We start from the raw sequence: 72089 nt of genomic DNA, 5'->3' as shown, positions 1-72089 counted from the left end.
CTTTCTTTCGCGTCATTGAGCCATCAGAGATTGCTCACGTGCAGAAGTTGCCCTTACACCGCTGCCAACCTCTTGTTTTGTGGATTCTCTTCCTGAACCTTACAAACTTGTCGTTGTTGCAGACACGGAAATAGCACCGAGAACATCCGCCCTTGTAGCCCTGACCTGTACGGCCGCTCCTGCCGGAACTGTTTTGTTCACTCCGTCTGACGCATTTACCCGCCGCCGTGGCCTACACCTGCCCTTTGCCGTACTCACCGTGGAATCCGGTGCTACCGCCATGCTCGTTGCGAACTCGCTATCGTCGCCAGTTACCTTACTTCGTGGAGAATGTTTGGGTAACACACAAGACGTTGACCTCTTGCGCCCTCTTGAGTTTGCCGAACACCCACCTCACCTGCAGCTCAATGCTATGACGCCACCTGTGGCCACACTGCCCGCGCCAGACTCATTCCAGCCCTCTAATGCCGCTGAGCTATCGCCGACACAAAGACGCGAACTCTTGTCCCTCCTTCGAGAGTTCCGTTCTACGTTCGATTGCGCTCAACCATCTTTGGGTCGCACAGCGAACATCACGCACCACATTGACACCGGTACTCATGCTCCCTTACGCCAACGACCATATCGAGTTTCAGCGGAAGAGCGCCGTATTATCAACGAACAAGTCGACGATATACTCAAGCGTGGTGTCATCCAGCCATCGCAGAGCCCTTGGTCGTCCCCTGTTGTACTTGTGCGCAAAAAAGATGGGTCTATCCGATTTTGTGTCGACTACCGCCGGCTCAATAAGATAACTCGAAAGGATGTGTAACCATTGCCACGCATCGACGATGCTCTCGATTGCTTGCAAGAAGCAGAATATTTCTCCTCTTTAGATTTACGCCCAGGATATTGGCAAGTTCTAATGGCTGATCCTGACCAATCGAAGACTGCATTTGTAACACCTGATGGGCTGTATGAGTTTAACGTCATGTCGTTTGTACTCTGCAACGCCCCAGCTACCTTCGAACGGATGATGGACACCATCCTTCGCGGCTACAAGTGGAACACGTGCCTCTGCTACCTAGACGACATCGTCGTTTTTTCTCGCGAATTTTCGACTCACCTTGTTTGTCTTCGTGCTATTCTCACGTGTCTCACCTCGGCTGGCCTTCAACTTAACATTAAGAAGTGCCATTTTGCCGCACGTCAGCTCACTATACTGGGTCACGTCGTCTGCAAAGAGGGTGTTCTTCCGGATCCGGCGAAACTCCGCGCCGTGGCCGACTACCCGAAGCCCGATTCCATCAAGACGCTTCGAAGTTTTATCGGCTTGTGCTCATACTTTCGTCGATTTGTGCGGAACTTCTCTTCCATCATCGCGCCTCTTACCAACCTGTTGACAACTTCCAAAGGCAGTTCTGCTTGGTCAAAAGAGTGCGACGAATCCTTCACCGCGCTTCGGCGGTTATTATCATCACCTCAAACACTACGTCATTTTGACGCCGATGCGCCTACGGAGGTCCGCACCGACGCCAGTGGTGTCGGTCTTGGTGCTGTATTGGCTCAACGAAAACCAGGATACCAAGAATACGGGGTCGACTACGCGAGTCGAACCCTCAAGAAAGCCGAGTGTAATTATTCCGTCACGGAGAAAGAGTGCCTCGCAATTGTCTGGGCTTTGACGAAGTTCCGCCCATACCTTTATGGCCGCCGTTTCGATGTCGTTATGGACCACCACGCTCTATACTGGCTATCATCGCTCAAAGACCCGTCGGGGCGCCTTGGTCGTTGGGCACTTCGCCTACAGGAATAGGACATTCGTGTTGTATACCGATCCGGCCGCAAGCACTCCGACGCTGATGCGCTATCCCGCTCGCCGCTACCGGTTGACCCAACCGCCTCGTCACCTACTTCAGCTATCATAACACCAATTGACTTCACAGACATGGCATCGGAACAACGCAAAGATGTGTGGATTTCTCAACTCCTCGCATTTCTGACTGATCCGTCAGCTAATTTGGTCTCAAGAACTATCCACCGTCAAGCCACAGATTTCGCTATTGGAGACGACCTCCTCTATCGGCGGAATTACATGTCTGAAGGTCGGAGGAGGCTGTTAGTGATACCCAACCACATGCGTTCGGAAATCTGTACAGCTTTCCACAACGACCCGCAAAGCGCTCACGCCAGCGCTCTCAAAACGTACAACCGTCTACGCCAGCGGTACTACTGGCGCGGCATGTACACATTTGTTCGCAAGTACGTACGTGCTTGTACTGCATGCCAGCGACGTAAAGCCCCACCTCAACGTTCTTCCGGGTTACACTTCAGCCTCTGCCTTGTCCAGCGCGTTCATTTGACCGCGTCGGTATCGACTTATACGGACCACTTCCCACGTCGTCTTCTGGAAATAGGTGGATAATTGTCGGCGTGGACCACCTCACGCGTTACGCGGAGATGGCAGCACTACCGGCAGCAACCGCGAGGGAAGTTGCGTTTTTCATCTTGCGCAACTTCGTTCTTCGCCATGGTGCTCCCCGCGAACTTTTGAGCGATCGGGGGTGTGTTTTCTCGTCTGACGCCATTCAAGCCTTGCTCGCTCAGTGCAACATGGTTCATCGCATGACGACAGCATATCACCCGCAGACGAATGGCCTCAGAGAACGATTTAATCGCACTCTCGGTGATATGTTGACGATGTACACAGCTTCAGACCAGACCAGTTGGGACACTGTCCTTCCATTCGTCACGTATGCGTATAACACCGCTACGCACGCGACAACAGGGTTTTCCCCTTTCTTTCTGTTGTACGGACGCGAACCATCGTGCACCCTGGACACTATCCTCCCATACACGCCCGACTCCTCTGAGTACACTGCAATTTCTGATGTTGCCAGGCACGCAGAATATTGCAGACGATTGGCCCGTTCACTGACAACCGAGGACCAAGGCCACCAGAAGCTACGGCATGACACCGACCGACATCTCTCTACTTTCACGACTGGTGCTCTTGTTTGGCTCTGGATTCCACCGAGTACTCCTGGCCTTTCCTCGAAATTACTAGCACGATACCACGGGCCCTACCGCATTCTCGCCCGTACGTCACCAGTCAATTATGAGATTGAGCCTTTAACACAGTCTCATGACTGACGCCATCGTGGCCGAGAAATTGTGCATGTGAGTCGCCTGAAGCCGTATTACGACCCCGCTATAGTGACTACGCCTTAAGTCGCCAGGTTAGCTACGCTATTCACCGGGGGCCAGTGTAGGAAACTATGCGAACGACGATGAAGAAGCAAGAAACGGCAAGTCACAGCGTTGGTGCACACGCGCGACCCGAGCTTGCGCTTGTTATTGTATTTTCGGCCTGTTGACGTTCCTCGCTCTTCTGGCGTTCCTTGGCCTTCCAGTAGGTCTCTACATAAATATACTACGTGACAATATATATATATATATATATATATATTCGTGGCAGGGACGTGGCAGCAACGAAGTTTGGAAGCTCATGTCTGTATAACTCATCCCCTGATGAAGGGAGGACCCCTCCCGAAACTGTTGGGAAATAAATATATTCATCCTTGTTGACAACGCTCCCGTTGTGCCATATCCCTTACCTTCACGAAGACTAACTGGCCCACTGAATTATTACTCCCACTATATATATATATATATATATATATATATATATATATATATATATATATATATATATATATATATGCGTAATTATTTAGATATCTCTCTATCTAATTGGATCTTTCTTCTGTTTCTCTTTGTCTCTCTCTCCCTGAACTCGTTCTCACGTTCAGCACAGTTACTGCCTCCCACGCTGTACAAATTAGGCTTACGTGTTGTGGAAGCGAACCAAAAGAGGAAGAAGCGAACGAAGAGAGTACAGGCCTGTTCATGATGATGATAGCTTCATGTCCGCTGTTGCCTGTCTAACGGTGGACTTGAACGCCTCCTGTGTTAAAAGCTTCCACGCGAAGTCTTAATAATGCGTATGTGCAGATTTTTATTGCGTTTCAAGCTTGCCTAGATTATTTTTTAGGGTGGTATCAGCTTGGCGTCTTCTGCCTTCTTTCTTTAGTATCGGTCAGCGTCTTCACGGTCTATGCCCAGTGTTATTTAATCATGTACTTTGGTCTATGCCAGGTGCTTTTCGCTGCCTGTGAAACGCGCGTCTGGTATAGATTTTTCGCCAGGTCTGAATTTCCGAAACTTTAACGATTTTTTTCGCTCGCTATAAAGCTAGCGTGAAATATATGGAAGGCTTCGTAGAAAGTTGATCGAAAGTTCCTTTCACTTTTATTTTGTGGCATGATTACAACGCCTTTCCATTGTTCAGATATATTCAAAGTGTGTGTGTGTGGCCTAGTTGTTAAGGCACTTGCTGTTGGTGCCTCTAGATTGTGGCGTACCCCTCTAAGCTCTCCGAAAAGGTGCACGTACGGTTCCTCCTGAGGCTTTTTTAATAACAGACACTCCGCCACACTATCGTAAAACATTTGACCCTATTGTCAAAGGCCGATTCCAGTCCTGTGGCAAGAAGCCTATACCTATCAGATAGTCTGGGACTTTCAGGATAATTCAGCCCTAACCTTAAACTTTACCTTAACCCTACTCAATAGGATTGGGAGGTGGTCCTGACTAGAAGCTCAGGCATTCAGACCTACAAGAGTTTGGGTCTGGAGAGCCAGGATGACGGCTTGAGCCGATAGGGTTCTGTACTAGGGACATCAACCAGCATGTAGAGCATGCTTCGCATAGTGAAGCTCACACCTCACAAGAATGTAATAAACGTTTTTCACCACCACCACCACCACCACCACCACCACCACCACCACCACCACCACCACCACCACCACCACCACCACCACCACCACCCAGTATTAAAACAAGCCCCTTCAGAAATTACGTTGCTTTATGAATTAATTTTTCATGTTGGTAATCGCCATACTTGAAAGAGGGACATACGAATGGGTGGACGAATTAGTAGAAATATTTTATGTGGAGTCCACATAGAAATGTTTGCGTATTTAAAATGTTTCATAGAAATTATATTCATCAGAATAAGGATACGATTATGATGTGATCTCGTCGTAAACCCACGGATATCTTCTGTCCAGCTTGCTAACAAAATGAGAATATCACGAGGGCCATTTCTCTGTCTTCTTCAGAATGTATACCTTGATGACGATATTTGAATGGTGCGAAAGGCCAGCGTAAAGATTACACGCTTTGCACGCTCTCAGTTCTTGGCGATTGCAGTTTAGCTGAGGTTCAGGAATATCTTGCAACACAAACGCAAAAATATTGTGGTAGCTTGCGGTTCAAAACCATGATATGATTATGAAACACATTGTCATGGAAGGCTTCCGAAATTCTCACCACCTAGTATTCTTTAACGCACACTGACCTTCCAAAGTGCATAGGCGTCTAGCATTCGGTCCCCATCGAAATGTTACCGTTAGTGCCGGGATAGGACTTGTTTCGTTCTTTTTGGATCTGCAGCATTGCACTCTAACCACGAGAGTGGAGATTGCTCAAGAATGGAGGCGCTTCATTCATTTGTCAGGCCTGGTAGCCTAACTGATTGCCAAAGTAAGTTCATGTCGGTATGCTTTTACTGCTGGACAACACACGAAAACAACTAGACTCCAAGAGTGGACAAGGCAAGCGCATTCATCACTTTTGTGGTCCACACACCCGCGGCTGAAACAAACATTGTGGTATTGCACCTGAGTTCGTTTCATCTCCCAGTGGATGTGGCACGGCGTCGCATGACATGAATATGCATCGGCTCTCTTCGATACCTGTCTAGCTCCTGTCGTCCGGAACGTTTGACACATTGAAAATGACCGAAGGGCCTGTTCTTTCTTTATCCAGTCCTCTTGGGATCCGCCCATTGCTAGATACGCCATTGTCACCTGCCGTGACGGAGGGCGTTCACACAGAGGCAAACGCTGCTGTATCAAGTAACAGCGCCCAACAGTTCGGTGGCTCTTTCGCGAGTAAACACGCTGGCACGTCAGCACGAACGCATCGTCGTAAGAGACACCTTTTTACTTTGTGTTGTTTCACGGGCTCGGTTCTCAAGGGTGCTGTCACTCCTCGTATTTCGACTGCTGATGATGTACCGCTTCGTACGGTTACATGTGGAATGCGTTTGCTATTATTTCGCGTGGCACGAAAGCTTAAGCTCGCGAGGTTCTTAATTTCGTTTTTCTGTTCTGTAATGTGGTAACTGTCTTGCCGCGGAGAGGTCGAGATTCATGTTACCCCGGCTACTCTATATCGGAGTTCTACAGTGAAAAAGTAACAAAAGTTATCAAAAGTGAGCAAGGAACAGCTGAAAAAAAAAGGAATGCACCAGATAGCCCACTGAAACAGAAATGAAAAATAACACGTTGAAGTAAAGTTCGCATGCACCAGTTCTTAAGTAACTATACGTATAGAAAACGATGACACACCGAGGCATGCATTTAGATAAGGTTCCCTTTCTCTAGTTGTGGATGACGAATACTGCAAGTTGGACGTCCATGGGTCCACCGCAAACACTACCACAACCCACAGAATGGCTTACGAGAGATCACACTCCCACATCACCATTCTAGGCAAGGCTCGAAGTAATGTCCAAATAAATTATTCATTAAAGTTGTCCTTCACTCGCAAAATATGCCCCTGAAAGACTTGTCCCGCTTTACCTGAGGTGACATAATGTCTCTTGATTGAGGCCTTTCGGTGTAACAAGATATGGAATGTGCCATTAAAGGGAGATTTTAGTTCCATGCCTTGAAATTCTTAGCTGTTTACACACTTTCGTTAAATTTCGACCATAGTGGCTGTATTTTGCGATGAATCCTTTCACATTGAGAAGTTGTTTGTGGCTTTTTAGGTCATAATTATTGGTTAAGCTGTGCTACTTCTTGGCTGACGCCGGAAAACTCAGTGCGAATCCCGCTGACAAACGAAATTTGCGTCAACTCTAGGCACCGTAACACCTAAACAAATCTATTTGTAATATATCCGCAAACCAAAGCTTCCATGGTGTCTTTTGCAAGTTTCGTTACCTAATTGGAAAGTGTTAATTATGAAAAGAGGAGAAAATGCACCTTCTAATGCGAGAGAAGCGAGCCAGGAGTTGAACATGGGTGAACATGAAACTCCTGATTTGTAGACGAATGTATATGAATTGTCCACGCGAAAAAAACGAATTGTATATCACGTGGAGAAAGGCTTTTTCCTGAGTGCCCAGTCAAAGTTCGAGCGAAAGGCTGATTGCAAGGGAACAGCAATTTTCCAGGCTTAGCACAAAAAACATTGTCCGGTTTCACATGTCCGTTGATGCTCTAGTCGAGGCCAGCATGATACCATAGAAAACATTTATACAATAAAGTAAAGGCATCCATTATAAAAGGATGGAATGTGTGAGGGTTGGTTGAACACCTCGTTTTTTTTTCAGAACTTTGAGTGTCAGATGTATTGCTCCACTAGCGCGTCGCTGCCTCGCTTTTCAGTAAAGCTTTTTAATGCTTCTTTCCTTAAAGGATTGGTATATAAAAGGTTTTCCTGGGTAAAGGCACTGGAATGCAATACCAAGAATACAAACGAAGAAGACCACCGAAGAGTCACTTCTGGTAAGACAACGCGCAAGAGGTGTTAGTATAAGGAAGTTCGTGTGAAGAGACTGTTCGTGTTCCCGCGGGAGTGCTAGGCTTGCATAAGATAAGAAGCGGATAAGAAGATAAGATAAGAAGTGTAGTGGTCAAGTGAACCGTGAGATCAGACTTTCATTGGCGAGGGAATTCGGAAACCAAGTGAAACCTGTGACAGACCCCAACACTGAGTTGCACAAGACCGCGTGAACTGTGAGCGGGCGTGACAGAGAACGCAATTACATCACGCCCCCGTAAATGCGTCCGTTTAGGTTGATTGTACTTCTCACAGTTCACCAGATGGAAAAACATGGTTTGTTGTTTTGTCGTTTTTTAGACGATTAAGTACGGTATTAACGTATAAAAGGAGGCTCTTCACGAGAGTGCCCCGTATACTCTCCTTAGAAAATTGCTACTTTGATTTAGATAGGTAAAATTGCAATTTTATAAGCACGAAAATAATATAGTACAAGAGTTTGTGTTGTTTATATGTCATTGCGAGCGCATATCCACGTCGAAGACATTTCTTTTTTCGTTGTGCTTAGTCGTTCATGCTAGTGCATTGTTTCTCTCTTCAAGCAACTAGACATGGTGCGTATTACTAAATTTATATGTTACCTCAATATGATCAATATGTTTTAGCCATTGAAATGTTTTAATGACCACGGTATGGCATTAAAATCACTTTTTTAGATAGATGTCACAAACTACGTGGAACAGACATGATGGTGTAATTTTCTAGGATACCATTGTCTTTGACCTTAGACTTGTTTTCGCTCTTGCTCAGCTTCCTGCCTGGATCTAGTGTTTCGATTTGCATGATTGCAGATGCAACAACTTGTCGCGAACTGTCTTTCGAACGATGTCCCATTACCAACCTATTGAAAGCTTCACCGATCACTAGCTTAACCAAAATCCTTTTGTGATTCCTAATGACGACTATGAATGAAGCTCATCGTAACTCTGCCCGTGGATCGTAACGTCATAGGCTACACATCTAAACGTGATAAAACGCTACGCAAAACAAGACGCATTGATACAGAGATGTCTATCAAAGGCTGTCTGTGTACCTATGTTTCTACAGTACAGAGAGAGTTCACAAGCAAAGAAGATGTAGAAGAGATGATCAAGGCTGGCGAACTAGGCCAACGAGTAACTAGGTCGAGCCAACGTTTGCCCTATGGAACTTGGCTTTTCTCATTTTTCATGTCTTATTCTACATAAGAAAGATAAGTCACCGGAACTCCCAACAGCAACCTTAAGCTGAACAGATAGTAAGACGGGCAGCTGCTATCCTCGTGAAGAAAAAAAAACCTTCAATGAAAGAAGTAAAAGATATAAAAATGTGTCGAACAGTCTCTCTACATAAAATTCCTTGTACTAACACCTCCCACGCGTTGTCTTACCAGAAGTGACCCTTTGGCGGTTTCCTTCATTTGAGTTCTCGGTATTGCACTCTAGTGCCTTCCACCTGGGGAAAACTTTTATATACCAATTCCGTTAACAAAAAAAAGTATTAAAAAGGTTTACTGAAAAGAGAGGTAGCGGCACGCTAGGGTAGCAATACTGTTCACACCCAAAGTTCTGAAATAAAAACATAAGGTGTTCGAACAACCGTCGCACATACCAACCTTCTATAAGGGATACCTCTACGTTATTGGATAAACGTTTACTAAGGTCTCATGCTGACCTCGAATACAGCACCAACGAATGCGTGGAAGCGAACAATGTTTTTTGTTCTGACCTTCAAAAATTGCTGTTTCATTGTCATCAGCTTTTCGCTCAAACTGTGGTTCTACACTCGGCGGAGTGTCTTTCTCCACGCGATATACATTACAGCAAGTGTCATGATATAAAATCCATGATAGAGTCTTATTTCATGGTCAGTTTTCTTGACGGTGCTCTCCACTTCAATCTCTTGATAGGCTTCATCGCCATCTGTGGTTCTCTTTCGTTGGCTGAGCTAAGTTTTGCACAAGAAGCAAATGAAGCAGCCGGCGTTTAGGTCTGAGAGATCTACCGGAATGGAACACAACACTCGTCGTCGTCGTCGTCGTTGTCGTTGTTGTTGTTGTTGTTGACGTCCTCAAAGTGTAAAGGGGACGACGTCTTATGTAAGCAGCTTCTCGCGTAGGCCGAATCTAGATGAATGCGAAAGGAGCTCGCAAAGGTAACCAAGTAACTCTGTCATAACGAAAATGCTTTAATACAATTCTGAAGCAAATTGTTGTGTCCTTCATTTTGATAGCCTTATCTTTATTCCCGAAGACGTGTTTTTTATTGATAAGACATATGAGGAGATTCTAGTGCACAAGTAAGGCGCCGTTTACTTCTTAGCCCTTGAGTGAATGTTAAAAAACACGTATCTTGAAACAAAAATATTGAGCGCTACATAAAAAGTAGAACACCCGATACCACATATGCAAAAACACACTGATACAGACATATCAAGCAGCACCAAAACAAAGATAAAGTAATGTATGAAACTCAATGAATAACGTCTCTGATAATGTATCTAGTTAACATTCAATCAAACCGGCATAAAATAGTAGTGCACACATCTGGTCCTTATGAAGATGTATTCATTCCTATGTACATAACAGTCGACTAACTTCGGCATATACATATAATACATGTCATGAATACCGAGCATATTAACTACCCGTGTTACACAAATGAAAGTTTGTTATTTTGTAGTACTTATCAGCGATTCCGCTCCCTCCTAAAAACGTTTTAGCGTGTTCAAAGCGTATGTCTTTAAAGCATCAGTGGATCACCAGCCCAGTAGTTTCTTGATACTAAACGGTGTAAGACTTGGTCGCCCTTCTCATCATGCACTCAGTATACGATATTCATTTGTCTCAAAAGGTGGTGACGATGAAATAGCAAGTTCTTCTTGGCTTTGGCTTTAGACTTCCCTCAGGCTAGACCAATTTATGGAAGCTAATGCACCTAACCACTTCCAGGGTTCTTCGGTAAACACGCTAGTATTGAGTAACGTGCTGTTCGCGCATTTGTAAACATTCTTTGGAGCTTTCAAAGTAGCACGACTTTAACCAAACATTGACGACTGATTGCAACTTACTATTGGCCATATGCTCTGAATTGGTTTGAAACCCAGTGATATTTTTGTATACAAACGGCCATGGTGTTTTTTACGTTTAGGTGACACCGGGACACTTACCTATGTATACGCTTGGGATGTTTGTGAAAATTATGTATTGTGGCATCTCATCTACAACTTATAATCACGAACACGACTGCAGCATATACAAGTGTGTTAGCGGCGATATAAAACTCTTTGTTTTTCACAGAAGGCATGCCATCATTATCAGCGCGAACAATAATCTTCTTGTTATAGCCTGTACACTCGCTGTGACATTCAGAACGCCAATTTCAAAAGTGCACCGAATGCGAAATGTTTGGAGAGTGGTTTCGCAATCTCGAGCGGGAAAAGTAGAAAGGAGCGTGTATGGAATATGTATGCACACTGCAAGTTAGGCACAGGCTTGTGTTTACGCCACCTCGTACCACAGTCCCATTTACGAAAATCGTTAGCCTCGTAATGGCTCGCTCATAGCAACTTCCTGAGAGCGCAATGAGTGGAACGCTTGGGAATCTTCACTCGGACTCGACACCAATCTAGCAACAAGAACAAAAAAAAATGCCGGGTACCAGCCAAACACAAGCAAGGATGGTTTCTACTTACATGCACGCCCTTTTAACAGGAAGCATGTACTTCTGGTTTCCACAAAGCAATGAAGAATTCGTGCGTGTAGAATTTCAGACCTTCATAATATGCGGCCATAACGGCTGAGCATCGTGCAAAACAAACCGTGCCGCAGAAATCTGAGCTGCATAGAAAATGAGATCGCAGCAGTTACTTCACCCCAGGGTAGCTCGTATAGGGTGTGCTGTGAGATAACGCCTGCAGATGTGCCAGATCCACCGCATTATTGCTTGTAGTTCATTATTACATAAAGTAGCCGGTCGGCTTAGCCATAGAATGTATCCACCCGCACCCACCATTACTAGCCATTCGATAAGCAGGCACTCAGGGAAATTGAGTTACGTTGATACTTTTGCTACGTATTTGTGGTGTTATTCACACCTAGTATGTTTTCGAGCCTAATAGATACAAAACCTAAAAGATACAAAACCTAAAAGATACAAAACTTGAAATGAAAGAATACAATGCCGTAGTCAGAATTGTTAGAAAATATGAAATAAAAAACAACAACACTGAATATGCAGTCTCTCTGCTACGATATACTGATAATAAATTGATGAATAAACAGCACTGCATATCGAAAAGAAACAGTACGTCCTGTTCTCTTTTATTTCTTTCTTGCTACTCAATATAGTAATTCATACATAATATATTTCCGTTGCCTTATTTTGGTAGTTCCAAAAGGAGCCTTAGACACACTGATAAGTTCACGAACTATAGGCAACACAACATATGTATGCTCTCTGTGGACGTGAAACTATCAGCACGAGCACATTTCATTTACGTGAGGCACTGATCGAGGTAGAATACGTTTTTAAAAGATATGGCGAGCAGATATTGCAGCCTGTGGTTATCGCGCGCTGGCCACCAGTGCTCGCTCACCACTAGATTTTACATAGCCGACCTGTAGTTGCTGTGCTAACTAATCCAAAAAGCAATGAGTGAGATTGTAGGCTGGCCTTAAATCTGGATGCAAAACTGAAGCGGGCTAAGCTTTGCGATGACGAAAAATTGCCTGAAATAAGTGCTTGGCTTTTTCGAAACAGTGCGAGTGCAAGAAGAAATAACTGTTAAAAGCTTAGACAGAAACAACAACAAAAGAAGAAAACCAAACGTGTTGACCTATTTCGTATTGTCTTTGAACGTGCCACAAATTCTTGGTGTTATTATTATTATTATTGACAAACGCAAGTATCAGGTAGTGTGTGAGTTACAGGAGTGAATTATATACAGATACAAATATTATTTAGCTAGATAACTGTGTCACTTCGAGATCAGAGTTTTTAAATATTATACTTGTCAGTTGGTCATGACAGCTTCTGCACATGCATTGCTGTGTATATACGTCGTTGCATCTGTACCATAAATAGATCGATAAAAATGTTGCCATTGTCGTCGCAAAGCCCTGCAAAAAGACCGAATGCAGCCGTGGTTTTTACCGTGAATAAATAATAAGCCTGACAACGTCCTGCAGTGGACGTAGTCAGGCTTATGATGATGATAATGATGTTGACGATGATGAAATAATGAAAATTGCGGTTATTGAAGTTCTCCAACAAATGCCCTCTCATACCCACCAACCCGAAAAAGATTTCTGGCTATGCGCTTGGTCATCGCCACTTTTTTTTTTTGTGGCCCTGATCTGCTTGTGCCAATTTAGAGCAGCCATTTGTCGCTACAGCAGAGAACCAGGTTTCCCAAGAGTCATAACAAAACCACACTACGTGGTTCTCAAGTGAATCTGGCATGCATGCGTCTAGCCAGGGGGGGGATGTTGTTCAACCCCCACTCAAAGTTTTTCAATTTTGCTTGCATACAGACACACACATACAAACGTAAACACAAGCATGCATAAAGTATGGCTGCATACTTCGCTCTCCCCGCCCCAAAAACAATTTTTTGGCTACACTTCTGAAGGCATGTACAGATACATTTGAAACAAACGGAATCATTTTTGTCTATCTGCCATTCAAATGGCAACAACAATAGAATTCGGTAAGACCCGGAATAAAAGTGAAATATGTTTACAAGCAACTTTGCGACGCAAGTAGCCTTCAAACTGATACAATCTGCTCAGACAAATTAACGACAGCCAACAACACACTACTTTTCCCTGCTGTGCAGAAGAGAAGTCATAAAGTTGGATGCTAAGATGTGGTCGAGGTCAACACGACGTCTTACTCCACGTGCACCGACCTGTCATCTCTTTTCCTTCGTGTTGTCGCTAGACAATCGAGAACTGAAGGTCACGATGCTGGCCGAGCTGGTCCTCCTTTGCGTTCGTAAAAACCGGACGCTTCTATCCTATTGGCAGTCTTCAGTCTGGCGCCCACCTCAAAGGCTTCGCCTTGATAACACCCGCTTTGTGTATTAGACGTCCTCTGTTGACATATGTATGTTTTCGCCACCGATGAGACATGAGCGGAAATGCTTGGATGTGACATATAGCCTGTCCTTGGAGAACTGGCTGACGCCGCCTCTGAGACTCTTCTCTGAATACACGGCAAAGCAGAAGGCCCGACTCCGTAATGGCCCGCTCTTCTATCACCGTACATGTGCAGCACTTCCGCCGATCCTGCCCCCTTATTGGGCTCCTCGTAATAGGCTTCCGAATTCTTTCAACAGCATCCATCGTTCCAATATGGCTTGTTTACTTTGCCAATGCAGGAATAAACACGGCATTCCGTCATGAAAATCTGCTGAGTCTATTCGCACAGACGTTATTACCATTGTTATAAACTAAGCCCAATGCTCCACTTATGTTTCGCGGCCTATGAATAACTGCATGAGTGCGTATCTACTTCCGGTTCACTGGAAATTAAGATAACCATTTGTCCACCTAGTTGTCTAGAATGTTTTCTTAAGAACGTCTTTGTATATTTAGAGCAATTTATTTTGTAGGCTAGGTACCACGCACCATCCAAGATTAATTGGCACACGCAGATTTCCTTACGAAGAAAACTGCTGGAATCTATTGTGATTGCGAGTGAAGATATACTAAGTTACTCATTGGCCTTTCACATCTCTTTCTAGCTTTCATTTAGGTGTTAAAGATGAATAACTAATATAATTTTCTAAAGGAATTTGAGAGGTAACACTTTTACAGTCCGTTTACTCTATTTTTTTTTTGTGAATGTGTGCTCCCTATGCGCCAGACCACACTAAAAAAATAATATTCAATTTACCGTTTTCAGAAGACTCGCTATGAATATTGAAAAACCGCAGGTAACCGCTGCACGGAAACTGCTCGGAACAGAAACAAGGGCGTCACTTGGTGCTCGCGTCCATAACGAGATTCAAAGGGTAATGGATACATCGCTGATCCATTTTAGTATGGCGTTCTTGATTTAGTGTGTGGTTAACGTGTAACACAACTTTCTACTGCCATCAACTTATATCTTAAATGTGGCAGCTGCCTTTGAGCAGATTGCCACGCAGAATTTATATCTGAAATATTAGCTAGTAATAAATAGTAAAAGACTTCTTCCGTTTCCACAATGCATACAAGAAACCACGCTTCACATAGAAGTGCCAACGATGTGCAAAAATATTGAGCTCGCACTACACAGAACAATTGTCTATCGGGACCCCAGAACGTCGAGCGAGGTGAATAAGCAACAACACGACTTCATCGTCACTTTCACTTCCTAGTACTGCAGGGAGGCTGACCCACTAGAAGCTGGTCTCCCTAGCAACCTCTGTTTTTTTTTCTAAATAAATGTTTACTTGTCTTGTCACATACAAGTCACCCAGCTATTCCACCACACAGCACAAGTTCACCCCATGCGTGTGGTAGCATTAAAAGCAAAAAATAAGCGCGCATGTAAATCATACAAGCATCTTTGTTGCTTTGTATAACTGAGGCCCGTATATGCCACGAGAGGAAAAAACGACGCTACAAAAAACGCAAGACTGATTCATTAAAGGCGCGAAAATGACTCTATGCAACTACACAAAGAAGTTGGGGCAGGACGGTCGCCCTCATTAACTACGAATCCACCTACCACGACCGATGAGCGATAGAGGTGGTGTTCTGGTAGCATCGAATAGCGACCAATCACAAACTCGTCTTTCTGGCTTGTAAGAAAGGCTATTTATCGCCTTAAAAAGATCAAGGAGAGCAGCACGTTTAGTGATCGATGTTATATTCGTCCGAGTTTTCTTCGCAGCCAGCACACCAACAGTAGGAAACACGTACTACGCCTATAGCATAGGCTCTTGTAGCTGCGTACTCCTAATTTATTAGGGGCGAAGCTCCAAAAGCTGTGGGTGTGTACTTGCTTGTCTCTCTTGCTGCGTGACTGCCTAGTTATATGACTCACTCTTTCACGGATGGACGGATGAACGAATGGACGTACGAAGGATTCACGGTTTATCTCCGAAGCTTCGCCCCACTCATCATCATACACTCCGTGGATATGATGTGTTTTTTTTAAATTTTAGATGATCTTGATTGTTGACAGGCTTGCATCAGTTTACTTCAGCGAAATGCTCTTACAGATCTAGAACGTGCACTTCTTATAAATATGCACTCAGGGCAGTTGCTTGTACGAGTGGCTGATGCTTCTAAAGCGAAGAACGAGTATAGTGACACTGGCGATAATTTTTATTAATATATCCTCGTTATCAAAACAGTTGGCGTCATCGGAACGAAAAGAGGGTCATTGCCAAAACAGCAGCAATGAAGTAAAACAGCTCGATTGATATGTGGGGTTTAACGTCCCAAAACCACCATATGATTATGAGAGACGCCGTAGTGGAGGGCTCCGGAAATTTCGACCACCTGGGGTTCTTTAACGTGCACCCAAATCTGAGCACACGGGCCTACAACATTTCCGCCTCCATCGGAAATGCAGCCGCCGCTGCCGGGATTCGATCCTGCGACCTGCGGGTCAGTAGCCGAGTACCTTAGCCACTAGACCACCACGACGGGGCAAGTAAAACAGCTCAATAATGCACTTATGAACTCAAAATTGAGAAAGAAAATGTGCAACGTGTGGACAACAACTTCAGATATTTCCGCTAAGCCTTGTGAGTCATGCAAGCTAGAGATGTCGCACTTTCACCGTGTGGTCGAAGAAATGAGTGCTATAGCAATAGGCCGGAATGCCACACCATGAAGAGCAAGCGACTCTAAATTTACAGCCCGCCGGTGAAGCACCAAACACGCACATAAAGAACACACAGAGGATGAACTCACGCTAACTCAGTCGCAGCTCGACATTGATAGCACTCTGCTCAACCGCAAGAAGGATGGACGAAAAAAAAAAAGGCGCAGATACTCACAGAACGCCTGTCAAAATTGTTGCCGTCAAAGGTGTTACTTCTTTGTCTTTCAACAATGCGCTGCGAGTGTAAAGAATGAACAACCAACCAACCTTTACCTTGGCTTAACTATATGTAGCAGATCACCCTTTTGGCAATAGTGGCTGCTCCAGCGAGCGAAGTGACCTTCGAGTGCTCTCTGACTTCAACGCAAACTTCGCGTTGAAATCACAAGACGTACACTTCAATGAAGAAATAAGCGTGCGGAAATAGGTGAACACGCCTTGTTGAGCAAAGTGAAGGTTCGATGCACACTACGTCACAGTATAGGAAGGCTGGATGCACACACCGCAGCACCTGGGAAACACGAGCGGCGTGACGGCGTTTAACGCGCGCCCTTCGCATTGCCTCGCGGGTGATATTGAACACACTGAAGCACTTCCGATCTCTCCGTACCGCCGGCGGTAACTGTCTTAGATGGATAGCTTGTCGTTAGTAGCTCGTCGTTGTATGGTGCGTGGCAGAGCTGCTTAACGCGGTGCGTTGCGGATCGCGTGGTTTCAGGTTCGAATCCCCTGTCGTGTGCCTTGAAATGTCTTTAGGGGCGAAGCTTCTTAGGCTGTGGGTTGTTTTCTCCTCTGTAGTAGTAGTAGTATGTAGCCACCTCTAGCATATGAATTGCTCAATGGATGGCGTTGCGTGTATATGTCCTTGGAGATTATGTCACTAGATGACGTTAGTGGTTTTCGTATAGTTGACGAACAAACGGACGGACGCATGCCTCACCCCACTGATCATCCTTCACTCCGTGAATATGCTATGAATATATATATATATATATATATATATATATATATATATATATATATATAAATAGTTGCAGGCAAACGTGCCTTGAATCCAAAGAAGAAAAAAATAACTTGTTTTTTTCATTATACCGAGCTGCATGTACTTTGTAGTTTTCGCTTGAGCCGATTTTCACATACGATGTCTCCATAGTAAGGGGTTCCCCATGTAACGTCATACGACTTCTGCTTCAAACAATCTCTGCCTGTGTCCGCCGGGCAGGTGTAAAGCTAAGGTGCTCGGCTGCAGACCCAAAGGTCGCGTGCTATATCCCGGCCACAGCGGTTGCATTTCGGTGGCGGTAAAATTCAACAGACCCATTTGTCGTGCGATGTCCGCGGACACTAAAGAACACAAGGGGCTCGAAAATTCCGGAGGCCTCTACACCAGCACCTCTCAAAATGACATTGTGGTTTGGGGACGTAAAACTGCAAATAATATTAAAATAGCATCCACCAGTACAAACTACTCTTCGTTATTCTTAGCAAGTGAGCAAAATCAATGGAACCAGGCACGATTTGCAGAAGCAGGCCTAAACCCACAATTCTTATTTGCAGTTATCAAAGAAGACACAGCCACAATCTTGGAATGTACGTTGAGAGCATTGTGCGAGTGCGTACAGTTTTTCGAATACCTCGCTTCATACTACCACTCCAAAGAAAGTCTTTCGCTAACATATTCATGTGAAAGGGACAGTGCAGTTGTCTTCGGATCAACTATGCATCGCTTCTCGTATAAATTTAGACAACAGTTAGACGGGTAAAGAAGAACCTTGATTAGTTTCAGTCCGCCGTATGGAGATTAGACTTTCCTATTGCGAGCTTCGCCATTTCGATCCTCGAGTGCCTTAATTCTTGGTCCATCCAGCCTGTGCTTCTTAGACGATCTTTCGGAAACTCATATACATTTGTATGAATCTATGTTTATAGCCATTTCACTTTTATACGTGCTTCGCATTATCGAAAGATCTTATAGTTGAAGCGAAAAAACAGCGATAGTGATGGCCGAGCCGTATACGCTAAGTGCGCAGAGACATGGAGACGAGGAATTCGAATTTCAAAAAGATTGAGTGAGACTCTTCTCAGAGTTAATGTGATAAATCATATTAAGAAGAGCAGCTCTTTCATTCGGAGTTAAGTCAGCCATAAGGCGATTTCGATACGTGCTGTGACAAATGCACAGGTGAACGTCTCTTCATTTTAGGCATACACTTCGAGGACTTGACTGTAAAGTAGGAATGGCCCGCAATGTTGAGGCTGCTATGCTTGTTTTGGCAGTGGCAGTGCTCTTTTATTTGGTGTTTATCTTTCTCTGTTCCTTATTTCCTCCATACGCAGTGTGCCATAAAGACAAAAAAAAAAAAGGTCGATAATGGCAGGTTCTGTAGAAGGCCGATTGCCGGTAATACGGAAGAAGGAAAGGTGAAGACCTATACGCAGCAACTAACATCTGGCCTTTATCGAAACTCTATTCACTCTGCCATAATATTAGTATGAAACTACGGAGAATGCTTAGAAATTTCAAATAAGAAGACGAAAGCAATTTGTTGATTCAAACGAGCTCCGCAAGTACGAAGTAGAAGAAGTGATCGTGCAGCTCATGCGCTTATGTGGTGTTGCGTGTGTTTCACACGATAGTGAAACAGAGACACAGGGCACATTCTTTAAAATAAACTTAGGCCCACTGATTGTCGATGTTTTTGAAGACTCTTAATTGTGACTGCATGCAATCTGTACAAAGTCTACGTCCAGTAGTCCTTAAGTAAACTGTTGCCTTCGTTCGCTTCCCTTGCCTTCCAAACGGCTGATGTGATACCACGAAATTCAGCTGTACTGATTGGTGTAGGTGCGCACAGGCGGCTCGCAAGAGAGACAAAAAAAGTTGATTGTAAATGCCATTGAGACTATGCAAAAGCTCCAATAATTTAGTGTTTGAAATGCCGGCACGAATCCCAATATAAAGTTGACACGAATACAATAAAACTGACAGGGTCCCATAGGCATTTGCTTAAGATGAATAGAAGTCGAGAACATTGTTTTTTTAATAGCGTAGCTGTTTTGGCTGATCGTTAGTCGATGGAGAGCGAACGGAAAACTGTCATCGCCATGCGCCGGCACATGCTTTCTTCGTTCTCTTCGTCTTGTGCTTCGCTTTCATAACACGGGCACTGATTGGTCCGGCAGGAGGTGCAACAACTGCGATAGACGAGAGAACGAGTGGAGATGCAGTAAAGAAAAAGATAGAGAGAGAGAAATAACGAGTGAGATCCGTGGGGCAAAACATTCTGGCGATACCAGACTCGAACACGTGCACCCAAGATCTGAAGTTGCACGTCGTAATTACTCTGCTATTAAGGAACGACTGCAGAGCACTTCGCAACCTTGCACGGAATAATATAGCAAGGGGCTGGGAGAGGGAAGTGAGCGATAGGAGGAAAAAGAACAGGGTGGGAGATGACAAAGCATAGCACAGAAAGAGAGAGAGAGAGAACAAAATCGACAGAGACAATGTGAAGAAATACAGAAAAATAAAAAGACAAACACAGAAAGAGAACCAAAGAGTGAAAGGGATGTAGAAAGAAAGAAGCAGGCATAGCATAAAAGTAGAGATAGAAAAAAGTGGAGAAAAGAGAAAGAGAATCAAAAAGAGAAATCGAATTCAAGAATTCAAAAGAATAAAAAATAGGGAGGAAGTGACGGGAGGAAATATATGAAGAGCCAGAAACACAAGAGAATAGAAGTAAACAGACATAAATATAAAGAATAAGAGAACTGACAGAAAAATAAAGAAATAGAATGAGACAAAGACACAAAATGACGACAAAGAAAGGAAGACGCATAGTGAATTTCCTACAAATGTTCGCAGTTTGCTACCACTTATATGTTCCTAAATCGTCCAATCTGCGCCTAATTGCATATTTTTTATAAGTTTGCATGCACGCCCACTCATGCCATAGCGCTGATGGGCCGTAGTATGTACAAATATAAATGAAAAAAAGAACGTCCCGCTTCGCACTTCCGTCAGGCTTGGCCACACTAGTGCGCAGCTGCCTTAGGTTTTTCTGCTGAGTCGATGTCTCAATCCTTTCCTTTTCTCCTCTGCATGTTTCCGGCACATAACGTGCTTTTGTAGCGCCTCCAGGCTTTGGGTCATTGTAAGGTACCTGCACCTCACCTGGTTGAGCGCTGCATCCGTAATCGAATGACTATGCCACTTCAAACTATCGTAGAACACAAACTGCTAGCGTACAGTTCTTGAACGCCCACTGCGCCCACTTTGAGAGGTAGGCTGATCAATTTGCTAGGTAGGCCTCTGTCATCGTGTGACGGCATATTCACGTCGCAATGTCATCATTGCCGTAAGATTATTTGATCACTTTCAATGTTTTATAGACTTTTATTTTCCGCGTTAACTGACGTTCCCCTTTTAACCTACTTAAGGCTTGACAGCTTGAAGCTATTTAATTTGCATGTTTTCTGTGCGAGTTCGATTCGCGGTAAGACTACTGGCGGTAAGATTCGTGGTAAGACTACTAAGATTCGCGGTAAGACTACGATTCGCGGTAAGACTACTGAATAGGAATGCTTTCCAGCATTCCTATTCAGGGGATGATATCAGCGCGCAAACAACAATGCCGATAGTTCGATATAAACACTTATAACATTGCTGCATGCTTGCTTGTTTATCATGTTAATATGTCCTTACTCACTAATTATCGGCGCGTATTACGACGAAGAGCTTAATTAGCACCCAGAATACTTCGTTTCTGAATGTGGGGCGTTCAACGGCAAAGTTATTGTTCACGAAAAACGGTACTCCTGGGGCGCCTATTAGTGGGCTTATTTCAAGTACTTTGACCAAAACTTGATTTAATAGTAGTTTTATGAACACCCCAAGAGACGTGGAGAGGCTTTTCATTCTCCGACTTTAAGAAACTATTCTTAACCACTATGAAACGGCCTCTCAATATTTTATTGGTACGTAGTTAGTGTATAAGAAGAAAGAAGAGGAAACAGCTTATATTGCGACGACAGTTCGGCATGTTATGCTCACATAACCTTCCAACCTTTTGCATGGAAGTTCGCCTACCAAAAGCTCAAGTTCTTGCCGTAGGGGATTAAGGACAACGGTGGTTTTGTGTTTGGAAGAAAAAACACGAATATAGGAGAGGAAAACTTTATTAGGGGCCGTCTTTCTTTTTTTGTAAAACACAACATTAATCAGAACAGACAAGGAAGCCAAAGAAATTATAAGGGATGTTAAGTGCAATAATAATTGTGTAAGTGTGAAGAATGTAAATGGCACAAACACACAGTTGCGGCTGCCAAAAATGAAGCCTGCGACCTTCAATTTTGAAGGTCGCAGTTGCGGTTCATGCCAGCGGAAAAATTATCTGTCCTTCCACTTCACTTTTTTCTCATTGAGATATAAATTACGACAGTTAACATCTAATATTTTCTCGATTCTATTGCAGTTAATTCTAATCGACGAAATTACTATGAAGCATGGCCCTGTGAAATTCTGTACAGCGTCACCACGCGGTGTTCTCTATAATGCACTGACATTTCACAGTATGCGCCCTCATATGGAAATTCACATTTCTCAAAATGCTACCTCTGCAGCAGAGACCGAACCCGTGACTTTTGTGCCAGCAGCCGAGTTTCCTAACGACGTTACACCCTGGTGAACTTGCCTCAGTGGGTTAAACAGCTCTGCTTGGCCAAAGTGGTGGACAGTGCTGAGAAATGGCTCCTTTAACAATATAGGTACGACTGACATTCCAGAACACTCAAGGTTAACCAAATGGTATTCGGCTTGCTACACAATACATAAGGGGGCAGAAAAAAAAGGACACGCCAACTAAGGTGGGACTGTAGGCAACCGGATACGGAATTGTGCAGGTTTCATTTATCCCGCTAAATAACGCTCTCGCATGCTGATATCATGTATACCAATGAAAACATGAATCACCGCTAAAGCTTTCTGTGCTTCCGAGATTACTGGCTTCTGCCAGTAAAGTAAGGCTTCCATTTGTTACACACCTTTAGCAGATTTTCAGTGTTCTCTTAGAGGAAGACGTACCTGCACGAGGGTATCATATGACACAGCGGGCCCTCGAATTCCAAAAGCGCATAAGAGCAATTACTGCGCAGTGATACTTGACAAATCAGCAAGCTAAATAGATGGACAGGAAACAATCCTAGACGCTAACCATTAACTATTATTCTCTGGAGAGTAACGAAAAACCATCCTACCTATTTCTCTATCAACGCTCCTATATGGTTAAGCAACCTTTATAGAGCCATTTGTCTCTAGGTAAGCCTTACGTGTACCTTGAGGATCATTTTGTTGTAATGCGAGCAGCTGCGAATAGAGATCCGGTTCCGAAGAGGTTTCCTCGGTATTGGTCAATTTATCTTACAATGCGTGGGACTCGTCTCGGGTTCACACTGACATGCGATGTCTCCATCAACTCATTTGAAAGGAAGCTGAAACTGAGACACCACATTGGTTCAAAATAATTAACTGCTTTTTGAAAACTTCATTGTTACAAAGTTCACCATCATAGGATAATTATTAGAACAGAAAATTAAGGACGAAAAGTAAAAAAAAAAACACCCTATAAAAGTCATGAGGTTTTGTATTTTGTATACTTTGACTCAGTGAATTCCTTCATCATTTTCACCAAAGTAGGGTAGCAATCCGATAGTGCCTCTGATTAAGCTGTTAACCTTTCCTGCTCACCCTCTTCGTGAAAATACCCCCGTCTATACAGCTATTGTTTGGATACGCGGAAAGAAGTTGAAGGGCTTATGAATCGTGCTAATATAGATGCATTTGTTATTAACAATACAAAATACGAATGAGCATAGAAGCATGACCCTCGAAATATAATAATGTAAAGAAGCCAATACCGTGCATTGATGCGTAACAAGTCAGAAAGATAAATAGAAAGGACATGATGGCAGATTCCGAGAGGCAATCCATTAGCTATTCTTTTAAGAATAACAAGGCAGTAAAAAAATCGCACCATATTCACAGAGTGAATGATAATGAGTGGGGCGAAGCCATAGATTTCCCACAGTACTTACTAGAGGGAACTCTGGCGCTAGTGTCTATAGAAGCTGCAAGACACGGTGCTTCAGCGAGCATGGGAATGATGGTTAGTACACACATTTGTCTAATTTTCATACTTCTGGCCTGCTTCTTAAATTGATTTGATTTTATTTCTGGTTCTGTGTGTATTCGTGTGGCTTGAAGCTATTTTTTCATGAAAGCATAAATTAGCAAATGTTTACCGTTTGCGCTTCACAACCTTATTCTTTTAGGCTTACCATTTTGAATCAAGTCACTAAGTTCAAAAGGGTTTGTTCTTTGTTTCAAAACAAAACCGTAACCAGCAATAAACGAAGCTGCAAGTACGATTCGCTGCCCGCAAGTACGAACACTAGGCAAATGTGTGTACTACCCATCCTCCCAATGGTCGCTGAACGATCGCAACGCCAGAAAGCCTTCTAGTTAATTTTGGGAAACTCTATGGGCGAAGCGTCCGTCAGTCCGTTCATTCTTGCTTAAGTCCGTCCGTGCGTCTGTCCATCTATGCGTCCGTCAGTCAGTCCATATGCATCAGTCCGTTCATGCGGGCGTCCCTCCATCCGTCCATCCGAGTGTCTGTCTGCCCATCTGTCCGTCCGTGGGACCACCTGTTCATTCATCCATCGATGCATCCGTCCGTCCGTTCGTCCGTCCGTCCGTTCGTCCGTCCGTCCGTCCGTCCGTCTGTTTGTCTGTCTGTCTGTCTGTTCGTGAAGACTCCAAGTATCTATTTTATTTATTTATTTGATTTGCATACAGAGATACACAATGACAGAGGAAAGAGGGAGAGAGAAAGCTGGCAACTGCCACCTGGATGGGCACAATGCCTGCTTACTCTTTCGGGAGGAGGGAAGAAACAGAGGAAACAAAGATTAGAGGGAAGAAAGAGGAAAGAAGATGAGGAATGAAAAAAAAAATCACGAGGACTTCGACGTGTATGAGTAAAAAAAACGTAAATAAAGAATAATTAAAAACCGCCTCTAAACAAGTGGCCAGGTTTGTTTGGTTCATAAATGTAAGGAGAGCTCGGTGGGCCTGGTCACGTCGGGAAGCACAACCGCTCGGAAAGAGGTAGTCGTCTAGGGTCGCACACTCAAGTCCTAGGAATTTATATTCCTTGATCAAAGACCGCTGCGTAGCAAATGTGGGACAGTGCACTACGAGATTCTCAAGTGTTTCGCAGGAGCCACAAGCTGTGTGCAACCGACTGTCCACACCTCCTTGACGGTGTAGTCGTTCACACACCAGCACAGAGCCCACTCTTACTTTGTACAACAGTGCTCGGGAACGACGAGGCAAACCGTGGCCACGCACACGGGGAGGGAACGATCCACTCGTAACACGCTGGTCTGGGTGCTGGTTTCGGAGGTGTCGACGAATAAAAAGACAAGCGTTGTCCATCGTACATAAAATTCCCGGACAGTCACAGCCATCACGGTTGCATGACGAAGCAAGGCGATCTGCTTTTTCATTGGCCGCAATGCCCACGTGCGAAGGTACCAACTATGCAGCTAGGCATACCCCACATGAGAGAATATTGTTGACGGATTCCGTGATGTTGCTTAGAATAGGGCTGTCGGTCTCCTTGCTGGTAAGTCTGCTAAGGGTACCACGAGAATCGGTGAGGATGACAACCTTCAAAGCTGGTAACCCTTCTGGTACGTACTTAAGGGCGACATTAATCGCTCCTAGCTCGGCCATCACTGACGATGAGGGGTGCTGTATTTTAAGCAACCACCTGATATCGGTTGAAGGGCGGAAGAAAGCTGCAGAAGCGCTCTGGCCATCGCTGCGTGCAGAAGCATCGGTAAATACTTTTGCATAGTCTTCGAAGTTTTTAATAAGTGTCAATGCGCTAATTGGTAAAGTTACGAAATAGGTTGGTCACACTTTTTGCGTATTCCTGGAATTGACAGATGGGTAGGGAAGGCGCATGGCCTGTGCTCTGTCGATGTTGGCAACTGAATAGTTTCGCCGGAACTGCCAGTAATGTCATCGAACAAAGCCGCCATTTTACCCATCCGAGAAAGTAGGCGTGTAACAGCCTGTTAAGAAGTGTCTTGCCATGCGGGGCTCGGTTCAGACGACCAATATGATGTTGCGCTTCCTGGTCAGCTTGCAGCCTTACCGGCAACTGGTGTGCTTCAGTCAGTAGTGGGATGGATTGTGCTTCAGGAGGTAAGTCAAACAGTACTCGGAGGGCAACACGACAACCCCGTTCCAGCTTAGACTCTACAGCAGGCGGTGCATTCAAGACTGGGAAGGCATGCATCACGCAAGAGAGTACAGCTGATTGGTAAACCTGTAGTGCCATCTTCTTATCAATGCCCTCCCCCCTAGCAGTCAAGGCAGCTACATACTTAAACAGGGACAGTGATTTTCTCCTCACAGTTTTAACAGCAGGGCGCCAAGAAAAGCGATCATCGATGATTACGCTCAAGTAGCGATGTTGGTGTCCCCACTGTATTAGTGTGTCTCCAAGGTAAAAAACCTGCCAAATGTTCGACGAGCGCGTTGCCTTGGATGATACGCGACCGCAGCTGACTTCGCAGGTGAAACCTGTTGGCCAACTTCCCCCAAGTATTCTGAAGTTGCATTCAGAGCTCGCTGCAATATACCACGAAAATGTGGGCCATAGTGTGACGGGCCACTGACCCACAGTGCGATGTTATCAGCATAAATCGCTATGTCTATAGGAAAGTCACAATCTTGTGGTAGTGGGCCTAAAAGTCCAGCAAGTACGCTGTTAAAATAAAAGCGGTGACAAGACGATAGCCTTATGTGGTACCGAGTCAAATGCTTGCTGTATGTCAAAAGTAGAACATGCGCTAAATGTCTGTTTTCTCGAGCAGATTCAAGCGATGATACAAGATCTGCTATGCTGTCGAAGGCTGAAGGGTGACGACGAAATCCACTCATAACATCAGGGAAGGAAGTGAGCTCCTGTATTCTGGAGTCTAGACGAAACAGCACCATACGCGCCATCAGCTTCATAACATTAGAAGTTAGTGATATTGGCCGGTATGACCTCAGGTGTTGTTCAGTGTGACCAGGCTTTAAAATTGGCTTCACCAAAGACGATTTCCATTCAGCAGGAATCAGACTCGTTTGCCACACTTTGTTGTACTCGTCCAGGATACATTGATGAAAGACCTCATCAACGTTTCGCAAGGCTTGGTACGTAACGCCATCTTCGTCTGGGGCACTGCGACCATAACTGAGGCTAAGTGCATGACGCAGCTCAGCCAGGGTAAATTCTGCCTCATCGATCTCGCATGTAGGTCTATATAAAATTGTCATGAAACAATGACTGCCGTTGTCTCTTGACATAGGACGGGTGAAAATACTGGCAAAATCTTCCGCAACAATTTTCGGAGACCGTCCAGTCGTGATGCACAATGCTGTAGTTGGGTTCTCGCAAACCTCAGGTGTTCAGAGAGCCTTCAATATGCGCCATACACTCTCAAAACCGCTTGCCATGTGCAACGAGCTACACAAAACGGCCCAGCTTCTTTGACGAAGTTGTTTTACGTGCCGCCTAATGGCTGCATCTAAGCGGTTATAAAGTGTCCAATAAGAGCTTATTTTGGAATGCTGTGCCCTCCTGTAAGCACGATGTCAAAAAGCACGTAATCTCAAGGTCAGGTTTTGGCTTGTCTGTGCTTTGCAGTCGTTGTACTTAGCTTGCTGTAGACATTCACTCACTAGTTTCAACAAGTTGTCATGTGATGGTGCTCCTGCAATCGGCTGATGGAACTTGTCCCTATTCGTCACTGTGTAGGCAGCATTCTGGCTGCTAGGAGGATTCTCTAGAACTCACCAAATGGGCTGATGACCTGAACACCATGGGTCAGCTTCGTTTGACCAAGTAAGACACACATCTCTCGTTGACATGGCTAGATGGATTGTTTATTTCCTCTGCCGACAAATGTGGATGAGCCGTCATTAAGGGTCTGCAGATCAAGTTTAACAATAACCTCAATGATTTGCACTCCATGACTGTCTTGTAGGCGACAACACCAACGAGTGTGATAGGCATTGAAATCTCCACACAACAGAAATGACGAGCCACACCGAGATAGCAGCCAGGCACTTCAGCAATCATGATGTCCGAAGATCGTGTTGACCGAAAATGTATGCTTGCCACAGTCGTTGTTGTGTTCCTGAGATTAATAGCAACTGCTACACATTCAAAGTCGGCGTTGCAGAAGTCACTTGCGTCAATCACTGCGAAGTGAACATCAGATCGTATGTACAATGACGCTTTCGAAGCATTTCGTGGATGCTTGGTGTGTGTACACTGGAAAGATGCCCACGCCATCACCGTGCATCGGGTATTGCTGTGAACGCCTACGTAACCCAGAAGTCTGAGCTCGTCATTTCTCACATTGGTTTCTTGGAGAGCTATAACATCTGGTGGATTTTTCGTTGCAAAGAGCCAAAGAACGAGATCAGAATGACCCGGTCGTAGAAACATGACGTTCCACTGCAGCACGTATACGGACGGGGCTTGCGACGGGTGTTCATGTTGCTTTTAGTGAAAACTGTCGGAAAGCCTTCAAGGGCTTTTGTGTGGCTAATGCTGCGCCATCTCGCATAAGTTCATCATATATTCTTCTCACACAAGTATCGCCATCCATCGGACATTCCAAGGACTAAACGAGAGGTGGCTATCTACGACAACTGCTACTACTGTAACTGCATAAAACGCAGACGCACGACCCACGGCAGAAGGAGCTTCGCCTATAAAAAACTGAACTGTGCGAAAGGGATAGCAACGCGTGTTATTTACTGATATCGCAAATGTTTCATGTATCCCGGTGCGATGAAGAAGCGTGTTTACCAGAGCTCCAACAACAACAACAACAAAAAAAAGATAGGCGCAAGCGTTGAGGCGGTGTCAAGGAGACAGCCACTGCATTGTTATGCATGAATAAAAAGCTCGAATATAAACTGGATGTGCAGAAAGAGCCTATCTACAAAAAAGCGAAAATTCACCAATGATTACCATACTGCCTAAAGCTAATTCCAAGTGCAGCTTTGGTTTGGGTCAGTGCCAACTGTGTTTCAAGTTTTATATTTTCGCGAGGTATCGCCTACGCTATGAATCAGAACTTTTGTGGAGGAAGAGAGTGCCCATTATTCGTGTTTTTGCGGACAAACGATGCACCCGCTACACATCTGTAAGGTGCTCTGTGTACTTCGCTTATTCTACATGTGGCTGACAACGATGAAAAATTGTGGCTGAGCACTTTGCCCTAGGTGGAAAAGAAAAGTCTAAAATGATGTCCAAAGATGGCTTCCTGAAGAAAAAAAAAACGGAATGATAAACGCAGCAAAAGCGTGCATGTTGCAAGTAAATCGCGTATACGTTCGGTTTACTAAACGGGTGAACGTGCGAAAACACATTTGCAGTTCGTGCCAGGTGTCGTGGACAAGTAGAAACTTGAAAAGCTTACTTCTGTATCTCAGTAGATGGTACAGGACGAACGCCGCTAATGTAAACCTTTTTTCGATATAGCTATTTTAAACCCGCTAAAGTGATAACCTTGAGGTACTTTGAGGTACCAAAAAATGGTACTCATTTATTTCGCGTCGTGGCCAGGGAGCACCTGCAGAACTTTGCAGCTGTGGATCTGAATCAGCTAATGTGACAAAACAGCAAACCAGTGCTGCACTGGGCTGCTTGGTGCACTACTAGAACAGAATCGAAGAGCATTGTGTCGGACGTGTTTACATCGTCTTGTCTGAGGCGCTGTTCAATTCGTTTTTCAAGAATCAATACCGAAAAAATTATAACCTCAGAATGCTGTTCCTCCGAGTGGCCAATCAAATTGATATCAATGTTGGTAGCTGGCAAAGAAAGGAAAACAATCTGAAAGCTCTTTTGAAATGGTTTGTCCTCCATCTCAACACAAGTCACAGCTACGTTTTGAAGAACAAAATTACGACTGCAATTATTGGCGCCAAAGGAATCTACAGCTTCGGCCTTCCCCAGTTTTTATAAAAGTCCGATACTCTATAGACTCAACAGTCGATGCCAACGATCGACCCGATTTGTCCCAGAATGCACCCAAGCTAGCCTGAGGGGGGCGTTTGTGGTCTTGCACGCAATGCCATAATAAGGCGTCGTATATCGTCTCGAAGGGCCGCTTCTTCGACGTTTACTTCCGTTATTGGAGAAGGTGGTGATGCCGGACAGAGATCAACTGCAGAACAGCCGGTCACAGGGCGTTTGTGCGCACCATACCGCTACAGACAAGACGTAGGCCCGTAGCGTCCAAAGCTGGTCGGTTCCGTCTCTGCGTTGTAATAGGAGAGCTCGATCAGGTTCCTAAGTTTTCTTCTATTTTTATAGTTTTATGCTTCGTTTTTAGGGTATTGAACGGAGCTCTGCTTTTTTGTTGCTTTTATACCCACTAATGGGTTTTTCTGTTCCTGGTATCAGCGGTCGACCGGTGAACGCGCTCGATAATGGAAATTGATCCAAGCGTTCGTGGCAGTGTTCAGCCCATGCGTTGCGTGGTGGCGTCTCTTTCTGATCGTCGATGCGGCACTTACGAGACAACGCACAAAGGAGCCCAAGATAAAAATAGAGAAAGTGAAGTGAAGATTAAAAAAAAAACAAGATAAGACCGACTTGTAGAGAAATAATAGACGAAAGTTTGCGCCGCATCCGGCAGTGACCGAAGAAAGTTGGGCTGTTTTGGACGCAAGGAACCACCAAGTGCTCTTCGTAAAGGAATTCGATAAAACAAACAAGCAAAGCGCATTTTTCTCTTCAAAATTTTCGTCATCCCAGGTTTTATTGGCAGGTTTATTTTATTCGTTGATCTTGTTTTGTATTTCTTTTTGAAAGATTATTAAACTTCACATATAGTTGGATTTTCCTTCCAATTAGTCAAGCGACGAGCTATTGTGCAGCTTGTGTTTGTCGAAGGACAACGTTCAGAAGCTGTTATATTATGTTTTAGAAATAATGACTTTTGACTCAGCTTTGATCATATTCTATCACTGCTCATCAAAAATATCTAAGGATGCCTCGGGTCACGTGCAGACAGACCACAAAACGCAGGTTTACTGGGGACCTAAACAAGAAGGAAACGGCTATATAACCGTGAAGCTTGGATTTGTAGCCTACAAAAGTAACGTCTATTTCAATCAAGGGGTGAAGTTCTGTAAGTTTTTAGGATATTGGAATTGATCAGCTAAACTAGAAGCTTTACGCATCAAGATGCCCAGGAAATCACGTTTGTCCCATTATTTTTGATAATTTTGTTCCGTACATTTCACAGCCAAGTATTGGTTGTTCTATTGAAAGGGAAAGCGCACGAACTATGAAGACATTCGAACCTGGTATTGGCAAACAGTGACAAAAATGAAAAGAAAAGGCCACAAGATGTCGCTACAAAAACTGTGAAGAGTAAATTGCTGATAGGCAAGCGATACCTTGCTGTTCTTAGGTGAGGTAAATGATTCGTAAAATGTGATCCTAAGGCAACGAAATGCTGTGACCCACGCAACACTCAATTTGGGCCGATCCCGTCAAATACACTATCACATACACTAAGGCGTGTTATTGTGCCAGTTCTGTTCATCCTTGGCAGCGCCCATGGTACGAAATACAAATGACTAAATCTTCTAAGCGAACAATCCACTGTTGGAACAATCCAATGTTGAATTGCTTAGACTTTTTCTAGGAGCGAGTACGTAATTTGCAGCACTCTATAACAGTTCCTCACAAGCTTCAAAAGCTGTGCCAAGTCTCGTACTTGAAACTCGCATTTAATTTTTGCAGTGGATACTCTTGGAAATGTGTACGTGGTGAGCACATTTACAAACAAGTTTGTGGAAAAGAAAACTTGAATCATGGCCACAGTCGGTTCCAAATAAAAGGACTAATATCCATAATTTATTTAAAATTCACTTTACGCTTATTAAAATTGTGCTCTGTTCTAACTGTTTTGCTGTAAAGAGGCTGAGCTACTCCTTCCTGATCCATATTGATAAGTTCTGCAGCACAACAAGTACTGAATGGTACCGAAAATGAACAATGAACGAAAAAGAAAAAAAACATGATCTTGCACTAAAACCAGTTGAAATAACATGTCAGTGTATTGCTTTCGTATCTTACCTTCTTTATACTCATACTGTATTCAAGTAGAAAGTATAAAAACGCATGTCATTGTCCCTGTTAACACCATGACTCTTTAGGCCTCAGTTTGTCTCTCGTTTTTTTTTCGATTGTGTGGCAACTTCGCTTTCTTTTACAATTGTAAACAACCATTCTGTCAACAAAAATAAACCTTGACCTGAAACGTTTTACTAGGAACGCATCAAAGCAAACGCGTTGATAAACCAGAAGCCGTATGAAAAAAAAATATTCTCGCCATATTTGTCTAAATATATGGCCACCTGCTTTATGGAAGTAAAGTGGTAAATTAAGCGCCATATGCAAAGGATATGACAAAAACCACTTACGCGGCTTCTATGTGAGCAGAAGTAGCTTGCCGTTCCGTGAGGTTAATAAGGTCTAACGAAGCTTCCGGAAAGCACGCTTTATCAGCTTGTTCAACACTTCCTCTCGTCCTGACGCTGCCACGCACGACAGAGTGAGAGAAGGAAACTAACGTATAATCTATAGTGATGTCGCAGAACGCCACCAAAGTGTGAGTAATTTATTTTTTTCCTGCCTTTTTTTGGCTGCATGAAAGAAAGAGGTGATTCGACGTCGTTAGTGTAAGGGATTGTGTTCCCAGTTAAGGCACCAAAAATGATGAAATAAAAAAAAAAACACCTTGTCGATGCACTTTGGTTCATTAATTCCGCAGAACATTAGAGCCAGTTGTAGATACAGAAAAAAATAATACATGAATGCCAACTAATGCTCAAACATGCCCTCTTCGAATTTTTTTTCGCGTGTTTCTCTGTTCCCAAAAAATGTTTACGAAGTGAGGCTGCTAACAACACAGTAGACGAAGCTCTCGGGTGAATCGTTTGTGTGTTTATATGCGTACGCTCGCTCAGGCAGACTATGCACCCGCACCCAAGAACATGCATAACGACTCGTAAAACCACGCGCCCACTCTCTAGTAAATATTAGTAAAGATTTCTGGTTACGCCCTCACATATGACCGTATTATGAAAAGAACACGACAATTTCAATCAAGCCCAAATTAGTTACAGAATGCTTTGTTCATAAATAAAATTCGCGAGTGTCACCAATCTTGAGGCGAGAAATTGATGAGTGTACATATAGAAACAATGAACAGGCAAGCAGTTATTGAAATCTTTAGGTACAATAACACGTACACGCTGGTTCTTTCTTTCTTATTATTCAGCATGCCTCCGCAGCAAGACAGTTACAAAAACAGAACAATTATCTGGTTAAGTACGCGCATTGTAGTGACGGCTTGTGCGACAGCATAATGACCTGCACCACCACGGCGGTCAAGTGGCTAAGGTACACGGCTGCTGACACGCAGGTCGAGGGATTAAACCCCGGCTTCGGTGGCTACGTTTTAGATGGAGGCGAAAATCTTGTAGGACCGTGTGTTCAGATTTAGGGGCATGTAAAAGAGCCCCAGGTAGTCGAAATTTTCTGAGCTCCCTACTGTGGCATCTCTCATAAGTAGTAGGTGGTTTTTAGATTTGTTAAACGCCACATATTAATCATATCAAGCAATCACCATAATTACCTGTAAAAGTCAAGTCTGAGCAGGGAGTGTTATATCGGTGCTCGGCAACATGGTACTCGCCAATGTTGAAGATGTTCACAATCAAGTTTGGCACTGACGACTAAGCTAATTACTTCAACAAGGTGATAAAACTTGCGTTAGATGTTGTCGAGCAAGACGCGTTAGGAACGACACCATGTTGCCGGTGTAATTTTCATCATGGAACCGCTGCCCAGGCTCCATGCTTTAACGGCAAATATGAAGGTGAGTCCGCAAGTCCACATTCTAAGTAGTCAGGTTGCAGATGTCTCAGCTTCTACAGGCTATGTCCGAAACAGAGACGCGCTTACCCTCTGCTTTTATCATTTCGACGTTTTGTGTCACAAGCTTAACTTAACAACTTAACAGTCACTTCTCAAGCAAAGCATTTTTGAACGAGCGAACATATATGATTGTTGGTGCAGCTCTATCCTGTGTTTTTGACATAAAATAGCCAAAAAATGATGTCGCAGCGAATCCTCAAACATGTAGGGCATCGAGTAACCACTGTTCTGAGACAGTTCACTTGTCTCAGTTAAACCTATTGTTTATTAAAGCCGTCATTCGCCAAAAATACTACCCATGACGAGAAATCCATGAACAAAGCAGGAAGAAGACCGGTTGGGCTCCTGTGATTTAATGAATCTATCAGGATAAAACGTGGCTGAATAACTGAGTAATCAGTGCATGACACTGTAGGTTGCTTGAATTTCACTAACCGGTACCAGTCTCGCCTTGCTCTGTTCCTTCTAGAAATTGCGTACTCTTATTGTTAAGCATTGGGCTCTGCCACAGATTGACTAACTTTGCCAAAAAGCAATCTTTACAGTAAATGCCTAACATACAGCAAGCCGTATGCTACTTTAATCTTTATTCTTTATTCAAAGGCTACCCAGCATTGCTCAAAGGCGTTAAAGCAGGGGGGTTACAGACATCGCTGAGTGATATGATAGCCTAGCTTTAAAAAAAAGCTAAACATGTTGCATTGCTTCAACTTACCCGATAACAGCATCTAGCAGCCAGAAGTGTGTACGAGATGTTACAAGGTGCTCAATATTATCAAGAGTGTAATGTATCCTAGAGAATTTTAATTGTGAATCACTTTCATAATTTTTGTAAATGCTGAAATTATCAGGCAGACACAGAAAAACATTTAAAGAAGTGGCTCGCAGAATTCAGCCACCTTTTTAGAAATAAATTTTCAGTTTGCTACATTGCCCCGCAAAGTGCAAAGGGCGCACAGAAACGCATACTATCTGTACTCGAGGCTTCTTTGAAAACATTCATTTGATTCTTCGAGCACTTTGGGCAAGCGTGCGTCCATAGATTGTGAGCCGTGGTCATGAACCCATTGCAATCATTGAATTCATTATATAACTTTGAAAAACACCTTACCTAGACGCTCATGCATATCTAACCAAACAAGGTCATGGTAACCATGTACAGAAAGAAAATCGTAAGACTCGCGTAACAATTCATGTAGTGCTAGATAATGCACTAAATGCAGCTCCACTTCTGTGAAACCCGACGAAGTGTGTAGCACCAACACTCAGTACTGTTCGAAGAGCTTCCGCTGCTCGTTCAGCAAAACCGTCGATGACGTCAATAGTTGAGGTAAGTACGTAGCATTTCCCCGGCAGTAGTTAAACCATGTAAGGTTAGGTTAGGTTAATTTGGTTTTTATGGCGCAAAAGAAGCTAAGACTGTGCTGCGCCAGACACAAGACTTTCAGGAATGGACACCGAAAAGATGAAATTTTAAAGCTTATTTACCAGATTACATTCTTTCAAGAAGTTAAGCACGCCAGGCAGAGGTACTAGAGGGTCATCTCCTAGAAACAAAGCAGGGTGTAAAGGTACGTGTTGTTTGTATAGCTTGCTAAAATATTTTTATCTTTGTGTTTTAATGATAGAACATGTGATTAGGATGTGCATAGGTGTTAACGCTTCTTGGCATTTTTCACACGTTTGTTGTTCTTCCTTTGCTAGTAAGAAGTTGTGTGTCAAGTGTGTGTGTCCAATGCGAAGTCCAATGCGTGTCCAAAACCATGTAAGGAAGATCTACAAATTTGGTGTGTGACATGCACGCTACTGTTTCCTGATTTTTCTTCAATGATTAGGATGTTGTAGGTAGCCGGTGGATCCGGCAGTTGTTCACCCTTTCAGATGCAGTGATGAAGGCGATGGAGAAGAGCCGGTTTGGGGAGAAATCACGTGCTTGGCAAGGCGGTCACGCCCTTTCACCGGTGTCACATCACAGGGTTTAAGGGCGAAGCTCGTTATTGTATAGGTGACACCCACACCCTAAGGAGCTAGATCGGCTTATCAGTCCTTGTCCGTCGTAGCCACCCCTAGTAGTCGGAGTGTTCACTAGATGGCGCTCTGACACTCGCTTTCACCACCAGTCAACTAACGCGGCAGCAACTCGAGAGCAGTGGTCACGAGTTCATGGACAAAGTTTCTTCATTAATATGTGAGGTTGAACGTCCCATACCCATCACATGTTTATGAGAGACGCCGTAGTAGAGGACTACGAAAGTTTCGACCACCCGGGGATCTTCAACGTGTATCCAAATATGAATACCTGGACCTGAAATATTTTCGCCTCCATCGCACTGTCACAGCCATGATTCGATCCCACGACTTGCAGGTCAGCAGCCGAGAACCATAGCCACTAGACTACCGTGCAGGTTGGGGGGGGGGGGAGCTCATAGATGAAGTGCTCAACCGAGACCTTGCGGTTGCGGCGTGCCCAACAACGTAGAATACTGGCAAGAATGCTGCACGGAACTCTTTTCCGTGAATCATCAGCTAGGCAAACCGCATGCCTTCCTCAACCCATCTGCCAAAGAACTACACAAAGGTAGGCTACTCAGAAGGCTGGAACGGCTGCAAGTGGAACTGACAGTTTACCGATGTTGCTCTAGAGCTTTGCCCACTCATTATAATTCACTGCGTAAATATGCTGTGATTTTTAAATGTGTTTGGCAATTTTGATTTAATAATTATTGTGATAGCACTTATATAGTCATTCTTGGCTGATTTTTGCCGTCACCATTGCCGCGATGTCTCGGAGATGTATGTGCATGTATTTATATATAAAATGCACAAGGGAAAAAATAGGAAAAAGAGAATTCAGTGCACCCACCGGGAGACTCGACCCAGTGACCACTCTCTGTTTAGCGCGCTGCGTTGACCAACTGGCCCACAATGCTTTCGATCTCAATAACGGCGAGCTATGTATATGCACAATTTACCACTTGCTTATTGTCAATCGGCTTGAAAGAAACATTCTCAAACAAAGTTTGTATATGTTGTTTGTATTTTTGCAGCACAAAAAATGAGACAGCTAGATCCACCAAAAGGTGGAACTAGTTAACATTCTGTGGTGGGTGGGAGCCATATATCATGAAGCAAGCAAGCAAGCAAGCAAGTAAGCATGTCTCACCAACCAGCGGCTTCCGGCGTTGATGACCACACTGCGATGTCTGGGACAATCTGAGGTGGTCCTTTCGGTGAAGTGCATTGAAACTGTGGTTTTCGCTACCATCACCGGTATCGTCTACGTCGTCTGACGCGAAGGAAAGAAACGCTGGACAACCGCTGGCGAAAGCGCTGTATGTAGTTTCAGAAAGTCCCAATGAAGTTCCAGTCGCACTGATGCAAGGGGGTCTCGCATACGGACGCAGACAGAAGAAGAGCATGCTGCTGCGCGTGAGAAAAACGCCGCAGCTTAGCGCACATTTATCTGTGACCCTTAGATTTTGTATGGTTCCTATATCTCGTAGCCTTACAAACTATACCCAAAGACTCATGTAAGGTATGTAGCATGAGACATGCTACCCTAGAGAATATTTTGTGGGAATGCGCACAGGTACAAGACGCCAATGCAGTCTTCCCAGAACAGCTTGGGTTGTGGTGGAGAGCCACGCTGATCAGCTCAGATCGGGCAGATCAAATATGGGCCGTCCAGCGAGCCCGGGAGGCGGCTGAGAGACAGGGTCTCTTTACCGCCCCTGGCGCGGCTTAGGACTACGCCTCAATCCGCTGGTTAAAATAAAGATTGTTCACTCACTCATTTCGTATAACACTGAGATGGGAGATGATTTAGACTCGAACGAAAAGTTTTGAAGAAACCCGACGTTTCGAAACCAACTTGGCTCCTTCCTCAGGGGTGACTGGGGGACGACGTAGCAGCGGTGTCTTCAAAGCACTCGTGGGGTGGATAATGACCCCCCTCTCTCTCACTCGTTATGCCATGGAGCGCAGTCCATGTGTATACACTGGGGAAAGGTTTCCGAGAGAGCGGTTGATGTTATGGGCTGTCCTCTACATGTGCCACGACTCAAGTAATAACCTTCTCCTCCAGTTTGGCTCGCTTTCAAGGATGGCCGTCGCTTCGAAATTTATCCGGTGATCCAACGTCTCAACATTTGCGGCGACTGCGCTGCGCTCTTTGTAGAGCTGCCGCACATTGTTGGCGTGTTTTTTCAGTCGTTCCGGTAAGTTTTTCATCTCGCCGATATAGGAAGAGGGGCACTCGGCGTGCAGCATTTTGTAAACGACACTGAGGGTCGTGTTTATTGTTGGCTGGTCTTTCGGGCGGGGGAGGAGGCGGCCCAGCGTACACGAAGGCACGTGTGCGATGCGAACTCCTTCCTTCTTGAAGATTCGCGCCAACATCCCGCTGGTTCCCTGAACGTATGGGACCGGTACGCGTTTCGGGGGGCTGCCAATTAAGGTCGATTGGGGTTTTCGTATTCTCTGTTGCTCTGCGCGGCGGACGGCGGCTCGAATGAAGTTTTTTGGGTATCCGTTTTTTTTTGAGGTCCGCAATTACGCGGGCCTCCTCTTTCTTTTGCTCTGTGTCAATGGAGAATAAGTTCTTAACTCTCTGGAGTAGCGTGGTCACAACCGAGGCCTTGTGGCAGGGGGGGTGGGAAGAATCAAATCGAAGGTAGCGGCCAGTGTGCGTTGGCTTCCTGTGAACGGAGAACTCCAGGCCGTTGCGCCTTCTTTCCACCTGGACGTCGAAAAAGGCCAGGCAGTGGTCGCTTTCACACTCTGTCGTGAATTTTATGGCTGGGTGCACGGAATTTAGGTGCTGTCTGAAGTTCAGACGTCTTCATGACGCTAGACACATTTCTGTCGAATGTTTACATTCAAGTTCACATTGAGTTGAGTTGCTATCGCAATCAATGCATCGACCTTTAGTCGAAACTGTGACGTTTTAAGCTTACTTTTCGGTTATTTGTGTAAAGTTTATTATATAAGACCTCATTCGTTCCGGTAACCCGCTCTTGAGCATTTAAAGCCGTGTAGGCTTTTATTCACCTCTTTATCAAGAGCACTGGCACGTCACACGAGATATTTAAGGGGACGACATTCCAGGTCCCTAAAATGATACGAACTTTAAATGGCTGGGAGGTGGTAAGTGCGGCTTCTTTCTCTTAGACCACAACCATTTCAAGGGCAGCAAGCTGCACTCGTACGTGGGTCATAAGTTTAACTGTTTCTAGGTCCTTATTATTGCACTGTGTTGAAATACTCGTGTGCTCAGCCATTTACAAATCAGGACTACTGATTACTACAAGTTTGTGCCAGGCAGTGTGTGTGTGTGTGTGTGCGTGTGTGTGCGTGTGTATGTGCGTGTGTGTGCGCGTGTGTGTGCGCGTGTGCGTGTGTGTGTGTGTGTCTGTGGGTGTGTGTGTGTGTGATTGAGAAAGAAAGACAGAAAGGACAGCCCACGTAATGCATTGCTGCGCATTCCTAATTATACCACACCCAATACAATATAACGTCAATACGCTACCACGCGTTACGAAGCTACGCTTTGTGCAGCTAAAGACAGAAACCTGCAACATGTCATTTAATGTTGCGCAAGACTCTTGCTCTTCCATTCAGAACGTGGGCATTGGTGACTAAAAATTCGGGGAAAATTAACTGATAATGAGACTGCTATAAATTTGCTTTAGTGCACGCGACAGCATCCGTTCGCGTCTGCTGGAAGGACAGGCATCGTACGAAGAAGCACGTGTCGGATAATTCTTGTAGGGCAAGCAAAAGACACGACAAGGACAGACGGTCCAATTAGATTCACCTAATTGTCTTGTACCTTGCGTAGCTTCATCTTCACCCGACGTAACTGCAACATTTCCCCGTGATACTATCAGATAAAGTACGCGTGGCAGTGTATATGCTTGGCTGCGCCAGTTATATACATGCCAGTGATCTGTGCTCAGGTCCTGTTTCATCCAAATTACACATTCCCGGGCTCCTATCAATGTAGATTGGTATCTTGAGCAAGCAGTGCGAATGGCGTTAGGAGACAATCGGGTCCCCCACGCACCTGTGCTGGGAATCGACCGCGTTTCAGCCCTCTTGTCTGCATATATTAATAAAGACAAACTGAGAAAGGTACGACCTATATGGTGTAGTTGCCTTGGCATTCCAATGAAAAGCTACAGGAGGAGCGATAATTTATTACACGACATTGGACCACACAAAATGACAGCGGTCAATTTCTTTTATTGAATGCTTTTAGTCCTAAGCTGATGCTTAGGGGTGGCTTATCCACTTCGCTAACAAAGAGTATAACATTGGGAAGTTGTCAATAGCCGTGAAACAATCCTCCAATGTTAAGTCATTGAGGCACAAGCAAAGCATTCTGCGCAGCACGCGAATGGTATTCCGTTCGCGGGGTGCACCAATGTTTTTTTTTCTTTTTTTTACAGTAGCATATTGGGCGGACAGGACATTATGTACGGCACGATTATTTAGGCAAAGCACGTACGAATCAAGAGGGCTGGTCATGCCTTCCGGCATCTGTGTGAAGTCTGCACGTAAAACCCGTAATTATCCTAACATGCACAGAGCGTCACCCTGTCGGTGCTAGACAACGACGACTCCTCCCTTTCGCGACGCTTACAACCACCTATTCGGCCTTCGCATTTGTCAGCGCCTCGTAAACGCTTTCGTGAGCGTGAAAGCTAGATGTTGGCTTCCATACTTTTTCGCTTCTTAAATGCTACGATGTGGCATGCTCATGCGGATATGTTAATAGTATGGCTTAGAGTTAGTGCTATAGCCATGCGACCAACACAGCAATTATGTATCCTAGTGTCATGGCTTTTTTTTCCCTCTTCGCCTGTACTTACGGGTATGGAGTCTCCTATAAATTGACTAGATGTAACTCTGGCGGTAGTGTTGTGAGATCTCGTTGTGTCGAGCAGCCCGCTCTTGGAGTGAACGGACACAACAGACGCGGTCGGAACAAAACAAGCCAATACAAATTGATTTAACTACTTTTAGAACGACGATATCGTCAGCGGAATTATTATATCATCAATTGTGATCAGCGTGCTAAACAACTTTACACAATATCACACCCCACTCAGCAACCTGACAAACAAGGCGGTGTCGCCAACGTTTGGTTCACCACAAGGGCACCACAGTGCACCATGGTGCATGGCCCGCGGTGCCGTGCACCGGGGTCCCACTGCGAGAGACACCCGTTTACGCCAAACGCCATGTGCAAAAAAGAAACTCGCTCTTTTCTTCTGCGCCGCCTAGGCTTGCTGCCAGTTAGCCGTCATAGCCAGGTGTCACCGCCGGTGCTGCCGATCTAACAACCATGACGATGATGCTGGTGATAAACGCTCACGAGTACAATGCCACCTACCACCCGGTCATTGTGAACCCGAAATGCGGCCTATGTGCAATACACGTACGCAACGTAGCGCAAACAACTTTAGAGGCAATGTTAGCACCTCCACGTTGTCTACGAGAGCTGCAAAGCATGGTGCTTCAGCTGGCATAGGACTGACGGGTAGTGCGAAAATTTGTCTAATTTTTCTACGTCTGGCCTCATTTGGCTTCGCGTAGTTTGGACAATTGGCAAATGTTCAGCAGGCGCACTTCCACACGTGAACCTTTTAGGCTCACCAATTGAAATCGTGTTTTAAAGTTCACAACGACCTGTTCTTTTGTACAAAACGAAACCAAAAGAACAATTAACGAAGCTACAAATGAAATCAAATTGTGCGAGCACAAAAACTAGGCTAATTTCTGTGCTACCAATACTCATGGTCCTTCAATGATCGTAGCGCCAGAGTCTTTCAAGTCATTTTTTAGGAAACTTTATGCTTATGAACTTGAAACGTCTATAAGTATGTGTAATTTTTTTGTGTGTCACATTTGCTTTTTGGGGCATTCTTGAGTTTTGACGCCCGTATGTTTGCCGCATGACTGGTAGTGCAGCTTGAAGTGGTCCACGAGGCATTTGCGTCACCCATTGAAAGACCAACCTTACTTAACGTGACAATTTGCGTTGTCACTAGTCGAAGCACCGTTCTGTAAAACTACGATACAAAGCTGTAAGATTTAGCACATCAGTATCGGCATTTCATGACTTGTCTGTCTACTTTTTTCAAGAGTCCTTACCACAGCGCATACCTGCCATAATGAGAACTTCAGCAATTTTGTACAAAATCCTATCTGGTAGGAAAAAGGCATCAAGTCAATTAAACTAAGCCCGAACCACGAATAAAAGCGACATAAACGAAAGACGTTTCGTCTTTCTTTTATTTCTCTTTATTCATAATTGGTGTTTATTTGAACTTTCTTCCCAAAAGAAAACTGCTGAACAGTTGATTTCGTATATGTGAAACTCGCAACAAAACATGGAGGAATTACTTTGAAATTTCAGACTATTCAGTTTACAACTTTCAATGAAATTACTGTATTTCCAGAATGACTATCAATGCACAAGTTGGCTTCACGTTACTGCTCACAACATCACAAGAAAAGCACCTTCACGGCAATCTGTACAGCTTATTTATTTCTCAGTTTCAGTTTTTATTTATTAAAACTACAAATTTCACAGTTAAAATTTGCAGACGAGGGTCCCGAAGTCAAGCGACTGCAGTGGTATCTACGAATTTGAATTCTGTATTTATGCGTGAGTTATATGCAGGGGTGGAGTTATACGCGTGGATAATAGGGTAAAAATGTAACTTGTGCCTCAAAGTTCCTCCACTCAGTTGTGCATGTTCATTGGGCACCGGATGCATCTAGTCTGCCTTAGCTCTAATGTCAGCTTTCTTTTGAACGACCTTGCCAATATCGAGCACTGTGTAGCACCTCACAATGACAACCAGTATGTCTGCTTGAGAGTAAAGCGTAAAGACCTCAACTAGACCACCACGGCGGGGCATGACTAGAGGTGCTGCTCAAGAAGCGACTTATCATATTGAACATACTTTAAAATATTGTCAACATGAAGCGAAATTGGAACGGCTCAGAGCGGTCCGTCATCGTGCAGAACAAAGATATAGGCGCACTAAGTTTATTCACGACTTGAAGGAGGCAAGGGGCCTACAGAAAATAAAAATCAGCGGCGAATCAATTCACTTCAGTCCTTTCGGGGGAAATCTCTGTGCGATTTTTAGATCCACACAAGCCTTTGACGTAGACAAGGAGGATTGTCCGTGGCCTTCGAACATCGCCACATCAACATCGCCCTTTCCAGTGTCTGTCTCTCCACCAAGGCCGCACCGAAATGGAAGCACCAGAAGATTTCTGCAAGAACATTGCCGGTCAGGCGTCCGCGTGCATCACGCGTCTCCTAGGAAACGCTCCAGTCGCCAGAGATTCAAGGATGGACACCTTTTTCTCTCTGGAGAAACTCCAAGCGGTCTTGACGGCATGCGAACGATCTTCATCACCTCGTCCGGATGGCATCACGTACATGGCTCTTTGCAACCTTGGTAAAGCAGCTCAACGGGCCTTTCTATTTGTGTACAACTACTCGTGGAGCAGCGGATTTGTCCATCGTTCATGAAACTCCAGCCGCCTCGTCTCTGTGCTTAAACCAAGTAAATCTCCTCTAGACTTGACCTCTTATCGCCCCGTCACGCTTATCAGCTGTTTCGGAAAAGTGATAGAGAGGATAATTTTTGCTCGCCTAGAGTGGTACCTGGAGCACCAAGAGGTATACCCTGGTGCTATGACGGGCTTTCGGCGTGGGCGGTCCGCAATTAATAACGTTATTGGCCTGGTCTCGTCTGTGCAGCATCAAAAAGACTGAAACTTTCATCTGCGGCGTTGTTTTTGGACATGAAAGGTGCATACAATAATGTATCACATTAAGCCATTCTGGATGTCATGGAAAATGTTGGATTAGAGCGTCGGGTTTATCAATAGATTGGCAGCTATTTGAAAGGCAGAACTTTTTTTGTACAGACGAAGAATGGCGCAACAACGCTCCATTGCATCCGTCGTGGTGTGCCTCAAGGTGGTGTTCTTAGCCCCACACTTTTCAATCTAGCGCTCCTCGGCCTGGTTGACGCACTTCCAGAATCAGTATATATATCAATATATGCAGATGACATCTGCATCTGGGCGTCAGGTGTAACACGCCTTCATTTGCGTGCCCGGTTTCAGAGCGCGGCTAAACTAGCGACAAAGTACATGGAAGAACGGGGACTAGAGCTACCATCAGAGAAGTGCTCGCTTATAGCATTAACATATAAGGCGATGAGTCCATGTGTTATTAAAATGAACGGACACACTATCAACTACGTGAAGACCGACCGATTCCTCGGAGTCATAGTTGATCGCGACCTCTCCTGGAGCCCTCACATCACGCACATGAAAACTAAACTCACCATGATCACCCAGGTGCTGAGGGTTCTCGCTGAAAAAACGTGGGGTGCATCGGTACGAGCAACGCTTCAACTCTGCACTGTTCTGTTCCCCGGTTATATGCGATACAGCTTACCCGTGCTTTGCGGGATCCGCAGAACAAACTTGCGCGTCCTCTAGTCGATCCAAGCCAAAGCACTGGGAATATGCCTGGGTCTCCCGAGATGCGCGTCTACAGCAGTGACAGTCATCATTAAGCATGATTATCCAGTCAACGCATACATCCGCGTAGACGCTTTGAGAATGCACCTAAGACATTTTGCCTGGCTTCCATCACATTACCTCGCCTCACTTCGAACTTCTAGGCCCCGTTCAGCGTTCAGTGCAACTGTAGCTCAGCATTGCGCAATGATACCGTTGCACTTCACGCATGCAGCATGGCCGCCGATACCATTGTGGTTCCTACACCTTCTCAAAGCCCATCTTACGATTCGTGGCATCCAAAATAAGAAAAAGTCGTCGCATCTAGCCCTGAAACAGACCACATTACTCTTCCTGCAAGAAAAACACAACGGGTGCCTTCACATATACACGGATGGCTCGGTGTCATCAGTAAGTTCAGCAGGGGCGGATGTTATACCCTCGAGGCACATCACAATTAAATTCATGACATCGCATTTGAAATCATCAACAGCTGCAGAGCTCGCCGCCATACGTGCAGCTTTGCAGTTTATAGTTGAAGAACCTTCGGAAACTTGGTCTATCTTCTCGGACTCGATGGGAGCTCTTCAATGCCTTATGTCACCCTTTTGCCATGAACTTAATGAAGAAATGAAGAGTTAGTAGCTGAAATAAGGCTTCTTCATCACCAAGCAATCGAGAAACAGCACCGCATAGTGTATCAGTGGATACCAAGTCATTGCGGTATATATGGCAATGGCCGCGCACATGAGGCCGCTAGATCTGCACACGACAACACCCAATACACAGCCATCCTGTTCTCAAGAACCGACGCAGCTACAAGACTTCGTTCGCTGGCACGTGACCTCACACTGGTACAGTGGAACTCAACAGCATTCACAAACGCGCGCCTGCATAACTTGGATCCCGATCTGCAGCTTCGTCTTCCCTCAGGGATATCTCGAGCTGAGGAGACTCTTCTGTGCCGTATGTGGCTTGAAGTGGCCTTCACAAACGCATACTCCTATCTCATTGGAATGGCCAGCTCTTCTACATGCACTTACTGCAGCTGCGAAGAAGCAATCGCGCGCCTTCTATGTAAGTGCACCCATTTCAATGCACCAAGACAAGAACTGACTGCAGCTTCGGATAGACTGGATGATCGACCTTTGTCGAAACAAAGGATTCTGGGTCATTGGCCGAGCCTATCCTCAGGCAAGACGGCTTTGAAAGCTTTGCTGCGCTTTTTGCGGACAACTGACGTCAGAGACAGACATTAGTGTATTATACTTTTTGAGGTTGTATGCCTGTCCTCTGTCGCTTTTTTTGTAATTTCTTTCTCTCTCTCTTCGCAACATTTATTTTTATAATATTTTATTCCCCTCACCCTTTTTCCCAGCGCACGGTAGCGAGCCGGTCTAAGAACTGGCTAACCTCCCTGTCCTTCCGGTTAAACTTTCCTCCTCCTTTCTTTTGAGCATCATACTTGGCATGCTTCTTGGGATACCTTACGCAGCGGCAACACCAGGCTTCCTTTCTGCGCATTTGATTGTATTGATTATCACCAGCTTTGTGGTCAACAGCAGATCCTTCTGTTTTACGGGATCTATCGTGTAAGTAACGACTGTAGTAGTGGACAGTGAGCACGCTCAATCAGCCATACACGCCACGACAAGGAATGCAGATAGGGAAGGGCCAGTGGTAGCTTCCACTGGTTTCGTGTGGCGCCCTAATAATAACACCACCCACTGTCCCAAATACACGCGAGAGGCAGCAGTAACTTTGGGGGACATTCTGTGCTGTTCGGTGTTCTGTTTATAAAGTCTCCCAATTTTCGTTCGAAGCTGCTGTAGGTTTTTCTTTTCTATTACGTTATATTTCAGTGTTTAAGAAAGAGTTCAATATATTAGATAATTAAATTTATCTCAGTTCGATGCAGTCGGCATCGAATGGCAAAAATGCTCAATTGAAAAAAGGAGGATGAGGAAGAAAAAGCATCTAGGTCAACCAGACATGTGTCTGGTATTAAAAAAAGCATTTGAGAAAACATTCACTTCGGGGTTACGCGTTAATGTGTGCTAAGGACTTCATGTTCGTGTATGTCACTTCTTCCTTCTTTACAGCTGTTATGCTCGAGGTCTGCCGTGTGTCGCAGAGTAATCGTCATCATGAACTGACGCGTGCTCTCTTCCCCTTCTGCTTCACTTTCAAAAGTTGTGCGCGGATTTGTCCGACATGGCATGCTGTAATTGTAATGGGCGAGGGAGCAACAGAGAAAAAGAGAGAAAGGAGGTATAGAAAAATGTTTGACGAAAAATTTCTTGTCAAGGCAAGATTCGTGATCACGTACTCACAATCCGAATGCTCGTAGTCACTCGCTCATTTACGCACGCTAACAGAGCATTGCCCAGCCTTGTATATGATATAAGGTGCAGTACGGTACAGTACAGTACAGTATAGTATAGCACAGTAAATGGCGGGAAAGGGATGTGGGGATGAGGAGTAAAAAGAGAAGTGCAGATGTAGACATAGGTTGAGAGAAATGATAGAAACACAAAGAAATAACTAGACAGATAAAGAAGGAGATAAAATTTGGGGAACCCTAAAGCATCGCCTTTAGTAGTTGAATGCAATAGCGATATTTTGTTCTTAATGCGTACTTTAATCCCTTAGTGTATGAAACCTTTCCCACTCCACTGTGCACCCACTGATTGATTGATATGTGGGGTTTAACGTCCCGAAGCCACCATATGATGATGAGAGACACCGTAGTGAAGGGCTCCGGAGATTTCGACCACCTGGGGTTCTTTAACGTGCACCCAAATCAGAGCACACGGGCCTACAACATTTCCGCCTCCATCGGAAATGCAGCCGCCGCAGCCGGAATTTGAACCCGTGACCGGCGGGTCAGCAGCCCAGTACCTTAGCCACTAGACCACCGCGGCGGGGCATACGCACCCACTATGTGGCCTTAAGAGAATAGGCGCAGCAGCGTGTGCGCCTTATGTAGTGAAGTACCGGCTTTCAACCATAGAGCCATTATAATAATCACATATTCTGACGCCAGTTGGCAATGGACGCTTGGTACCACGTATTATTACTGCAATATTTCATGATGCATTGTGAAGCATGTATACGGGACGCCTGTGTTTTGTGAAGCATGAAAGATACTTACACTGCGTTTCCATGCAGAAGAAGTTCTTTTCACTGCTTTCGCAAGCATAGGCATGGCCGTGTGGTAGAACACCCGCTTGCCACGCAAACAACCCGAGCTCGATCGCCACTTTAAACCGACCAACCCTGGTTTGGTCCTCACTGGGCTCGAGGATTTTCTATCAATTTTTATTTGCATCATTCTGGATTTCTCGAATACGCAAAAGATTATGATGATTTGTCACTCACAACCAGCGACACTGACGCCGACACTGGAATTTCTGCGTATTCAGCTCTTTGACACTATCGCTTGAAAAAGACGTAAAAAGATGAAAATGTACAGAAAACATACTCGTATATGGTATAGTTGAGCAAGGGTAAAACAGAAAAAGTTGAGAAGGCAAAAGCCTAGAAACGTCAGCACCAACTAGGCGCCATCAGCCCGGCTGTGACGCAGCTTTGCATAACTAAGTGCAAGCTGAAGTTCTCGTCTGTTTAGTTGCGTGTTGCTTCAGTGCCTCGTAAATGCGTAGTGAGCTAAGCAGGGCAGACAATGCCTTTTTTTTTGTTGGAATGCCTTCAAATATTTAGTTACGAGCAGTCCCACGCCGTATAGGTTGCTTTGGTTGGTTTATGAGGTTTAACGCCCCAGAGTAATTCAGGCAGGCTGTGAGAGACACCCTTGTGAAGGACTATGGATGATTTAAGACCACTTAGGTTCTTAAATGTCATTTTACATCACACAGTTTATGTGCCCCTAACTAACACCTCCATAAATATGCGACAGCTGGGATGCAACACAAGTTTCCCGTGTCAGAAGCCGTGCACCATGGCCTCCGCCACCACCACTGCAGCCTGGCATACCGTACAGTGAAACTCCCCCGTCCATTATAAGAAAATATAATTAAGAGGCATTAGGGAAGGCTAATTAAGCTCCGTTAGCTTGAAACCTGGAGAAGGACGAAGCACGCAGTGTTCACGGGTCTAATCAGAGCCCCAAGTTTTAGTGGCTTAGCGCTTAATCCTGGGTGCTTTGATTAGACACAGAGGCCCGCAGTCTTTACATAATACAGACGCGCGAATCTTCCTTGCTCAACGACGCCCAGGAGAATCTTCCCACTGGCACTAACTCGCAGGTCAAGATCCAGTGGGTGCCAGTGAACTTTTGTGCAGCGGCGGGTAGTCTTTATTTTTTTTTCAGTGAAAAAACTCGACAGCAGGCGCTTCCTGGGCTGGCGTTGTCTCTTGCGGGCGAGGAGGCGTTGTCGTTACTAGCGAACTGGTAGCTCAGAGTTCAACGCAAAAAGAGCGCTTCCCCTACGGTTTTCATATTCATCGCGCGCCTTTCGATCGTTCCCCCCAGGTGGCTAGCGCTGAACTGGTGGCATTCTCTCTTGCGCTAAAGCTAAATCTGCCATCAAGATAACAGCAGCAGCAGACGACAATGCACGCTGATACGCGGAGAAGCTAAGGTGCTTCGCCCTTGAAAGCCAAACTGCGCTAATTTTTTCCAATGATAAATACAGTTCATGCGTATCATCGTTTTCTAAGTTTGATAACCTATTCAGTACTGCAATCCAACGTAACCGCTTTTATACTAGATTTTAACTTTTTTGGCTACACACCAGTAAAGCTTGAAGTAATCCGGTGAATTAGCAAGACACCTATGAACTTATAACTGAGCATACCACCACAGTTTTAAGGCTGAACGTGCAATCATGAACTTATCGATGAAGTTCTAGGTGTAGGGATCGTAGAGTTGCCTGTAATAATAAATGCGAAGCATTCCTTTGCGCACTGCAAGAACTTTTGGTTTCCGTTCGTCCGTCCATCCATCCGTCCATCCATCTGTTTATCCACCCACCCACCCACCTATCTATCTATCTATCTATCTATCTATCTATCTATCTATCTATCTATCTATCTATCTATCTATCTATCTATCTATCTATCTATCTATCTATCTATCTATCTATCTATCTATCTATCTATCTATCTATCTATCTATCTATCTATCTATCTATCTATCTATCTATCTATCTATCTATCTATCTATCTATCTATCTATCTATCTATCTATCTATCTATCCACCCACCCTTCTATCTATCTATCTATCCACCCACCCTTCTATCTATCTATCTATCCACCCACCCTTCTATCTATCTATCTATCTATCTATCTATCTATCTATCTATCTATCTATCTATCTATCTATCTATCTATCTATCTATCTATCTATCTATCTATCTATCTATCTATCTATCTAACTACCCACCCATCCATCTAACCACCCACCCATCTATCTAACGATCTATCTATCTATCTATCTATCTATCTATCTATCTATCTATCTATCTATCTATCTATCTATCTATCTATCTATCTATCTATCTATCCACCTACGTCTCGGTGCTCTCATGATCATCCTCTAAACTTGAGGTTCACGAAAGTTAGTATGGGAGGGTAAGATGATTTGAGGATTAGGACGCACTAGTCATGGCTTTAATAATGCCGCAACATTGCCGCGTACGTCGTTACTTTATAAAAAAATCAATGGCATATACCCGGAGGTGGGTATGTGACGGCATTAGGAAACTCTACCACGTGGAAGGAGCCTAGCAACTACATCCCTGGAGCACGTTGGTGCTTCTCTTTTTTTTCTTGAATGAAAGAGTAATGTTTAGCGGAGGGAGGGAAACATAACCACGCATGCGCAGTAAATAAGGAACGGTATTGGATTACATATTATAAAGCCTAGAATGAGCAAAGTGTTGAGCAAACCATGTTTCGAAGCCCCTTGTAGCTGAAAAGAAATGAATGGCTAGAACTACACGGATAAACGAGAACTATAAAAGCCGAAGAAGCTCTTGAACAAATGAAACAAACTTAAGGCAAAGACTCTGTCGGGAATATCATGCCCACGCTACTCTTCTTGACGTCGCTGTCAGTTGCTTTCATTGGTTGTGTCTGACAAAGAAACAAGCCGCTCGAACAATACCCCTTGAGAAGCACTGCAATGACCGTTTGTAGCCACGCACTCAATGGCTCTGCCCGTGTACATTTCCGGCTTCTTTGCTGACGTGACCGCAGCACCCAGTTGGGTTTATACATATTTTGATTTTTTTTTCATAGCACTGACATTTCTGTGGGATGTCGGGCGCACGCCAACAAATCGAGGGAGCAGTGAGCGTAACCGACACAGGCACCAATGAGAAATTTGCCGTCAAGCTTGAAGGACTTGAGGGTTCGCTTTGTGGAGTTTAACGGGTGAACCTGAAGTACATCACCGTATATGAAAGCCGTGGTTGGCATGGAGCGCGGGCTAAGCTGGCTTTATTGTTATATCGTAAAAGAAAACTGCTTCCAGACGTCGGCTGCTTCATGGCATGGGCGTTGCTCCAAGTAGCTGGTTTTTTTTTCGCCTTGATGAGCACGGCAGCTGGACGCACGGCTTGACGTTGTACATTGTTTTTCTTTACTCCACTGCAGCTTTTATGAATCTCTCTCAGAGAGATCTGCTTCAGCTGCTCCTAAAAACATTTACGCATATAACGTTTCGATACTCATAGTTTCATAAACTTAGTGCGGAGCCTTTGCATGCGCACTTCGGTCAAAGCATCGGCAACTGGGCGATATGCGTGCCATTTTTTCCTCCTTTTTTATCAAAAACAAAACCTATCGTGCCTAGAAACGAGAAACTAGAAAATGTGATGTCGTTTATCAATAATGCTAGCAACTTTCTGCTCACTATTTATTACGAAGAAAGCCCGAGGTCTCGCTGTGCGCGCATATTGCTCATTGCGTCGAACTGCATCTTGCTTGCCGCATTAAACAGCCGAGCAAAATCGAACCGATCACTCGTGAGTTACGGCCTCTGGAAGGAATCCACTCGTGATGGCAACAGCTGGGAGCCCGGAAGGGCAAAACGTAACGGATGGGCATTCGGCTAGAAGAATGTGACGAAAGTCGCGATGAAATTGACATATATCTGCTGCCACCGATATAATTTGTTGGTTTCTTTCGTTTCATTAGTTTGTTGTTTCTCTTCTCCGTGGAAACAGCAAACACAAATACCCTGAGTTTGCGTATTCGCACCAACAGCGCGAGGGTAAGCCCCAGCTGCCAGCTTATCAATGGTTCGGCGCCTCGATGGCCTGTTTATAACGTCTCACACCACGCGTTATTTAACACTTTCTGAAGTTTTGCCATGGAGTATGCGCGCGAATGTGCGGAAATCTCACTTGCGAAGTACAACGCTGCTCTCATGAACGCAAAAACGTGACAAGAGCAAAAGCGGTGAAGGCACACGTATACAAAAAGAAATAACGGCCTCATAAAGCGGGCCTCTAGTGACAAAGACGACTTATCTTGCGACCTTTCAAGCGTACGATTATTTATTGTTGTGTGTGTGCGTGCGTGTCTCTGTCTGCGTGCGCATTCGTGTGTGTATGTTTGTCTGTGAGTATGTTTCGTTACTCATTATTTTACTCGCCGAACACTTTGCTCAATGTTAGAGTAGCTCGAGCGCTCTTTCTGCATTCAACTTTTTGTATGGAGATGAAGCAGAAGTGAAATATTAGTGCGAATATTTCAAACGTAGCTTATTTTTTATTGAAATAATGAAATAGGAGGACAAGTTGGTGCCATTGTGGTGCCAGTAACTACTCCTTCTCGCTTAGCAGGTATAATATGCAGTAAGAAAAACAATAAACAAAATTCAATACTGTACAACACCCGATATGAAGGTGCAGTACCACCGGACATTGCATCATTAATCAGATGCATCTACTATGTTTATATGCACACAAGTGTTTTAGCATTAGTTTAAATTGTAGCATGTCACATAGTTCACATAGTATGAGTGCACTACTTCAAGTAGTAACAAATTGTGGCAGTTCACATGTGGTCATTCAAACTCAAATATACTGTATTGCTTGACATACGTAGGAAAACACACTGAGATAAATGATTACATGGTTTTTCACTGACGAGCATTGCAGAAATCTGCAGCAACCTTTTTAGCGGAGTTGCTGAAGTTGAAATTTAGAGATAGCAGCTGCGATGCAGGAGCCTAAAGTATATTTCTTTCTAATCAGCCAATGAAGTGATGTGTGTGAAGAGCAGTAAATGACACTTTTTGAGTGAGTTAGTGAGTGAAGGAGCCTCCCTTCATATTACCAATGAAGAGCTGGAGCCCAAAATGAAATATAAGAAAGAAATGAAGCAGTTCTGTGGTTCTGATTTTAAAGACAATAGCCTTTCTTGGGGACCTTCGACGCAAAATTATTGGTCTGTCTGTCTTTCTATTTGTCCTCTCTTAACGTTACTTTAAAAAACACCAGACAATACCCCTAACGACCTACCCCATCCACAGCGCCCATCAACATTGCTCAAGGTGCAGCGTTCATATTTGTACGATTGTCAATTGAAAATAAATTATTTCGCATATCTGAGGCACCATGATAACAAGTCAATGTTTTCTATGTGAGAAATTATACTAGAAAAGTCAAAGATAAGTAACCCTAAGCACGGTAGCGTTTATCATGCTGTGCTAACGATGCAAGCTTTGCTAAGACGACACGGTGGTGGCATGTACCCATCGCCTTGCGTTCTACAACTTATCACCTTCAGGAAGGGCGCGCAAGACGCGCGCTTCGTTTTCCAAGAAAACTGCCAGGTAGCGCTAATGTCTCACGTGTGACGTGACTTGATGTGCTCGTTCGCCCTGCGCTGCACGTTCGAGGCACTGTAACGCCTCCAAAATACCATTCACCCATTTTCTTGCTCAGAACATCAAATAAACGTTTTGTTCACTCTCTCCAGACGCAAGACTACCGTCTTTCGAGGACATTAGTAGTGTAACATGCAGATACGGGGCAAATGTTTCTGCCTCCAAACTTAAACTAGAGTTGCTATACAAGTAGATATACAAGAGAAAACGTTTGCAACGACTTACATAATGCTAAGTGCATAATTCAGAAAAAAAGCTTGTGGTTCAGCTTAGATCCACCGGCAACCTACAACATCCCTAATCTGAAATGGTACTTAGCAGAGAGGTCTAGCCGCAAAGGCTAAACTATGGTATAATGAATCCCACACATGTCCGTTCTCTTTTTCAGTATTTCTAATGTCTCCAGCAACGAGAAACAGGTCCCTGCTGAGTGAGAGATAATTATATGCATAGTCGAGGTATTCGAACCATCAGAGGGAAGGCACTGCTAATATTGACGCTTCTACATCGCTAAAACACAACCACCGTTAAAGGATTGAAGACGACCCAATGACCAAGCACTTTTTTTGTTGATAAAAAATATTTGTTTATACACTATCACGTGCAGTCATTAATGTATTTATATTTATTTTTTCAAGGTTTTTCTAGGACTAGCACACACGGCGATATAAGAAACAGACCAGTATTGGCAGGCAAGTGAACCTTGTACATTGTGTGACTAAGTGCTGTTCGCGAACCTCGAAAGCCGCATGGTATAGCCAGGCTGAATGCTAACATGGTACCAATACAATCATTGAAAAATCACCGTATACCTAATTCAACAGCATGGCTATTGCGTCGCACTTCAACAAAGCCGTTACGAAGTACGTATAGTTTTTTTTTCATGACCCCTAAGTAGCGTTCAAGCCTAGATTAACTATGGGCTAGCGAGGGCGATATCACGCCGTCCCCAGCAACGAAAGCCAGTTCAATGCTTATCTAAATGTGAGTCATTATGAAAGCATGAATGCATCTCTAATAAATATGGTCCTAGCTGGCAATTCAGTCATGCCTTTGCAATTCACCCAAGCGCAAATGATCGAGCCCCAGAACGAGTGGTCGAAGCCTGAACGACGATTCAGGCGTGCTTTTGCAAGAACGTGGGCAGTAATCTGTCTTACGTATTGCAGGCATTCTTCCACCGTTTGAGATAAGCTACTTTCATTCGGGCAATGCATGCACTAATGAATCAGTCCACTCAGTCTTTGCGCGCCAGAATAACTTGCGAGCTGCTTTGGAAAAAGCAATGAGGCGCTAGATAAGTCAGCAGCGTGAGTGTGTAAATGGGAGCTGACGTCGTTGCCCCAATCAGTTCGCTTGTGAAAGCCCCGCCAGAAGAACGAATAGAGAAGTTAAAGCTAGAGAAATGATAACGATAAACCAAAACTTACTCGTTCTTTAGCGCAGGGAACTTCAAAGACGTGAATGGTGACGAGCAGTTCTTATTTATGCTTTCCATGTTGGCGATGACCGGCCTCGAGAGACCAGCTGATGCAGCGGTGCTTCCAAGGGCACACGTAGATGTTACGTAAGTGACGCAAGACTATCTTTACAATGCTGTCAGCGCCACGCGTGGGTCCTTATCGTGGCCATGCAGTAGCGCCTGTACACGATGCGGCTGTCAGATTTCACGTTTGTCACGTCGCGCAGCAGCAGCGAGGCGTGTCGACTGTGTGCTTAACATGTCACTACATTTATGGGAGCAGTGCTTCGGTGCATGATGAACGGACTCTAAATGAGACATTTCGTAGAACTTGAGACTGCAGGGATTGGTGTCCGTGGCCTTTCATGTGTCATGTCAGGTAAACTTGTGAACGCGATCCCATGCGTCAGCGCAGGTGCCTTGCTTACAAAACCTTCAAGAAATTTATGCGTGTTCAAAAAACTGCCAACCAATTTTCGCGTGGTCTGCTTTCCTTAGCGCAGCAGAAATCCTACTCGTCACTTTGTCCGAAAATAAAATTGTAACGCGAAAGTGCCGCGAAAATTCTCTCATTGGAATGTTTCGGTCTGCAACGCCAACGAGGGCGTACGTACAACACGTGCTTCAAACAGTGACTAGCCGCCGGAAAACAGGTGAGACTTTGTCAGTCAAGCCTGTTTGCGCCCTGTGGCATGCCGCGCGCAAGCTTCACTACTCTACATGCACTCTCAGTTCACCTGTAGTGGTTGCGATGGCAGCGCGGCATATGAGCGTTGAATCTTTTTATCTTGTTCAATGCACAGAATAAAGTGGGGATGCCTTATAATATAACTGCATGCTGCAGTTTTAAGCACGAATTATAATTCACCTAAGTTGCAGAAAACTACGTAAATACCTGCTGCTATTCGAACGACTCGTTGGAGCCCGTGGAAGGCTTGTTCACCCGCTGGCGCAACGTAGTGGTTGTTATGATTTTCAGACCTAATTCAAAATTATCAAAGCAATTAAAATGGCGAAAAAAATAATCAACTTCGCCACTCTAACATTAAATCTTCCCATTTTCACTGTAGTCACACCCACTGACCAGTTGCGGTGCCCTCAAAACATTTCTCTGAATTTTGTTTTACTTTGCGATGAGTCTCTACATAATCAAGTGCCTTGATAATGCAAGAATAACGTTGCAAACGTTCCCAGTATCAGGCCCATTGCAGCATTAGGTGTGAGTGCAGCGAGATATCCTCAATCTAGCGGTACCAGTTGCATAATATCACATTCCTTATAACTTAGATAACACTAGCAAATTGAATTCCTAGCCCATCTATATGGCGCTCAATAAGATACCAGTATTACCAATCTAAACATAGCACGAATTCCATCTTAAGTTGCTTTATTCCGACGTCACAATCATGTTGCCTTGGAGATATGAACGCTACCAACAAATGTTTGCATAGCGCCCGGCCCGGGTGGTCTAGTGGCTATAGGACACTCGGCTGCTGACCCGATGGTCACGGAATGAAATGCCGGCTGTGCCGGCTGCATTTTCGATGGAGGTCGTAATGCTGTATGCCTGTGTGCTTAAATTCGGGTGCACGTTAAACAACCCCAGGAAGTCGAAATTTCTGAAGCCCTCCAGTACGGCGTCTCTCATAATCGCATGGTGGTTTGAGGGCGCTAGACCCCGCATAATAATAATAATAAATGTTTGCATAGCGACTACTATTGCAAACCCTATAGTTGTTCTGAACAAACACAAATTGATATGGTATACCGGGTGTTCAAAATTAAGCTTTATGATTTTTTTAAAATTAGGCGCTCGAAGGCACGTGAGAACCACTTGTGCAAATAAGTTAAGCGGCCAGGGGGACAGAAAGTTAGATGATAATTATCGCTGTCAGCAGCCCAATTAACTAAAATTTAATAATTAACTTTTTACTGGCTGCGGTAAGTTGGCATGTTTATATTGAAAAAATGTAGGCAGTGGTGTTTGTACACAGTTTCAGTTGGAAGATTTTTTCTAGCACGCCTGTGTTCCGAGATATCCGGCTCCAAAGTTTAATTGTCTTTCGCACGATTACGCATGCAAGAGGGTGAGGGTCCGCGCAAAGCTCCTCCCTAAAGTGACGCATCTGTTGCGTGTGGTGTTTAGTGTGTGAAGAGGGTGGAAGCGTAGGCATAGGTGATAGCAATTACCCTTGCCCTCTTCGGCCGGCGAAATCAAAATGTGACAGCGCGGTGCGCCATGAGCCTTACGCATGATCCTGATGAACGCGATAACAGGAGACCATTTTTCGCGACGTTTTTTCGTGACTTTAGATCACACTGAGACATCTTCTTGTGAACGCGTTAGCAGGACCGTCCTGCACTAGGGTGCCTCCGGTTAGAGCACAGCGTCTCTGCATTGAAGGTCTACCAAGGAAATCCACGTGGAGTCCTTTCGAGCTAATATGGCTGCTTCTGGCGTGAGGTATTCTACCAAAGTAAAAGTAGACGTGGTGCTTGCAATGGCTGAAATGAATGGCAACGCTTCGTTAGCAATGGAGCTTTACGCGTCTCGCCACCCACACCGTCCCCTTCCAACAAGGCCCACTTTCACAAACCTGTTTCGACGCTTCTGCACAACAGGCTCTGTCCACCTTCCGAGACGGACCAGGAAGGCAATCGTCGATGAAGACTTTGAAATCGACGTTGTCGCGTGCGTAACCTCGATGCCAGAGCTCAGCATCCGACAGATTGCCGATCAGTGCGGTCGCAGCATCGGAACAGTCACAAATGTTTTAAGAAAGCACAAGTTCCATCCATATCACGTTTACCTTCATCAGGACCTAAATGAGGCGGACTTTGAAAGGCGAGTTGACTTCTGCAATTGGGGCCTCATCAAAACTGATCAAGAAAATGACTTTTTGCACAGAATAATTTGGACTGATGAAGCTCGGTTTTGCCGAAATGGAAGTGTTAATCTTCACAACGCCCATTATTGGGCACAAGAAAACCCACACTGGCTGAGGCAGCACAAGCATCAAGTTCGCTGGAGTGTGAATGTGTGGTGCGGCATACTCGGGGACAGGATCATCGGACCTCACTTTTTTGAGGACAACTTGAACGGAAAGATGTACACAGAAGAAATATTAGGTGTTGTCATTGATGATCTTGTCTGCAGTCTTTCCCTGAATGACCTGCGCCAAGTATGGTTTCAGCACGATGGAGCACCACCACATTTTTCTACCAGGGCGAAGAACTGGTTGGACAGACGTTTTCCACAACAGTGGATTGGGCGCGCAGGAGCGATGTTTTGGCCACCAAGATCACCTGACCTTTCTCCGCTCGACTTTTTCCTTTGGGGCTACGTTAAAGATCGAGTTTACGTAACAGAGCCCAGCGATGTTAATGACATGAAGGACAGGATAACATCTGCCTGTGCGAGTATTCCTGCAGAAGTACTGCGCCGAGTCATCGAGTCGACGCGACAGCGGTTCATGCTTTGCGTTGCTGCCGAAGGCAGGCATTTTGAACACTTTTTGGGGCATTGACGTCTTGAGAGGTGAAGAGTTTCGATGAGATTTGTGCATGACCGAAATATGCTTATGTAGCAGCAGGAAATATGCGTTAGCAAGGATAAAACTGTTTCAGTTATTATTGGTGGAGTTGTTGCTCTTGTTTCAATAAAAGTTACAGTACTCGGACATCAGCAGTCACGCTATTCGCGTAGCCCAGGCAACGACCACGCATGCTTCTCTAGTGATTATTACGCACGCGCACTGGCATCCAGATTCTCCGCTCGCACCATTATCTCGGCATGGTATCTGCCACTATCGTTAGAGGCTCTGCAGTTGCGTGTTACGACACTGGTTGCAAGCGTTCTTCGATTTTTGATTTCGACGGCCGAAGAGGGCAAGGGTAATTGCTATCACCTATGCCTACGCTTCCACCCTCTTCACACACTAAACACCACACGCAACAGATGCGTCACTTTAGGGAGGAGCTTTGCGCGGACCCTCACCCTCTTGCATGCGTAATCGTGCGAAAGACAATTAAACTTTGGAGCCGGATATCTCGGAACACAGGCGTGCTAGAAAAAATCTTCCAACTGAAACTGTGTACAAACACCACTGCCTACATTTTTTCAATATAAACATGCCAACTTACCGCAGCCAGTAAAAAGTTAATTATTAAATTTTAGTTAATTGGGCTGCTGACAGCGATAATTATCATCTAACTTTCTGTCCCCCTGGCCGCTTAACTTATTTGCACAAGTGGTTCTCACGTGCCTTCGAGCGCCTAATTTTAAAAAAATCATAAAGCTTAATTTTGAACACCCGGTATATGCCGGACAGTCGACCACAATACGTTGCCATTGTGATGGCCTTCGAGTAACTTTATTAATAATAAAGTGGTCCTCGGTGGTCGACAGTAAACACTGGTGTTGCGATCGTAAGCCGCCTAAGTGATATAAGGTAGACCGGTGACATCATGCGTTTTATCCTGCTTATAAAATCTCTGGAATAGTTGCATCGAAAAAACCGTGTCCTTTATTTGTAAAGGCTGTTAAACTACACAGGTAAAGGTAACGGCGGCTGCCAGAAGACCCCGAAGCGATGAAAGGCCTAGGCCAATGATGACGGGCCCGTATATATGGACCCTACGAGAGGTGTGATCGCTTGGTTTCAGTGCGAGTTTCTGTCTCTAGAGTTTTGGCATACGCGTTGTGTCTTCGGTGGTCTTTGTTTCAACTCGCAGCTCCATGCAGTGAGAAACGACGTAGAAACAACCTACAACCACTTCGCTAACGGCTAGAAACGACCTAGCAGCATCCTAGAAACAACCAAATTGACCTTCAGAATCAACCAGTTTCAGTGTTTCAAACCTTGCGCGGCTTAGTGCAAGGTTTGCCCAATTTAATTTTTTTAACTATTCTTTCTTTGTATCGAGGGCGTTGCAAATAATAAGGTTTACTTATTAGGGGAGAAGCTCCTAAAGCCGTCGGTCTGTCTCTCCTAGCCCGTACGTGACCGCCTAGTTCGATTGCCCACTCAGCAGGTGCGAGTGGACAGACAGACAGACAGACAGACAGACAGACAGACAGACAGACAGACAGACAGACAGACAGACAGACAGACAGACAGACAGACAGACAGACAGACAGACAGACAGGTAGGTAGGTAGGTAGGTAGGTAGGCAGGTAGGTAGGTATACAGACAAACAGACAGGCGTACGGACGCATGGACAAACAGATGGACGAACGGATGGACAGAAAGGCAGATCCGTGGATATGCTGGGATTTTGTTTTCAAAATTCGTTCGTGCGATCGTTTGTATCTGGCTAATATTTATTTATTTATTTATTTATTCATACTGTTAGAATACATGCCAAAACAGGAGTTGCTAATCTGGGCACACAAACTTCAAAAGTCAATGCAAAGTGGAACATCTCACAATTTGACACAAAGAAAGCAAAAGCAATGCAAAAAAAAAAAGAATCCCGCATTCAATGCGCACCTTACAGGATAACACGGCAGAACACAGGTGAGCAAGTGAGTGCCTTATCACTGCTCGAACTAGTTCAACATTTGAAACGCACATTAGAAATCTTTAACATTGTTACACAGCAAAACGTCGTTCGGTAACTTATTCCATGTGTCATAGCGGATACATTCGTAATATTATCGTACATTCACTTTTTTCACACATTAGTTAGGCGAAAGCCTTAGATCCCTCAACACACGCAAAAAGTGACCGGTGGTGGCATTGGCGAGTGATGCTAAACATGCTCATTATATGATAACGTGGCCGTATTACGTCAATATGACGTCACAGCTCACAAAGATTGACACTTTTATTTATGGCCTAAATTTCAATGCACTATTACTTCAGTGAATGGCACGCTTAAGTAACGACCGGCTTCGTCTTTTCCAGGGTTGCCACTGACATTCGAGTAAAATTCGCCATGCGATGAGTGAAATTTCGCCTATGTGTAGCGTGCCTAGTAACAAAAATTGCTAATTATGTGTAGCCCCAAAGAGTACCGTACCATTCATAACCCCTAAATTATATTGACGTTTCTCAATGGCAATCGCATCACCCACATCACCATGGAAGTACTGACAATGAACCATTCATAACCCCTAAATTATATTGACGTGTCTCAATGGCAATCGCATCACCCACATCTCCATGGAAGTACTGACAATGAACCATTCATAACCCCTAAATTATATTGACGTTTCTCAATGGCAGTCGCATCACCCACATCAGCATGGGAGTACTGAGAATGGACATGCCCATTCTGAGTGCTCTGAAAGCTAGTGCCTCATAACAAAAGATTGTGATGGTTTCAGTAGTAGCAAATACAGGGAAAACCAGTCGCTACAAAAAGTGAGGGGCGCCGTGCGTAGCGTTTCTCCAGATTTAGATAATTTTACTGCAGTAGAAGCATGTGTGGATAAATCGAACAACTTAATTACAAAACAGAAATAAATTTGAAAAGACTGCGTAACCGCCACAATGCCCGCATTACAGTTACCTCTGCGGTCATGCTTAGACTACAGATTCGCATCAGTGCAGTTTATAAAGGCTGGTCGAAGAAGCTGACTTTTTGGCTGTCCACAAAAGTATCTTGGTAAAGAACTTGAAATTCACTTATCAAACTAGCGGGTACTACAGCGGTGAATAAGTCTACATGCTATGCAGAGCTGTTGGAGTTGTGGTCAGAACACACGACGTAACCATCACCTAGCCACTTCAAAAGCGAAACTTAAAAGAAGCTTAAAGCTCTCAAAGCAGCTAAATGACTTGGTATAGTACAACCGCCTCGCGGCACACGAAGCGCTCAACTGGCCTAATCTTTATTGGGAGATTATTCGCGGACGCACCAGTGCGCCAGTGATTCAAAAATCTAGGTGAATTGAGATGCACACGAGCAACAGGACAGTCTTACTGAAGTGCAAGTAAAGTGTGCCCACTACTGGTGGGTCTAGAACTACGAAAACTCACGAAAATGTTGCCCCCCATTTCTTTCGAATACACTCAGTATCTAGCGCATAACTCAATCGATAGCTTAACTAAAAATTGCCGAAAATTCACCATGTCGTCACTCATTGCTATACTACCATGGGCCTCTCAAATTCGCCAATTTGGTGAAAAGTATAACCAACAATGGAAACCCTAGCTGCCTTTCCCTACATTATCTCCTTCACAGCCCGTGTCACCCGTGGTGTTGCCCCGGACCCGCACGCGCAGAGCATCCTTGAACCTTGTTTACACTACTTCTCGTAACACTAATCAATTGAAGAAACAAAGCCAGAACCCTACAATAAAACTTGCTATACAGTAGACTTATAGATAAGCAGCAGTTAGAACCATATGGTTTCCATGCTCAGCAACAGATTTTTCGATGACGTCGGTGAAGAAATTGCATGGCTGCCGTCTCATTTTTTCTAATCTTTTAAGGCAATCTGTATGTTCAACACGCTGTTAAGGTGACCACGCGCATTTCTGTCAACATCACAGGACCACTTCAGAAAGAACTCGTTGGACGGGCATATATCTTCCAGCTGGAAAAATACAGAACCATAAACTATTAAACCCGCCGGTGGTACTTTGAAGGTTCGCGCTAGATGCATGGCTTGTAAAAAAAGGCGTAATCAGTTGACTTCCGGCTAGACGCAATATGTCCTGTAATAGGGCGGTGGCACCCATTTCAATTCCTCTCTTGGGTTTGTCACATCAGTTCTGAGAATGTCTTTAAAAGTTGCGTCATGATAGTTACGCATACACCCCGGAAGAAACATTTTACTGTTAAACGTCTGCGTCCTGAAGCTTTCAGCGATGTTTTTCGAAATACACTCTGCGCGCGCAAATGTGTCTGATGCTTTCGTAACCATGTTAAGCCTTGTATTAACCACCGAAAAAGAGCCCAAGATGGGATCATATTCGATTAGTTAAAGTGTACTTACCAGAGGCACTTGTAAGATCGTGTATCTAACGCAGGATTAGCATTTCGGTTTGCTTATGCTTTGCCGCCATATACTTGATGGAAGCAGTGGTCCGCGGCTTGTCTTCCTGAATTCTGCGTGCTTGGTTTCCCATACTTACCCGGCAACGCGCTCTGCTATACCAGTGACTTGGGTTTTCAGCCACTGGTTATGTGCACTAACCTGCTTCTGGAGCGTTCACTAACCATGAACATCGGAACGCCTGTCCGAAGACCTTAGCGCTGACGTGCGCGCTGCATGCGCAGAACCAGTACACTACCCGAGCATTAAAATGAAGGGGAAAAAAGTAGCGAGAACAGCATGGTCGTGATAGCAAACTATGTAAAGAAATTGGATCATCCAGAGAAAATGGGCTTCCGTGTTACGCAAACTACATACACGAGTCGCTGTTCAGCGCTTAGTTCTGAATCATATTTTTTTTTCTGTACCTCCTTTTCTTTGTTTCTTTGTTACGAGTTACGTTAGCCGTTCGCAAAGCCTGCGCTCGACACTCTTCCGGGAGAAGCTCAATCAGCGTGTTAACTAAACCATGCCCAATGAAAAAGGACTACAAAGAAAAAAAAGGAGAACAATATATATAAACACGTGCAAATGGTTTGATTTTACAGGCAGGCATTTCGGTAGCGCAGTCGCTAACGCCAGCCTCGGCAAATAGCACTTGGGAGAGTCCCGAAATCGAATAGGACGGAAGGCAGTCCCCGGTTCACTTGCGCTCGACATGGACGATGTTCGAAGATTTCCCGTGATTTTCTTCTAACGCAAGCTCCTCTGCTGCTCGCACAGAATGAAAGAATAAGAAATGCTGGCTCATTCAACATCGCGCTAAGGCTAGTTACTAGCTTTGGCTTTTATAGACTGCACAGAAGAAATATAGATGAAATGAGCGTGTATCGCTTATATGTTTGTTCTATTATTCGAGAAAAAACTATTTATTTTCCCCTACAAGAGCAAGATTATGGTTAAGTGCACCTAAATATGTCAAGTTTACAAAACTTTATCCTGAAGCCCTAAATACTTTTTGAAAAAAAAAAAGAATGCACAAATGAACCGTGACATTGAAGACAGAGAGACAAACGGATGATGATGATTGTTATAATGCACAGGCGAGGAAGAAGTAAATAACAAATGCGCACAACATGTTTATTTGTGCATTCTTTAGTATTACGCAAACCAGAAGAACGTCATTTACCGATACTGCAAGCTACGTCGTTTGAAGTTAACAAGATCCTTGTGCGTTAACATAACGTGATTCGAAAGGGAAGTAGATTGTTGAATTTTCCCTCTCTCATTTGATTGCATTGATTCTGCCTTGCGAAAGCTTTTTGCTTATGCAATAATTTCTCTCTGCTTCTTGGATCGGAGATATTGCCAGCTTTATGCGCAACACGTGCCGCCGAGATCGCCGGGCCTCCGATTAAGAAAAAAATATGTGATGAAGTCTGAGTCACATGACTATGAATGGGTGAAGTTGTCATAGATTTAGACATACGGGGGCGTCGTATATGGCGATGTAATCACGTGATGACGATTCTTTGCATCACTCGCGTTGATGCCGATGGTCACATGTTCTGTTGAATGAGGCATCTAGGGTTTTTGCCTCAATAACCGGGCAGTGCCACATGTTATCGAGCACCAATCCTTTTCCGGTGAATGCATAATTAGTGGGCACAAATTTAAAGCAGGTTTATAGCATACCTTATGGCCCTGCAAGGCTAATTAGTACCCAGAAAGCCACCAGACTTGGAAGAATTAGAGGTAGCTCTACCCAGCTCGGCCTCCGAGGACAACTGTAATTCGTGGAAAGTCACCAAGAAAAAGAAACCACGACAATAAGAATAACCGATAGCGAAAACATAAAGCAGCGTATCCGACAAAAGCTTAAAATTCCATTAGGCTGATGCTGTGGCCAGACGTAATTGTCCAATTATAGGAGTTCTAATTATCCCAATCGCCTACTGAATAGTAGGTTCATACCACTTGTTTTTTATTTTCCGTTTTTTTTTCTTCTTGCACTCCGCATCACGGGTTCACGTGCATCCATTCGGCTTTGCCTCTTGCTTTCCTTTCTGCCCTCTCACCAGTACTCAAGAGAATTAAAGTGGGCCGCTAATGGCATGCTTTCAGATTCTTTCGGAGTAGCTTTACACAACGGCCTTTGATCTCCATCTAAAGGCAAGCTTTCGAAGACGGTTTGATAGCCCGAAGGCCATCGAAGTACTATACCGTATATTCGCTGCCAATGAGGCTGCTGTCATCTCCAGGAGACCAATGTAAATGTTTGCTTGACCGGTGGAGCCACTCCTTTCTACAGTCAATATTCGCCTTTTTAAGCGCTTGTTTCATGGACTACGCTGGTAACGACACGCACACGACTCGAATAAAGGTATTTTATTAGTAATACCGTTTGAACAGGTGCTTAGAATGGAAGCAGGAGTGTGTACACAATAAGTGCCGAAAGCGTTCCTTATAGGTAACTTCATAATTTCTACCGCCAAGTTGGTTCTAATGCGGGTGCCAGTCATGGCATTCTACATTCCGACCTCCGAGTGCAGAAGCCTATACTTACTTTCAGTGCACTGTCTTTTGAAGTTACTTGAATCAATGAACGAGTAATAAAATAGATTAAATGTGCTCCGGTATTCGCTATACAGGATTCCAATTTTGACTAGAACATTTTCTTGTGTTTTTTCTATAACAACGTGATAAAACAAGACATGTGGCTTGATACGCTTCTACTTCCATGTTATCAATTGCTTCGTACGTTGCGACTGTACACTAAAAATGTTCTTCTGTATTCTTTCAAAATACGACTGATTATTTTGCTCGTTACTGAGCTCCTGGTGTTGATCTGGCTTCATTAGACGAGCGCTATAAATGTAGCTGCAATAAGCAACATTAGCTAAGCGGCCACCCATACTGAATCATTCATTTTACATTTACATACATTGTAACATACATGTAAATGTCATACACTTTCACGGCAATCAAAGCCGTCATCCTACAAAATAACACTGCTGGCATATCCGCACACAGCATCTCAGTACAACTATAGGGCGCCATAAGGTTTTCTCGACTTCCTATCTGTCTTGATCAAAAACTCTTCAACAACAACTATATATAGTATACGCCCATACCCTCCGACTTGTTTGGTTTATGATGATATTTTCATCAGGTTGTGACTTGTACGAAGGGAGCAGACTGTAGGTAGAAGATGAAACTATTTATTTGGCCGAACTTGTGGCCCGTAAACTGAAAGTAAGATTAGAGCGATACATACTTGCACTGATAGTGGCGAACAGGGCGTCGGCCGTCGATCAACTGACAAGCCAAGCGGTGAAGCGCGTCGGCATTCCGAGACGTGCCGTCGAATGTTCTAGCGTTATCGCTAGCGGCCACGTAGGTTCCAGAATAATCGGTAATGTTCGCCAAAGGGGGCGTCATTTTAGCAAAATGGTCTACTACCGTCCTGAAGCTTCTCAAACACAGCAGGCGGATTTGCGCCAAAATTGCTGGCAGAGTGGGAGGGTGATAACAAAACTTGACGTACGTAGGAATGTGGCAATACATAACCTTTCTTTTTGCCTGAGTGGATGAGGACTGTCTCCCATAATGCCTGCGCCTGCTGGCATCCTTAAGCGATCCCAAAGCGGCAAGACTGCAGCACATCTACGCTGCCTGTTAGAGTCAACGTATACAATAGCGAGAACCAGCCCTTTTTACATTCACCTGTCCACCTCGGTGGTACATTAGTTGTAGTGCGCGGCTGCTGATACGAAAGTGGCGGGTTCTTGCCCGGCGGTAGCTGTCGCGTTTCAATGAAGGAGATTCCTTAGGGACCAGTGTTTTTAAATTCACGTGATTGTTAATAAAGAATGCTAGAACATTCCGGAGTCCTCCCCCTCGGCAGGCCTCATTATCATATCGCCGTTCTTGTACGTCGAGCCCTGCAAATCATTATTTGAGGCGTGCGATTACATTTGCCTTTAAGCCAGCGCTCAAATTTACATGATGCGACGAGTCGTCTTGACCATGTTCCAACCACATTCTGTGACGGCGTGAGATTTCTACGTCGATGGACAATCTTTACGTAAGTTGTGTAAGAGGCTTTTCTTAGGTAGGTTATGCTGAATAGAGAGAGAGAGAGAGATGAAAAAAAAAAGACCGGGAGGTACACCTGGTAGAAGAACCAGTTTTGTACCCTGTACATGGGCGGGGAAATAGAGTTTGAAAAGAGTAAACAGATAGAGGGAGGCAAAATAAATGAAACTTAAATACTCAAGCACGCACATGCAGGACGTTCCAACCATATTTGTTTGAAGGGACCTGTCAACTGCAAATAGTGCAGAAGCAGCTGCACAGCCTTCTTCTGCGACGTTGATTCCTGTCTGTGTCGCAGGTGAGTGGTTGCGCAGCAAGATCGGGAGTGTGAAAACCGGACGCCACTAGGTTGACTGGAAGTAGCAAAATGGAAGCTGGATATCGCCGCGTGCGCACCTCTACCAAGTTATGTGAGACCGAGGAGAGTGCTTGCCGCATGGTAAGCCCGCAGTATGAGTGCGGCGCATCAGAGAGCCAAGATTGTGAAAAACTGGAGGGAGGTCTATAAAGAAAGCTTCCTTTGCACGGGCATTCACCTTAGCGACATGGCGTGCTTAGTAGACATCACGTCCTGGCACATGCTCTGAAGAACGTTATAGTATAGTAGCGTAAAATCCCACTAGCCGAGCTAAACAAGGAAGACAACATCCTCCTTTCCATCTGCTCCTTCAAAAATTTCGGCACAGTGCACAAATATTTATAACATTAATTTGAAAATAATGCATTAGTAACATTCGTTTTATTATTAGGAACGTATGTGTAAAATAATACTGCGAATTCCCCAGAGAAATAGAGCACTTATTCACATGTTTCCCTTATTCTTCACTTGATGCAGATCACAAAGCACCAAGGCAAAAAAAAAAACAAAACAAAACATACCCGCCCTGGAAACTGACACAAACCTAATTATTTCTCCCAGATGCTACACAGAATTTTCTACATTCTTGCAATGGCTCCTTGTAATGTGTTTCAAGCATATTTGCGAATCAGGACTGAAATACCCATAGAAAAATTCTTTTGCGTGAAAACTCTTGCAAGAAAATAACTGCACTGTTATCTTGATATTGCTAATGAGGTTTACTTACCTCTTCAGTCTTTCTATTGAGCGTTTTTGTCGGACAGAGCTAATATAAAATAAATATAAGTCACTCTAACTTCAAAATCAACAATGCAACGTCATGGGGATCGAAACACCTTGTTATAAGCTTAGGGATGACGTCATTTGTGATGGCGTTCTATGCAGTCTTTGTGTTGAGAATTTCTTGATTACCGACGAAAAGAGCGGCCGTGACATCGACACAGGCTTTTCAGTCCGTTATCCTCCACTGAAGCTCACTATTAGTTTGGTCTATTCAGCACTGGCATATATTGAGCCACAGGTCTGACGACGATGAATTCAGAGGATAATGATGTTAAGGCCTTTTAGAGTAAATATATCTTAACTTGGCTCACTATTTTTCACTTTATGTAATGTGGAGCACGTGTTTTCGAAAACTGATGTACCGACATTTTGCTGCTTTGGTTGTATATTGTACCAGTGTTTATACCTTTGTGAATTTACGTTGAAACTAATGTGCCTAGATGCCCGTTAGCTTAAGGAAACAATGTTTTAAACTCATCTGAGAGTTGCTGCGCTGTCGTAAGTGTTGTAATGAACAATGAAATTTAGCAAAGAATACATAAAAATAAAAAAAATATGTAGTGGGAGTACACCTAATTCTTCTTTGTCAAGTGTACACATTATTGTCATTTGTGCAATTTTTTGATCAGTGTGCATCAGCATTAGTGTTGGACAGCTTGAGCTCCATGCGAATAAAGCGGTTCTTCATAAATGGTAGAGGTGCTGGGTAAAAATCAAATAGTATTGCTGTGATTAGCGTAGTTTCACAACAAAAAATTAGTATAATGAAACAAAGACGCCGAACAAAGCTAAAAAGGAAATAGGGAGCTAAGGGTATTTAGGTCACCACATAGAGCTGATGAAAGTGTACTTCTGAATTTTCTTGTGACTAAACCACGGTATACTTACGGGGAATGTAATAGCGGGCGACTCCTGAATAGTTTTGACAGCATTCAGTTTTCCGAAGAGCACTTCAGACTAAGTATACGGCTGTTTCTTCATGTAGCACCCATGGGCTGGGAATCGAGTCCGAATCCTCTATGCGCTAACATTATAAATTTTTCCTTGAAGGGTAATTTTGTACAGCCTTGACTTTTTCACGTAAAACTTTCGTTTGTTTCACGTACTCATATTGATCAAATATCAGGGTGGAAACGAACGCTTAGTTCGGCACACAGTTTTTTTCTCTTAGTGATTGGGTTCCTTCAGCCTTCAGTAGTGAAGCATATTTTTTTTATTAATGTCAGAAAAAACAGAAAGGAAAGGTTCCTTCAAGATAATTTTTGCTTTTTATTGCCGAAAGGTGCCCGCTAGTTTTTCTTGTTCAGAAGCAAGCGTTGATACAAACAAAGCGCTTATAGCACCTATACTCCTATCGCCGTTTAAGGCTGCTGTGACCCAATTTTACTCCACTTGCAGAAGAGTATGAACAAAAAACCACCTTGTGTTCGTACTGAAAGCTGGAATGTTTGCATACACCCGGTAAAAAGTAAAGTGACACTTAATTCTTACTTCCAGGTATTAGGTTATTGATCCCCTTTGTCTTTCTGAAAGCTGCTGGCGCGTCCCGTTTCAAAACTTCACTTGGCACTGTGAGCCATGTGGCTTCTAAATATTGTACGCGCTCGTTATGTGGATTTTAACGCAGTCGCATGCGTATTTGTACAGAGTAATGAATAGAAATAGCTAATGCTGAGCACTAAGCGGCACGGGATACAATCAGCCAAAAAAATAAATAGATGCCAGGCCTGTGCGTTAGCCACAGCACAGCCATAGCGAAAGCTGGAAGATCGACATCACGAAGGCCGTGCTGCAGACGTTTATGCACTAGCGCTAAAAATCTAGTTTTGTGGCAACTAAAACAAGTACATTTGCAAGGTACTCACTACGCCATAAACAATAAGTTCTCCCAATTGGGTGAGAACCTACCACACCCTTATTCGTCATTTTCTCGGAAAGCGAGGTAACCGCTGCACACTTGCAATGCATTTGCGCATTTCGTTGATGTGGTGGCTCATGACGATCAAGAATCACGGCCTAGCCCTTTGTAATGGGTTGGATGATTTAAATGACTCATTGGTTATGTGATTCGAAGTGCATGACGTGTGGTAATTCTTTTACTCTCCTACCTCGATGTATTGCATACGTTAACATGAAAGAGAGATATCTTCGTTGGGGTCACGAGGAAACAGCTCATGGAAATCGTGTGAACATCCTAGGTAACTAATACAAGTGCACTTGCCAGGTACCCAGTACGTTATAAATCACAGTTGTTGTGAGGTACCCAGGCGTGCAGTATGCCATTATTCTTCAACCGTCGGAGAATTGTGGTACCTGCGACACACTTGTTAGGCAAATTATGCGCTCTTTACCGATGCTATAGCTGATGACGATTAAGAATTATGCCACAGACTTTCGTAGTTGCTTGGAAGCATTCAACGACCCACTCGTTGCGTAATTGGCATTATGCGATGCCTGGTTACACAATTTGCATCGTGAAATGCCTGGCTATTATTTTACTATTCTGCCACGCTATGTAAGACATGTTAACGCCGTTATTTTCCGACTTGAAGCCTGAATAGGTTCTTTTCGTGAATAAGTTTCAAACAACAGCATCGCTCAATGGTAGAATGCAGGGCTGCCACGAAGAGAGCCCAGGTTTCTAATCCTATTCACTCCTGGATATATATATCTATCTATCTATATATATATATATATATATATATATATATATATATATATATATATATATATATATATATATATATATATATATATATATATATATATATATATATATATGAAGTCTTGGTAGTCTTGGCTTCGACAGCGTTTATTTGAGGAAAAACCTCGCAAAACGAACGGGCAGAGCCAGCACACAGACGATGACGATGATGATGAACCAGAGTGGCAATGAGGGCAAAGAGACAAGCGGATGATGGTGATTGTGATTATGAAGGGATGAGGACGATGTAAGTTACAAATGCCCACACTAATTCCCCCCCCCCACTTGAAAGCGGACACCCTGGCCGCCGTAAGTCAAAGTGATGGGGAACGTCGCGTGAAAGGTTTCATGCGACAAACGTGTACAATCTCTGTGCTGCGGTAGCGGCGGTCTGTTGGGGCGACGAGTGGTGTCACACGATAATTAACCGGCGAAGTCTGTTCTAAAACAATGTATGGCCCGATGAAGCGTGGTTGGAATTTGTCACAGAGACCAGGAGTGCGAATAGGTGTCAAAAGCAGCACCTCGTCACCAGGTTGGAAAGACACAACGTGGTGGGATTCGTCATAGATGATCTTCCGCTCGTGCTGTCTCGCTTCAGTATTGATGCGAGCCTGATGGCGAGACTGGGCCAGGCGGGAAATGTATTCTTCGCTAGAAGACTGACATGAATTCCCATGGCTGCTAAAGAAGGAGACGTCGAGAAAGGTAGTCGGGGTGCGTCCGTACACGAGGTAAAACGGTGAGTAGCAAGTTGTTCGCTGAACGGCGGTGTTGTAAGCGAATGTCAGGAATGGTAAAAGAGTGTCCCAGTTTTTGTGGTCGGGTTGGACGTAAACGGCTATCATGTCTGCAAGGGTTCGGTGAAATCTTTCTGTCAGACCATTTGTCTGAGGGTGGTTGCTTGAAGCTGTCTTGTGAGTAGTTCCAGATGCGCGCAGTACTTCATTTACAACTTGTGACAGGAACACTTTGCCGCGGTCACTAAGCAGTACACGAGGAGCCCCATGACGCAATATTATTGCGTGAAGAATAAAGTCTGCAACTTCCACAGCTGAGCCTGTAATAACAGAGGAAGTCTCAGCGTAGCGTGTCAGGTGGTCCACGGCAGTCACTATCCATCGTTTGCCAGCAGATGTGACGGGGAGAGGCCCGTAAAGGTCAACACCTACAACCTCGAACGGCATTGAAGGGCACGGAAGTGGCTGTAGAGGTCCAGCAGGTGCCGACGTGGGGAGTTTACGACGCTGGCAGGGGTAGCAGGAACCGACGTACCGAGCTACACTAGAAGAAAGGCCAGGCCAGTAATAACGACATCGAATGTGGTCAAGAGTTTTTTTAAAACCAAGATGACCAGCAGTCAAGTCGTCGTGGAAGGCTTCGAGCACCTGAAGTCGGAGAGAGCGTGGCAGTACAGGAACCCAGCGCTGACCGTCAGGGTGGTAGACGTGGCGGTGGAGAACCCCATTGTCCAGCCTAAAGTGCAGGAGTTGATGACGGAGTCGCGCGTTTGGTGGATGAGAAACTCCCGAAAGGTGGTCCATGATGCGTCTGCAGTATGAATCGGACCGCTGGCGGGAGATAAATGTTGGCTCGTCATCCGAAAAGGGTTGCGTTATTGATGCGAGCGTATGAACTTTGGTAGATGTGGTGGTTGAGTTCTCACCAACGCTCATATGGGTAGTTGGAAGCGGGC

The 72089-nt window shown here is 44.5% G+C and overlaps 1 long non-coding RNA gene across 1 annotated transcript; it reads right to left on the bottom strand.

Annotated features, from left to right (window-relative positions):
• Nucleotides 1–19498: 19498 nt before the first annotated feature.
• Nucleotides 19499–54541, bottom strand: LOC142769226 (uncharacterized). The gene is made up of 2 exons (XR_012885713.1): nucleotides 54432–54541; nucleotides 19499–19676 (listed from the first exon to the last, which is right to left on the bottom strand). It is a non-coding gene; the product is annotated as an uncharacterized LOC142769226 (long non-coding RNA).
• Between the last annotated feature and the right edge of the window lie 17548 nt (nucleotides 54542–72089).

This window comes from Rhipicephalus microplus, chromosome 1 (genome assembly GCF_043290135.1).
Source record: "Rhipicephalus microplus isolate Deutch F79 chromosome 1, USDA_Rmic, whole genome shotgun sequence".
Taxonomy (NCBI): domain Eukaryota; kingdom Metazoa; phylum Arthropoda; class Arachnida; order Ixodida; family Ixodidae; genus Rhipicephalus; species Rhipicephalus microplus.
Note: the sequence above shows the minus strand (reverse complement) of the source record. Positions and strands in the feature narration are given on the sequence as shown.